Source organism: Poecilia reticulata, chromosome 3 (assembly GCF_904066995.2).
Source record: "Poecilia reticulata chromosome 3, P_reticulata-male-v2, whole genome shotgun sequence".
Lineage (NCBI taxonomy): Eukaryota > Metazoa > Chordata > Actinopteri > Cyprinodontiformes > Poeciliidae > Poecilia > Poecilia reticulata.
Genome location: NC_088832.1, coordinates 3,659,515 through 3,731,375, shown reverse-complemented (window position 1 = coordinate 3,731,375; position 71,861 = coordinate 3,659,515). Strand labels below are relative to the sequence as shown.

The window sequence follows — 71,861 nt, the reverse complement described above, 5'->3', positions numbered from 1 at the left end:
TTGAAAAGATTAGCGGCAACAGCATGCACCACTTTGAGAACTTCATCAATAGCATGGCCTTCATGCTTCCATTCCAGCTGTTAGGCTCTGTGCCTGCACCTTTCTTAGGCTCACCACCAGGGGCAATGCAACATCACCACCAGCAGCAACAGCAGCAGCCATGTGGTGCTTCAGTTGAGCAGCAGCTTCAGAGAAAAGATGAAGTGAGAGACAGTATTGGCAGGGACAACCCCTTCCATCTCTCACATCCTTCAGAGAGCAGCCTGCTAGGTTCAAGCTCCATCTCATATGCTTCTGATTTGGACCAAACTGGTGAAAGAACAATGGACACACACTCCACAACAGCAAAGATTGAAGCAGAAGACTTCTCCACCAGTGACAACTACTCAGATGGCTCATCCACGCCATGCACGCCGTCTATGACCTCTGATGTCCCACAGATGTCTCCTGAGGGGAAGCTGCGCTCTCTGGACAGGAATGGAAGCGGCACTGGAGGGGCGTCAGGGGGTGGAGGCTCTCTGAAAAAAGGGCGTGTGTTTTGCAACGCTTGTGAAAAAACATTTTATGACAAAGGCACACTGAAAATTCATTACAATGCAGTTCATCTGAAGATTAAACACAAGTGTACCATTGAGGGCTGCAACATGGTCTTCAGCTCGCTGCGCAGTCGCAATCGGCACAGCGCTAACCCAAACCCCCGGCTACACATGCCCATGAACCGGAACAACAGAGACAAAGATTTACGAGGAAGCTTGTCTGCTGATGAAAGTTCACAAGGAGAAAAGAGAGCTGAATATAGCAATACAATTTCCATCTCTTCCTCAGAAAGCCATAAGTCTGCTCCCAGCTACATGGTGAGCCATGTGGACACTGCTCCTAAGCTCCACAGTAGTTCTTTCTCCAGCATGGGCCAAACTGGCATCCTTTTCCCTAACTTGAAAACAGTGCAGCCAGTCTTGCCTTTCTACCGAAGCCTGGTAACCCCAGCAGAACTTGCTAACACCCCAGGGACACTACCTTCTCTTCCAATTTTATCGTCTTCTGTAACTGTCAAACCCATCACAGCACCGGAACCTTGTTTGACAGATAGTATACCAAAGAAAAAATCACGGAAGTCAAGTATGCCAATAAAAATAGAGAAGGAGGTAATAGAGCAGGATGAGGAGATGGATAAGGGAAGCCTCTCTGAGGAGGAGGTTCCTCTGAGATGTAGGGAAAAGGATGACTTTGAGGGTAACCATGAAGGAGAGCATATTTGCAATGAAAAATCTGAAGAGGCAAGAGAAGATTACATGGATAAAGAAAAGGAAAGGGATGGTAGCAAGCATCCGATAGACCAAACCTTTGCTGGAAACTCAATTGAAAGGAATGATGAACATGACAGATCCGAGCAAAAAGAAATGAGGGTCATCACTGTTTCACCATCCCCATTGGAAAAGAGGCTCATGACTAGCTACAAAATCTCAGCTGGTAAGGAATCCACTTGCACTGAAGATAGAACTGACATGGAACATTCAGATTCTTTGCATATAGCCGACAAGATCCCAGAGCATAAATGGGATGAATCTGGGCACAGCCTGACTAATGGGGGTGGTCTCTTGTTGGATGAAAAGGAAGGGCTTGATAGATGTGAAGAAGATTATGGGATCTCAGGACTGTCTCACCTTGAACCTGATGCTAACCTTCCACACCACTGTGAGATCTGCAGTAAGACCTTTAAAAACCCTTATAGTGTCAAGATCCACTACCAAAACATCCACTTGAAGGAGATGCACATGTGCACAGTGGATGGCTGCAACGCTGCCTTCCCATCCCGAAGAAGCCGAGACAGGTGAAGTAGCTCTATGTTTTTCTTAGCCTTCTAACAAAAGAATTCAAATGGGTTCAGTTTTGGGGTCCTCATTTAGTTTTTTCCATGTTCTTGTGTACAAAACATAGTATTCCTTGCTGGTAGGCATAGGATTTGTGTATTTTTAATGTATTGCATGACATTATATTGTTTGGCTCTGTAGTCTACAGTTTCCTTAAAATTCCTAACAGTAGGTGAAAAGATTAAGTGCCACAGAAATATTTTCAAAATTACATAATAATGACAAAAGTTCATTTTATACAACATGTATCTTTACTAAAGATTAGCTCATCTGCATATGCTGAACAGTTAAACTTAAAACAGCAAATTCTAGTTTCTGATGCATAAAGCTAATCATCAGCTGTGATGATGATTAACTGATCACTGAAAAATACAATTGTAAATAGAAAGTGATGTCACAGCCTAAGCAACCTGTCCTCAATGCACAAGAACAATAAAGCACAGAGGCACACCAAAGGGGACACACACATATTTCAAAGAAATGACTGACCAAATGTTCCTCAAAACACAATGATTTTCCTCATGTTCACTAAGAACATGAGGAAGAGGCAGCTCCTCTCCTGGACATTAAGACTCTGATATTATGTTTCAAACTGCATTAGAGGGTTAACTGTGGTGGGTTAGCTTCACCTCACCTACTGTTTTGTGTTAACACCTTTACCTGCGCAGGAGCCATAAAGAACGAGTCGATTGTGGAATGAAAGTGCAATCTGAAAGGGCCTAAGAAAACTGTACACTCTGAAAATATTGCCTGCATGACTGGACAGACGTGGATGTCCTGACCCTAACCACAGGTTTGCAGACCTGTTCAGTAAACCAGAAAATAACCCAAAAGTTCATTTATTTCAGTCACTCAATTCATTAAATGAAAAATAGAAAAAATAATAAATATTAATTTCTCACATACGGATGTATATTTGTTTTCTGCTTTCAGCCTAGTAAAACACCACATTAAGATTAAAGTAATACATCAGACCAATAAAAAACATTTTTAAAACTTATGTGGGCTTAAGAAAACGTATGTCTAATATCTGCTAAAAGGTTGTTATTTTAAAAAGTACATTTAATCTGACAGACAGGCCTCATTAGAACACATCCATCCATCCATCCATCCATCCATCCATCCATCCATCCATCCATCCATCCATCCATCCATCCATCCATCCATCCATCCATCCATCCATCCATCCATCCATCCATCCATCCATCCATCCATCCATCCATCCATCCATCCATCCATCCATCCATCCATCCATCCATTTTCTTACATGATTATCCTCAGTGGGGTCGCAAGGGGAGCTGGTGCCTATCTCCAGAGGTCAAAGGACAGGTCACCCGTCCATTGCAGGGGGACGCAGAGACAGACAGGACAAACAATCATGCACACACACGTCTAAAGAGAATTTAGGTAGACCAGTTAATATGACAGCCATGTTTTGGACTGTGGGAGGAAGCTGGAGTACTCAGAGAATCCACACATGAGAACATGCAAACTCCATCCATAAAGACCCCAAGCTGGGAATTGAACCCAGGACCTCCTTCCTGCAAGACAGCAGTGCTACCAACTGCACCATTGTGCAGAACCCATTAGAATACATATTCTAGCATATTGAATATGACTACAGATGTGCAAATAAAAGAAAAACATTATGCCATATTGATATTACATATATTGAATTGTTTTTATTCATCTGGTGGTCAGTTTAACTGTCATATTTATATAATATGTGAAACAGTTATTAATCTACAACAATAAAATGTGATAAGTCCAGGGTGTATCCTGCCTCTCGCCCATCACTGCAGATAGGCAGGAAAAAGAACTAAACTAAAGTAAACTACAGTTCTGTTTCATCTGCACAGGGTTTAGTAAGGAAATATTCTCCAGCTGATACGGAAACACCATAAAGATGTTTATTTCTTCTTCTACAGACACAGTGCGAATCTGAACCTACATCATAAGCTGCTGACCAAAGACTCCCCCAGCACAGCCGCCTCCCCCTGCCCCCCATCACACTGCAGAGACAGAGACTCTGAAGGCCTGGAGCCTGGACAAAACCAGCAGGACAAAGACCGGCTGCACCGAGACTCAACCAGTCACACCTCAGTCATCTTCCGAAGACACAACCACATGGGACTGGTGTTTCCTATGAGCAAGGCACCTGCTGCACTTAGAAGTGCTGAGACATCCCCCCTACAAGAGTTGGAGGGATTAGGAGAAGAAGACAGAGGTGGAAATGGGAATAATGGGACGATCCTTGACCTAAGCACCTCAACCTCTGTCCTACTTTGTGGCAGCAGCGCTCAGTCTTCCTGGGACTCAGATGAAGCTGAGAGCGATGAAGAGGCAGGAGAAGAGGACGAGGGGGTCCTCCCCATAGAGGACAGCGATGAAAGCTGTGATGGGCTGGGTGTGAGGAGGCCAGAGGGTGAGGAGGGGGCGACGGGGAGACACAGGAACACAGGCTGTAACAGGAGTGGGCAAAACAGACATCAAGGGGGGGGGTCTCCCATCACATGCCATGTCTGCCAAAAGGTGTACAGCAATAAAGGAACATTCCGCGCTCATTACAAGACAGTCCATCTGCGACTGCTTCACAAGTGTAAGGTCCCAGGATGCGACACGTCCTTCTCCTCTGTACGGAGCAGAAACAGACACAGTCAGAACCCAAACCTGCACAAGAACCTTTGTGTTACCTCAGGGGCCACCGCCGAACACGAATAAAGATCTGGGTTCAAATGGCAGCAAGCACATGATGGGGGAGGGGGGCAGAGAGAAGACTTACTAAATAGCACTTTTTAAATATGAACACAATCCACCAAAATACTGTATGTTTTGAAAAAAAGGAAAAATCAAGCAAAAAGAATATACAGTTAGAAATTCATGTGTTGTGTAAAATGAAACGACATTCCTGTCAGTGTTTACTCATTAAAGTACAATCAGTGTGTAAAGAATCGTCTACATTAATGTATGTGGTCCTGTTGTAAAGTGGAACTGATCTTGTTCTGTTTTCTTTAACCCTGATGTTCCAGTTCAGACCACAGAAACATTTTCCCTTTTGTTCTCCCTGTGATGGTGGAATCAAGAAGCTGAATATTATGGATTTATTTATGGTGCTAAATTGATCAGAAAATGACTTCAGTAAGCACCATTATTTAAAAGTTCTAGTGTTGTGAGTGTGACCATATTTACTATTCTCTGATTGATCTTTCCAGTTCTGTTTTATGCTGATAATATTGACCAAAGATTCTCTTCCCTTCTTAGATGTGTGCAACATCCCGTTTCTGTTTTCTAAGGGATACGCAGTATTAAAGGGGCTCAGCAGGGTCACAAAGGGCCGGAGGAAATGCAAAAGTTTATTTACTTTATGATGAACAGCAGTAAGGTGTGACTGTGGAACAATAAAATTGAGAAAAAAACAAAATCTAGAAAAATTGCTGAAGACTTAAAAACCTTTTCAGTTTCTGTGGCTTGCTTGTAAAGAAATGTGATCTCGGGGTTGTTAGCAGAGCTGATGCTCTCATAGTGTTTGTGTTTCGGAGGAAGATGACTGAGTGTAAAACCCACAGCCAGGCGCTGGTCTGGAGCCTGGAAGCATGTACTGTGAATGAGTCAAACACTGATAATAAATAACAGTCACTACTGACCACTTACACTATAAATTACAGAACTGTTGAACAAAATTATTATTGAACTGTATATTCTCTGAATAGAGTAAACTCTCAAGGAAGTCAAACATTTACTGTATTAAATAGGAACATTTCATGACTGTTCCTTTTTGAATAAAAAACAAGAATGTGTGTTGTTCTGGTAGTTCAGCAGTTTTACTCTGTATCACAAATGTTTGTATTTTGTATTGAAATTCAACAGGTTAGATTGAAAAACTATTCTTTTCTTTGCATTGATTTGCTTAAAAAATGAGAGCAAAAACTGTTCATTGTTAATAGATATTTCTTTTGATTTATTGTCATAATATTTGTTTGCAGTTAAATAAAGAGCCATATGTTTGGAGGACTCACTTTATTTTTTTATTCATAAGATCCTAAAATCAAACACACCACTACCCATGTGCTGACAGGTATGCATTCACACACGTCAAACACTCAAACACACACATTTAAAACATACTGTTTGACAAAATTAAAAGCGCTCCTCTTTGGGAGCTTATTAATAGTCACTTCTGTTTCTGTTAAACTTTTCCACAATCATTTGGTCAACTAATCATTTGGTTAAACAACTAGAAACTAGAAAAGCAGCAGAATGATGCCTTGGGACACCAAACAACAGCCAGTCAGCAGTCAAGTCACATTTATTTGGCTATTTCATGAAAACTTGACCCTAAAGTTTCAATAGTACTTCAGGTGAAAAGAAACATTTCAACGTCCATGTCCTGCTTCTAGATATTGTACTAACAAAATGCTGGTGAACAAATAAATGTTCCTGTCGATTTGAAATCAACAAATTATAACAATGATAAACATAATAATTTGTGGCATTAGGGGCTATTATTGACAGCAATTAGAAAACAAGCAAAGAGAAAGGGAAAAACTACAATTGATTGAAATCCTGGATAAACAGACACCGCCCTGCTGTTACACCATTCAGGGCCCCATAGGTTTTATTTTTAACATCACTTTGAAATTTTCACTGTTATTCATAGAATGTTTTTTAACCCTTGAAAAAATCAAAAATATATTTTTTTGTTTCTATAATTGAAGATTAAATTATAAACCAGGGAACAGGGCAGGTCAGGACATTTTTACAGATTTCCTGACTGACAGGAACAAGAGGAGGTTGTGATGTTCAGTTTGACCTTCTGAGCTTCACCAGCAGCCCAGGTAAGGCAGAGGTAAAAGTCATTTTATTGCTCACACTCAACTAACTTATGCAGCAACAAAACATGACTTTGGTGTTTATTTTATGTTCCAGAACTAGAATATCATTTGGGTAAGGGTTGGATTCTTTTTATTAGGCCAAAAACATGCAAAGGCTAAAACAGAATTCCCAGTTTCAAATTTGAACTGCTGAAAAATGACATGCTTAATATAATCAAAAAGTCTGAAAAAAAATTGACAAAAACTCTCATTACCTCTCTTTACTGAAGAGGTGAATTAATCACTGCAATACTGCAAGGGAAGGTTAAAGTGCATGGATGCAAATGGACCAGTGACAGTGAAAGTATCTATGGGTCCACATTGAAAGGCGGGGGGAACAAATCTGTTACACAACATTCCTGAGTATTGTACCATTACAGAGAGCTGAAAGCCTTGCATAACAACAATTCAACCTACCTAGCACATTTACTGTACATTAGTATAACTGCAAAGCTGTTCTTTATCACTTTAGAACAAAAAAAAACCCGGTTCTGACAAGTGGCAGAAATCTAGTACCACTCAGAGACAGCACCAGGTATTATTTCAGTCCCTCTGGTTCGCAGTATGTAGGCGACATTATTCAACAGAGAAGCAACATGATCTCTAAAGGTGGAGCACTCACTTCCTCCTCTCAGCTGCTGTATCTGGATTAAAAGGAACCTCTTTACTCACTTGTAGAAACTGTGAGTAAAGAGGTATATTGCAGAAATAAACTTGCTAAGCACAGGATGAAATATGAAAATATTTTGTTGGATGCATTAATTCTTTTCTGTCCATAAAAACTCTTAGTTTTTCAAATATTTGAAATGTTCATTTTATTTACAGGTCTTTCCCTATAATAGCATAATAGTTTTTATTTCTATTCTTACAGTGACACACAGTCCCAAGAAAAAGATCAGTAGTACAGTTATTAATTTCAAAATCCACAGGCCGATTAAACTAGGAATTAACTTATTAATACTGTCTGCATGCCTGCAGGTCCTATAGGGTCCAGGATGTGTGGGGTCTGCAAAGATAATAGCAGCACATTTCCTGATCCTTGACCTGAACAAGTCCTGGGTGGAGGGAAGCTCAGCCCTGGTGACCTGTCCTGTTCTGTGGATGAGTCAAACCACACAGTGATGGACAAACACCGGACCGACTGAAAGATGGCTGCGCAGAAGATGAGCAGCAGCTCCTGTGGCAGGTTCTAAGGACTAGTACAGAATCCTCACAGTAATTTTGAGGACGGTAAAGGGCCATTCTTCACTATCCTCTGGGGTTTTCTCCAGAAGGACACCATTATCTCCCCAGTCTTGAGTGGGACAAGCTCCAGGCAGTTCAGATGTCACAGTTGGACTTATGGTGGCAAACATGTGGGCTATTTTGGCATATTTTGCTGCATCCACTTAGAGGCCAGTTAGTCTATTTTCTTGCAGTTTTTCTGCTCCCCCGCTGCACTTCTGCGGTTTTCCACTCACTTCTCTTCAACTCCAGTCAGCTGAAATAATATGTATATATAAGTGAAGGTAAAATTGATCCTGTACATGATGATACAGCTGCATTCACCTTGAGAAACAGTTCAAAAACTGTTTTCTGTTTCCCTCGTACAACTGAACCACGATTAGATGGAGCTGGAGACAGTGACAAATAGTATAACTACTCCCTCTAGTGCTGACAAAGTGCAATAACACCAGACACATAAAATGACTTGACTCACATGAGTTTAAGTGACATCCCATTCTAATCCATATGGTTCAATATGACGTTGGTCCACCCGTTCCATCTAGAACAGCTTCAACTCTTCTGGGAAGGTTGTGAATAAGGTTTAGGAGTCTATGGGGATTTTTGACCTTCCAGAAGTACATTTGTGAGGTCACATACTGATGTTGGCGAGAAGGCCTGGCTCTTAGTCTCCACTGTAATTCATCCCAAATGTGCTCTATCGGGTTGAGGTCAGGACTCTGTGCAGGCCAGTCAAGTTCATTCACACCAGACTCTCCATCCATGACCTTGCTTTGTGCTGTGGTGCTTAGTCATGTTGGAAGAGGAAGGGGCCAGCTCCAAACTGTTCCCACAAAGTTGGGAGCATGGAATTGTCCAAAATGTTTTGGTTTGCTGAAGCATTCAGAGTTCCTTTCACTGGAACTAAGGGACCAAGCCAAGCTCCTGAAAAACAACCACACACTATAATGCTCCCTCCACTAAACTTTACACTTGGCACAATGCAGTCAGACAAGTTCAATTCTCTTGGCAATCACCAAACCCAGACTTGTAAGCCACCAAGGACCAGTCCTTTCTGTTCATGTCCTTTGCATTTGAAATGAGCTCAAAGGTATTTCTAATTAACTTTTTTATAATTATATAAAACTCCACTTGTGAAGGTAAATCTATTGGGCATTTCAATAACACTCAGATTTCAATAACAGCAATTCTGACTTCTACAATATCAGACACGACACATTCAAAATGATAGAGGTTTGAAGAGCAGGGATGTTCTAAGTCCCATTTAATGATAATGTCTTTGAATGTAACAGAGATCAGCAGGACAAAAGTTTAAAGCAATACAAACTTCTTGAAACAAAATAAACAGCTCAAATACAAAGCAAATATTAGATGTAGGTCTACGAATCCAATATAAACAGACATAAGGAGCAGATATGACAGTTCTTCTCCTAGCCGCTTAATGTAGGCAGCATCTGTTGGTAAAGCTCAGCCAGGTTCAGCTCCTCAAAGACAGCAGTCAGCTCTGATAGTGACTTGTAGTCCTTTACTACAAATCCCTGGAGGCTGAGAGAAAGGAAGGCCATGAGAGAAGTGTAAATACTACTGAGACATCCAACACCGAGTCCCAAAATGTCTCAATTTCTCTGTTGCAGGTTTATGATGCATACCTGTGTTGACAGAGGGAGGAACATGGGGTCTCTGCAAGAACCTTCATCATCCTCTCTTTGCATTTCTTACCTGAAGAGTCCACATCTACCTTAACAGTCCTTAAACGGTGACAAAACTCCTGAAGAAAAGTTTTTACAGTCAGACTGGATATTGATATTGGATATTGGGGAAAAGATGTACCTTTCAGACAAGTACAATTTTTTTTTTTCTGCCTCATCTGAAGATTAGTTTTTAAGATCATTTAATATATTATAAACTTCCAGTTCTCAGATTCTGTAGTTCAGCACTTCACTGCCTTCCTTGACGGGTCACATGATCTTCTTCAACACGGTGCTGTCATAGACATCTCTACTTTTGTCTCTATTCTTTGAAGGACATTGTTTGAGGCACCTTTTCTTTGTTCAGATGAAACTTTACAAATATTTCTTTGGGACTTCTCCCAAATTTTATTTCTCTCAGCTATTCTAAAGAAGCCATAGTTGTTTTTTCCCCCACAACTGTACCAACATGAACCACATTATTTAACCAGCTAACTCAGCTCAGTACCTGGCTAATAACTTGTTTATGTTTAGATTTTTTCCACCCAGGTTTCCCTAAATTGTTTACTACCTATTCTAACAACAGTTGTTAGAAAACAGTTGTTACTGTGTGAGCAGTAAGGTGGTCCAGCTCAACTGCACTGGTGGGAGAGGCGGGACGCTGAATGTGAGCGCAGTGTTCCATCTGCACCCCAGCTACCCTTCCTGTCCACCTCATATTTCTATCTCCACCACCAGCCTGTCTAAGATTCAGTAAGTTGTCCTTACTGCTCACACAGCTCCAGATCTGCAATGTCTCAACACTTTGGCTGTTTTAGAAAGGATCTCACACTTCAAAATGTTGAATATCACCAAGTGGCTACTCAAATGATCTAGAATTCCTTCAGAAATTCAAAGCATAAGTTTCATTTTCTCCCCCAGTTTATCTTTAACTTGTTGAATAAATAATATAATATGACATGGTGTCAGTCTACATTTAAAGTCGATTCAGGAAAAAAACGCATGTACCTTGATGTTGGGTCTTTCCCCCAGCAGAATAATCAATGGATTGGGTCCTAGTAAAAGTCTACAGGTGAGCTGCAGCTGCTGGCTCCAGCGCTCCAGGAGTCTGATATATCGGTTTCGAGATCTGATGTGGTCAAGCAGCAGAACCGCTGTCCACTCCTGCTGGTTGTCTTTCCCTGTCCCGTCCTGTTCTCCTGTTTGGTCCTCTGTCTGTTCCACACATTCCTGCTATGACCACAATACATCTGGACACTATTGCTAAAAACATTCAGATATTATTTATTTTCATGAGCCTTTACCTGCAAGTATTCCACCAGCTGGAGCAGCATAGGTTCTAGGGGAAGTTCTGCAGCTCGAGTCATCAGCTTCTGCCTGATGTTGTGACACTGAATCTTAGACAGGCTGGTGGTGGAGATAGAAATATGAGGAGGACAGGAAGGGTAGCTGGGGTGCAGATGGAACACTGCGCTCACATTCAGCGTCCCGCCTCTCCCACCAGTGCAGTTGAGCTGGACCACCAGCCCATCCTGTGCTACAAAAAGACAAGGCTGTCAGATTTATTTTCTATTTTTTTTATTATTTAACCTTTATTTTACTGAAATAAAACTCATTGAGATTAAAAACCTCTTTTTAACCGAGTAAAAGAGGAAACAACAAATACAACACAAAAAATACACAGAACATCAGCTTTGCTTTTCAATATAACGGCTGTGGAGAGAAAATGAAAAGAACAATTGAAAACAGCTCAAAAATTAATGCTATTTGCAACAATTTATTGCAATTATTGTAGACAAACGGGAGCAGCAGATACTTTTAGATTATAATAAATGCTATTAGTATGCAATCTTTGAGTCACATATAACAAAAATTATATTTCATGATACCTTCCGTAACTTTAAATCATTTTTAAGGTTACGGAAGGTATCATGGAATATAATTTTTGTTGATATTTTTATATTTTTAAAAGAATATAATGTTGGAGCAGAAGTCACCCAGAGGAGGTAACTGGAAGTTGGCGGTTTGGCTTTTTGTCAACCGCCAAACTGTTCAGTTACTTTGATTTTTTTTTTTTTTAAGGTTTTGTTGGCACTATGGCCTTTATTTGAAAGTAGTCTGAATGAGAGAAGAGGGAAGACAGGCAGCAAATGTCACCAGGCTGGGAATCAAACCTGCGACCACCACCACAAGGAATGAGGCCTCAATACGTGGGTCGTGCGTTGCCCCTGCGCCACCACAGCACCCCCAAGTTACTTTGAATTAAAAAAAAAAAAAAAAAGCATTTTTGATAAAAATACGACCTATCTTTTTTTTCTCTTTTTTTCATTACCATTTAATCTACCACACCAGATGTCGTAGACGCTGGTGTGACTCCTACATCAATGTAATAAACATGGAATTAACTATTATTTACACTTCTGTTAGTAGGGCACATAGTGTTTCAAAATAAATATTTCTAAGTATGCCCCTTTCATTTCTTGTATTTCAACAAATATTATTTAAAAATTATATCGTCAGCTTCTTTTGCAAATAGCCGTTTGCCAACCCACATTTTTCCCACTTCTGCAATCTTCTCAAGTTATTAGCACTTTCAACTCGTGGCTCGTGCTGATTCTGCCTTTCATGTGTGACGTCAAAGGCAGACCCGAGTTTGCAGTAGCAACGTCAACCCGAACGAAGCAACCGCCTACAGTATGGCAGGCCGTTTTAACATAACTTCGGTTTTACCCTTACGTTTCACATATCTGAAATTGGTTTATGACAAGAGTTAAATTAAGAAATCTCCAACTATATTTGTCTCTAACTAGACAAAATACATATTTCTATATCTCTAATAATTACATTCTAACTAGTCGAAATGACGTCATATTTTCCATTGTTGCATGGAGACTTCAATTCAAGGTATATAATGAATTGCTGATTATCTGAAACATACATTTCAGATATCTACAATTAAATTATGACATAGTGCATAAAGTCCAAGTAAATACAAGATCTCTCGATTGTAGTTTTGACTAGTCATAATTCTAATTAAAGATATCTTGAATTACACTATATAGATATCTTAAATGTATTTTTAGATAGGATATATGGCAGGCCGTCCCTCCTACTTGGCTAAACCAAAATAGTCTTAAAGTCCATGAAGTTTTCCATCTCCTCATTTCCAACATTGCCCTTTCTACATTGTGCAATTTTGCGCAGAAAACATCAAATTCTGCAGGCAACTGTTTGGGCAGCTCAGTGGCGGCACAAAGAAGTTTATACAGAATTCTTAATTCAGATATCTAAAATTGTATATTTAACTAGTCATAATTACGTTCGAGATGTCTTAAATTGTTGTGTCCCGTCAGATATGTTGAGTTATTATTCTTGCAATTCGGAGTTTTAATGCAGATATCTTAAATTCCTGTTCCGGGTAGTCAAAATGTAGTTTTGTGTAGTCAAAATACCTCTTTAGATATCTGGAATGTACTTAGAGATAATCAGACAAAACCGAATTTATGTTAAAACAGCCTGCCATACAGACAGAGCAAGAACAACCAACAACGTACCAGACTGTTGAACAATTTGAAACTCTCCATCTCTGCAGTAAATGGACGATAAAACTGAAACTTCCTCAATAGCTGCGTCCGACATGATCAACGTTCACTCGCTCTGTCGCCCTCAGCAGCTTCATAAATACCCCATATTTTAAAGCACTACATTGATTAGTGATTTTTTTTTTTTTTTTGCTCACGTTCGCTTCTCATTACTGTCCGGTTTTATGAATTGAGTTGTTTTAGTGTTTATTGCTAACCAGCTTCCTTTAACGTTGGTGGTTGATGCTGGTTGTGCTTATTCATTGATGTCTATGTGCTTATTCCTGACGTTGCAGAACCAAAGGACCCCGATTAGCTGTCCTCGGTGACGCCTTACTCTAAACGTTACAATACAGAAAATATGGCAAGCCGTTTTAACATAAATTCGGTTTTACCGCCCTTGCATTCCAGATTTCTCAAATTGTTTTGTGACTAGAGATTTTAGTGATTTAAAATATCTCTAATTATATTTCGACTTGGCAAAATAACTATTTGAGATATCTCTAATTACATTCTGACTAGTCGAAATGACGTCAGATTTACCATTGAGTTGAGACTTCAATTCAAGATATCAAAAATGAATTACTGACTATCTGAAATACACATTTCAGATATCTACAATTAAATTATGACTAGGTAAAGTAAATTCAAGATATCTCGATTTTGGTTTTGACTAGTCATAATTGTAATTAAAGATATCTCTAATTACTCCATAATTCAATGTATCTTAAATGTATTTTTAGATAGGAAATATGTAGTTAGGCTGCACAGTGGTGCAGTTGGTAGAGCTGTTGCCTTGCAGCAAGAAGGTTCTGGGTTCAATTCCTGACCCCGGTCTTTCAGCATGGAGTTTGCATGTTCTCCCTGTGCATGGTGGGTTTTCTCCAGGTACTCCGGTTTCCTCCCACAGTCCAAAAACATGACTGTCAGGTTAATTGGTCTCTCCAAATTGCCCCTAGGTGTGAATGTGTGTGTGCATGGTTGTGTGTCTCTGTGTTGCCCTGCGACAGACTGGCGACCTGTCCAGGGTGAATCCCGCCTCTCGTCCGGAACGTTAGCTGTAGATAGGCACCAGCAACCCTCCTGACCCCACTGGGGGACAAGGGTGTAAGAAAATGGATGGATGGAGATATGTAGTTTTGACTAGACAAAACTAAATTAAAGATATCTTGAATTGTAATTTTGACTAGTCAAAATTCCTTTTTAAGATACAGTATCTCTAAATGAATTCGAGATATCGTGAATTACACAGCTTTTCTATTTAAGATATCTTAAATTGACATTCTGACTAGTCAGAATGGCATTACTGATATCTTGAATTAGTATTCTGTCTAGTCAAAACGTCCCTGACTTACGTAGCAATTTGAAAGTTTAATAAAACAATGAAAAATAGAGAAAACGAATAAAGATGTTTGAAAATGGTTTGACAATAGCAATTTTAGCTTTTCAAAGCTGTTTTTAAGTGCATTCGGTTCGTCGGAAATGAATAAACAGGAAATGCTTTGCAGATATCAGAAGCAGTCTTATAGTTTGTGAAGTTTTGCTATCTCCGCATTTCCAACATTGTCGAACTCCTTCTAATTTGTAGCATTTACTGACAATTTTGTGCAGGAAACATAAAATTCTGCAGGCAACTGTTTGGACACCACAAAGGGGCTTCCACGTCATTCTTAATGGGGTATATCATCATAGACATGAATAGTAGACGCCTCATGGAGCGCTGAGTCCTACGTAACAGCGTCCGCCATCTTCTATGTGTGTTTCAACCGTTTTACGAAACAAACTGGATTCATTAGGATTACCTTCCCCAGGTAAGGATGACAGATCAGAATTACTTGACTTTGCAGCCAGAAATTTGCTTCTAAACAATCGGAAAATATTTCCTATGTAGCTAAACTGGCCCGAAATAACCACTGATTGTTAGCGTAGCAGCTAATATAACCGCTGATTGTTAGCGTAGCAGCTAATATAACCGCTGATTGTTAGCGTAGCAGCTAATATAACCACTGATTGTTAGCGTAGCAGCTAATATAACCGCTGATTGTTAAGCGTAGCAGCTAATATAACCGCTGATTGTTAGCGTAGCAGCTAACGTTTTCATACTGTTTTCTAATGAGAGAGTTGATGAAAAACCGCTGTTTAGAGGAGAAGTTAGTTAAAAACCAGAGGATTTAGTGAGTAAAGGTCAGTCAGGATCAGAGATGGAGCTGCTGGTCTTCAGTCTGTTTCCAGCTCAGCTTCTCCATGTCGGTATTTAGCTATAAAGATGCTACGAGTCAGAGCCCAACATGCTGAAAATGTCTTTTTATGAATGTGAAGGAAACATATACGAAACATATATCGTATGTATTTTCTATTACACTTTAGGATAATTTCTCTTTTCTTCTTGGCTTTAGCCTGTGAACCAGGTCATCTCAGAAGTCATTGAGTTCTCCCAGTGTGACCAGTGTTCCAGTATAATAAATACATGTTTTATTCTTTCATTTTTGTGTATTTTTAAATATCTCAATCTGAAGTATTAGTGTATTAATACAGCTTATGTAATGAAATAAAAATAATTTACTCTGCTAGAATTATTTTCACTCTTTGCTGTCAATAGCAGAGTTGACATACTGTAATAAATATTTATTCTCTGGAAAAAAGTAAGAAAAATATGTATTTTAATGTTTGACAATGACTGATTTATAAATCAAAAGTCATTTCTCAATAACGTATAAAAATAAATACAGGAAAATTATTTGTTTTGAAATGTTAAATGTACATTAAATTATGGAATTATGTAAATATATTCTTTAATAAAACACTGTAAAAATGTCTGTGCATCAATTTCAATATAAAAATTATCAGAATCATTTCTATCAAATTAAACATTGTGCTCTTTATTCAGAAATGCCCCAAAACAATTAAATAATCACATCAAAAGTTAGAACCTCTCTTTAGTCATTTCTTTGATTCCCAAATATATTAATGTGTGAGAGAAAATGTGTCAATGGTAGGAATTAACTTAAAATACTTTGTAGAACGGCACTTTATAAAGTTCGGTCCATTCACTTGTATTAGCTACTGGCACATATTCCACATTCAATATGGCGGACGCTGTTACGTATCGCAGCAACGGGCCGACCCGCTGCATGAGGCGTCTACGTATTCATGTTTATGTACATCATAGACCAGCGGTTCTCAACGTGGGCGGTACCGCCCCCCAGGGGGCGCTGGCGGACATTTTTACAAAAGGGGGGCGCTGGGATGCCTTTGGGGGGCGTTTGGTCGAAGGTAAAGTTTACACCTTAAATCCACAACAATACCAGTTTAGACTTTGAGCAACTTGGTAAAACTGTATTGTGTAACATTAAACCATGCTTGACTGCAACTCGATGGCAGCTCTTCTTCTATTCAGTGTTTGTAGCTTCATGGCTCCGCATCAGTTCAGTGTTACAACCGCTGATGACGCTGCTGTGATTCACTTTGTCTGTTATTGGATACATGTTTTGGCAGTTCTGTAATCATGTCAAAGCAGCAATTTATATTAAAAAGTGTTTTATTTCCTGAAAGCTGCCCGCTTCCATGGAAGGACAACATAAAATCGCTCTTATAAACATGTAATTACTAAAATCACCATATATCCCTCTGAAAAATGAACCCATTTAAATAAAGAAATCCCTCCATGGGTGATACCACGATAGAGAGCGTTCATTTTATAGCGTTAACACGGTGCTGTAAGTGGTCTGGTATGAAACGGGGTGATAGAACAACACGGCACTTTTAATTTCAATAACCAGAATACTGAAATTGTTTCCGATGTTTTAAAAGGTTCATGTCAGTCTGCCTTTTCCCCATTGATACGCTTCCCGACCGCCCTGCACCTTAGGGAGTTTAAAAAAAAAAAAAAAAAAGACGCGCACATTGCGCAAAACTCTGAAACAGGAGAAGCTGGACATAAAACGGAGCAACGAATTAGATGTGAATTATGGCATAAAAACAGAGAATCCGCCGCTGAACAGTGAAAAATCAACACATGATGTGAAACATGACGATTAGGCGGTGCAGCAGGTGATGAGTGAAGATTACTGATGGTCAATAAATGATCAAATAAATGTAACAACAGGAAAGAAACTAAAGTGGACATAGCAATAAACCAAGAGAGGATAAAACTAATCAAATGAAACTAAATGGAAATGAATGAAGAACAAAATGCAAGAATAAATTAAGAAACTAAAGTAAATACCGAGGAATAAACTGGTATGGCAAGACCTTTCGAGCAATAATTAATACAGAGGACTGTATGGCAAGAATAAACAGACATTATTTCCAGATAAAAGGTAAAATAATATTGTTGAAGTGCCATGGGCAGGGGCGCAAGGTGGATGCAAAAAAAAAAATTCCTGTCTGTCCCCGCATTGGCTGCTCAGGCGCAGGACATACGGCGGCCATCTTGGAGCAGTAGTTCCTCCTACTTTGCTCAATCAAAACAGCAGGAGATGCCTCAGCACTGAGGATATTGTTGTTCAGATCGATGGATTATTGATGTGAGGGCTCCACAGACAACATTTCACAAGTAAGATGGACATATTATTGTGTATATATTGTGATTGGAATATTACTTTACTGTATTTATGTCGGGCTGCACAGTGGCGCAGTGTGCAGCCACTGTGCCTTACAGCAAGAAGGTTCTGGGTTCGATTCCTGGCCCCGGTTTTTCTGCATGGAGTTTGCATGTTCTCCCTGTACATGGTGGGTTCTCTCCGGGTACTCCGGTTTCCTCCCACAGTCCAAAAACATGACTGTCAGGTTAATTGGCCTCTCCAAATTGCCCCTAGGTGTGAATGTGTGTGTGCATGGTTGTGTGTCTCTGTGTTGCGCTGCGACAGACTGGCGACCTGTCCAGGGTGACCCCGCCTCTCGGCCGGCACGCCAGCTGGAGATGGGCACCAGCAACCCTCCTGACCCCACTGAGGGACAAGGGTGAAGGAAAATGGATGGATGGATGTATTTATGTCCACAGGCACCAAGTACTGTAGCTAATATTAGCTACAGTACTTGGTGTAATACGGGGTTCAGCCCCACTATGAAGGCTAACTGAGATTCTGTAAATCTAAAAAAAATTAATTATTCTCTAACACTGACTTAGATTATTTGACACAAGAGCCTATATTAGAAATAAAACAATGTACCACATATTATAAAACTTATATTATGTGATAGAACAACACAGCACTTTTAAATTTCAATAATCAGAATACCGAAATTGTTTCCGTTGTTTTTAAAGGTTTATGTCAGTCTGCCTTTTCCCCATCGATGCGTTTCCCGACCGCCCTGCACCTTAGGGAGTAAAAAAAAAAAAAAAAAAACGACGCGCACATTGCGCAAAACTCTGAAACAGGAGAAGCTGGACATAAAACGGAGCGACGAATTAGATGTGAATTATGGCATAAAAACAGAGAATCCGACGCTGAACAGTGAAAAATCAACACATGATGTGAAACATGACGATGAGGCGGCGCAGCAGGTGATGAGTGAAGATTACTGATGGTTAATAAATGATAAAATAAATGTAGCAACAGGATAGAAACTAAAGTGGACATAGCAATAAACCAAGAGAGGATAAAACTAATCAAAAGAAACTAAATGGAAATGAATGAAGAACAAAATGCAAGAATAAACTAAGAAACTAAAGTAAATACCGAGGAATAAACTGGTATGGCAAGACCTTTCGAGCAATAATTAATACAGAGACTGTATGGCAAGAATAAACAGACACTATTTCCAGATAAAAGGTAAAATAATATTGTTGAAGTGTCATGGGTTTGTTGAGACCACATCTAGTACTGAGAATAAATATATCTTACAGACCATAATAGTAAAGAACTGATCACTTATTTATGTTTTTAATTAGATATGATATATTTATTTCTTCAATATTATTTTTCATGTCAGTGTTAATGTCATGAGGCTGATGACTCCATGACACTTTCAATTTGACTCATTAGGATTTGATTAAGAACCAGATTAGTTCTTTGTCATTTCTGTACCGTAAAACTATTAATCTATAATCAATAGACAAGTCTATAAAAAGATATAATCCATGTTTCTGTCTCATATTTGTATGGCATTAAAAGGACCTGGAACTTTTGTTTTTCCACTGAAAGCTCTGGTTTGCACAATAAATGCCATGTGGGTGACGTTTTATGGATGATACTCTGATGTCCCATTCTCCTGAAGGCAGCACAGAGCTGCACCACCAGAAACTGACAAACACTGAAGAGAAGAAGAGCTATGATTAATGTAGTTACAGTTCTATCCATGTTTTAATGTTGCAGCTCAGTCGTTTTGCAAATAGTTCAAAGTTTAAACTGACATGTTGAACATCTTTTATCTGGTCATTTTGTGGAATATTTAACAACTAGAAAATGGCACAAAATAAGAATATTTGTTCCACTCTGATTGGCTGCTGTTAGACCTACCAATTTTAACTTGAATGTTCATTGCATTTTTTGTAGACGCCTGTGAAAATAATTTCTATTCCCATGACTTTTTTGTTCTCTGGGAAATTATTTTTGATGATAAATACAGAAACAAGTATAAAAATCAAAACATTTACAATAGTGATATTGTAGATGGGGGCGGGGGACCAAAAAAGGTTGAGAAATACTGTGTTAAACGAAATAACTGATCGGTTAAGTATAAAAAATTTTTATGTCAAGGCCAGTCACTCCTACCAGGAAGTTAATTAAACCAAAGCTAATAACATCTCATCTTATGTTATCTTCCATATTATCTTCAGTTTGTAGATATTATCAAAATTCAAATTTATATATATATATATATATATATATATATATATATATATATATATATATATATATATATATATATATATATATAAACTTTTAGCTAGAATGCTCACTTCTAGTAGACTGTCTTAGAGAGGAGTGTTTTCTAGAAAGTTCCTGGTGGTTGGTGCTGTTATTATCAGAAACAGTCAAACCGTCGTTCATGTAGATGAGAAAGGAAACAGCAGTAAACGTGCTGCGTTGCGCTGCGTTGCGCTGCGTTGCGTTGCGCTGCGTTGCGTTGCGCTGCGCTGCGTTGCGCTGCGTTGCGTTGCGCTGCGTTGCGTTGCGCTGCGCTGCGCTGCGATGGGACGGGGTTCCCTGGCAACCAGATACAAGCTGCTGGCCATGTTGCCCCTCCTCACACATTCACGAGCGTAAAAACGGGACTTGAACCGGAAACCAAACTTCTTTCTTGAAACTTTTTTCTCCGAGGCAAAAGAGGAAAACGAAGCGACCCTTGGTGTCAGAGACTGCACAGTTCCTTCTTTTCAGCATTTACGACCTACTGCTGGAAATGTGTCAGCTGCTCAGCAGCAGGCAACCGTTTCACAGCGTTTCTGAGCAGGACACTGAGGGCGACGTCGTGTGATTTCTGGGCCACATAACGGACCCTGCTGCTCTATCATGGAAGATGTGAGTACTCGCCTCCTCTGCCATGTATGTTCTCGCTGTTTTTGCGTGTAATCATCCGGTCTGAGACTTTGACGCACTTTGGAGAGATTTGAAAGAATTCGTGTTGGGATGATAAACACCTCAAAAGTTAGATACACGCGGACACATCAGGGCGCGACCAACTTATAGCTGTAAAGTTGGGGCCCAGAGAAGTGAATTCTAATCGGAACCATGTATCCAGTGTTGTTTGCAGTTGACTGCTTCCTTTATTTAAACCGACTCACTTTGAGCTGCCCACCTGTCAACCTCCTGCATCAGGCAGCAGGATCGGAGGAATGTCCGTTTAAAAAGCGAGCATTTTGACAGTGTGGCCGTGTGAGAATGGACCTGGATCAGAAACTAGAATCTTTTTAAACTCAGAGTCGACGAGCAAACTGCCGTTTTCAAAACCCAACGATTCATTTCATCAGGTGAACTTAGGGGAAGTTCTGTTCCTGCACAAGATGGGTTAAAGTTGGTGCCAAATACTTCCTAGATTACACTTTATCAAAGACCGTGATGATAAGCACTTATCCGGAAGAGTTGGACAAGTTTTAAAATAAAGTTTGGTGTTTTATTAAAGAACAGCCAAACTGAGATTTGACGTGTTTTTAGACGATATCTGCAGAAGAGCAGAGAACTTATGGGTTTGTTCTGTTGAATAGAAACTGATGAGCTGCAGGCCACACAGCAACCTGACATTTTGAGGAAGCAACTTATTAAAAACGGGAAGTCATGCAGAGAGACGTACTAGGTTCATTTAGCACATGCAGGGGCTGCTTTCATCCACTTCATGTGCAGAACCACACCCTGAGATGAAAAGTACAGACAGAAAGCAACTGCAGCAGCATGGAGCTCCCACATTCAAACCAGGCAGATTTCTTGTGCCTGGTTTGAATTCAGCAACTATCTTGTTATTCACACTGCTGTGCTGGCAATGGTGACAGTAACATGTTATCTGGTAGCTTAAAACCCATTCGACAGAAATGAAAATATCAGGAAGAAAACTGGGGAAAACTAGCCCCACCCTAATGTGACATGAGCATTTTGTTCTGATGAGCTGATCAAATGATCAGTAATAGGCATAAACACCTCTTTAAAAGGAGATGTTCTATTTAGAGCAGGTGTGTCCAAGGTGTGGCTAAGGGGCCGTTTATGGTCCTCAGAATGATTGTTTTGCGGCCTGTGGAGAACAATTCAAGAATAGCTCAGATTTGGTGCAAGTTGGCAGACATACCATTATTTTTAATTGGGGTGAAATTTTAAATAAGGCCAGGTGTTTCAAAATACTTGTACAAAGTAATTAAGACGCTCCTAAAATGAAGACAAAAGCTATGCATCTATTATTCACCCTAGCTTTTGCTTTCAGTTTAATGTGATATTAAATAAAACCACAAACATTTGGTTACTTGGGCTCAAGCATCTAATGAACTTGGCAAAATAAAGCAAGTTTATTGGCATGTTCCTGAGAAAGAACAGGTAAATATTGACAAATCTTTCTGATTCTGTAAATCATAAGACTTGACATATTTCCTTAAATATTGCTTATTTAGTTTATTGTCGAGTAGGTAAAAAATAAAATATTACAGTCAAATTGTTTTTGTTCTTTAATACATAAAAAAAAAATTGCTTCACAATTTTAGCCTCTGGTAAAAAGTTTGAACAGTTTTGATCCTGAGCACAGAGGCGTAGACACGACATTTTGAAAGGCTGCTCTTCATTTTGAGAAAGACTATAACGTCATTTCCAAACATTTCTGAGTTTTATATTCTAATATCAGGAAGATTAGTAACAAGTTGGAAACATTCAAGATAGCTACAAATCTTCCCAGGAGTGGCTGTTCTAGAAAAGTTAAAGAAAAAATGTTTCAAAACCTTGAGGTTCCCTCTGAGAGGGAACCTGAGAGTTAATCACATGTAATTAACATTAATACATTAATGTAATTAACATTACATGTATCTTGAACTTAAAGAAGTTCAAAATAGTATCAGAAAAGGCCTGTACCCATATTTCTGCTCTGGTCTCTTTAAAAAGAACATGACAGCAGCACTGAGACACATGACATATTGAACAGGGAGGTTTGGACAGACGGTACCAGAGTAGAGAGAACTAAACTCACTGCACAGGCAGGCAATGCACATCAGCAAAACACCTTGTGAAGCATAGAGGTGGAGGGCTGATGATATGGGCCTGTTTGTGCAGAAACAGAATCTAACAGCTGAAACTCGGCCCAAACAGCTGGATAATAATCTAAACACAGCAACACATTCCAGACAGAATGAATAAAAATGAAAATAGCAATCCAAAGTCCAAACCTTTGCTTGATTTGACATTTGACTACTCACAATGAGCCTGAATTGAAACTGTGTGAAGAGGAACTAGTGACAGAGGTATGTTGGTTCTGAAGAAGAGGAACATTGATTTGGAAGTGTGTTTTTACCCAGAAGTTCTCATACATTTATTAATATCTTGGCTTCTCACTTTGAGGTTGTTACAATTTGAATGTTGGACTATTCAACATTCAGTGCATGTCTCCATAACACTTGATTGATCTTTGGAATGTGGACAGTTCTAACTGATCACTGTGGTGGTTCCCTTTCCCCCCAACTTTGCTTTATCTTTTCCCACCAAACGCGATGCGACCCTTCCAGGGTTCTCTTTGTCTCGTCTCCGCAGCGCGCTGACCTGCAGTGCATGGTGTGACGTGTCTGCCTCACTCGTTAGAAAAGAGCCAACAGACTGCCACTCTATGTGTTGGCTAGAAAACAATTAACCCTCTCTTGGGATCAGCCTCTACCGCACAATGGAAGTGTGTGTACAAACGGTCTGGCTGAGTCTCTGCTTCCAGTTTCTGGGGAAAACAAGAGGATGAGCAACATGAAAGATCTGTGTCAGTCTCTGATTCTAGCCCTGGGTTGAATGGTGCATGAAAGGATGCTTTAGTTCCTGACATGTTTAGTTGATGGAGAGTTAAACGCTGAAGTATGAATACACCAGTTTATTAGTGATACAAATATCCCTTCACAATTTCTGAACAGTGATCAGCAGCTCAAATGCTGAAAACACAGATCTCCTGGTAAAGATTTGTTAGAAAATACAAAATACTAAAAGAAATAGGTTTTGGATTGCTGTAGAATAATCAGACACTGAAAAACAAAAAATAAACACTTGCATTTTGACTGAATAATATTGACCACCTCTCCTCTTTGGGCTGCCACCTTATCGTGGTGGAGGGGTTTGAGTGTCCCAATGATCCTAGGAGCTCTGCTGTCTGGGGCTTTATGCCCCTGGTTGGGTCACCAAGGCAGACAATCCGTTACAGTATTATGTTTTTAGACTCGATGTTTATTTTGTGATTATTAATAAGTGATCGCTGCTATTAGCTAATTAACACAACACAACTGATGATCTGCCAGAGTTGGTATGTGGGTTGACGTTTTTATTTTTTAACTGCACCAAAACACCAAATTCCACATCACATCTCCATGTTACAGTTGTCAAAGTCAAATGACTGACCCACTGTCTCCCTCGCTATTTATTCTTAAAAGAAAAAGTTTTTTTTCTTACCTAATTGTCTACAATAATTAACACTGCGTCTCATTTTCTTTTATATATTATGCATATTGACAACTTAACAGCTAAAACACCATTGTCAGCTATCAACTTTTGCCCTCCAGCAGTGTGATGTTGGCGGGATCTTGCATGTGTGACGTCATGCTGAACGGGGTTTATAAAACATTTTCTACATTTTGAATGGCATTGCTCCTATGGGCAGCAGGTTGGAGCGTCTTTTATACGTTCGCTCTGATTCGTTCTTTTTCAAGACTTTGGTTTTGGCTGAGGCGTTGTTTGGACAGTTATTCCTTCTGTACAGTTGGAAGAATTTTTGCTTTTTTTTATTCTTGGGGAATTTTATGATGCGTAACCATGCAACAAAGGCATGTCTTTTTTCAAATGGAGAAGCTTATTAGCATTTCAAAAGCTTAAATCTTTCCTGAACGGTAATCCCAAATCTCAGAGGAACTGAAAAGGAGGCTTCATGGAAGCAGAGCAGGACCAGAGCGAGAAAAGGAGGAGGTTCAGATCAACTCCTCCATCCAGAGCTGTCAACGACTGATGATGTTACTGTGGAAAATCGTCTCTGTTGCCAGGATACCTAGCTGCTTGCATTACATGAAGGTCACGAGAAGTCATACTGCAACAGTCTTCAATTAGAGGCCTCTTCATATTCGTTGGAGGGCTGATTGTTACTGGAGATCCAAGTATTTTGGTCAAATTTTTAGTGTAAATATTTGAAATAAGACTGAAATAACTTATAAGTAACATTCCAGCAAGAACGGTACTTCTAACAATTCCTTGTTCTTGTCTTAAAACAACAACTCTTATTGTTGTTTTAAGTCAACAACAATGTCAGCAACTCTTGTTGACATTGTTAAAAACAATTCTTGTTTTTAAGTCAAAACAGCAATTGACTTAAAAATTGTTGATTGTCAACAATTCCTTAAAATTTATAAAACAAATTGTTCTAGTTCTACTGGCAGATTATTACAGTTATAACATGGGAAAATCTTTTAAGTGAAAATGTGGAATCTACCAGCGGAACTACTATTTTTTTTTCTTTCTTCTTTTTGCTGAAAAGTTACTTGTCAGTTAGTTTTTCTTATTTCACATGCACTGTGATATTTGCACCAGAGACTAGACCAAAAGTATTTGGTGAGTTTTTGTGTTTTTTCAGTGCAGTCTCAGCTGAAAACCCACAGCTGAGGACAGAACCAACCCAGAACCTTCTGTCTCTGAAGAACCTCAGGGATTATTAACACAATGTTTTGGAATATGATTGGATTTGAGCCAGTCAGCTTCCGGTGGTTCTCTCTCTGCTCCAGTGACTGAAGCCAGTGGTTATGATGTCATCCACTGGTTTTCATGTTCCTGATGAACTCAGCATTGTGCTGACCTTTGACACCACTGTTCTCTTTCCGGTTTGTCATGAAGTTTGGGTCTGAAAAGAAGTTGAGTGGAGGGTTTCTGTGAGCTTGCTGTTGCTTTGTTGGATTCCTGCATTGATAACCTCAAGGTTGTTTGACAGTCACTCCACCAACCCCCCACACCCTTCACCACCGCTAAACCACCTTGGATGAGTTACAAAATATCTGATGAGCTCACTAAGACTCAGCTGTACATGCTGCCTCCCGCTGCCTGGTGCTTACATGTACGGTACCTTCAAAATGCTTATGGCATCAGAAAAACATCTAAATATGGTTAAAAAGTTACCTATGTTGTCAGATGTACCCTGACTGGCATAGGAGAGTAGAGGACCCAAAGATTATACTCAAGTAAGAGTAGCACTACTTCAGCATATTTTTACTTAAGTAATTACTGATGTAAGAGTAAAAACAAATATTTGGCAAATAGTCAACTCAAGTACTGAGTAAATTATCAAAACATCAGTTATTTAATGTTTAAAAATTACATCATCAGGACAGAAATAAAAATAATTCATATAAATAACACAATTACAAAATAACAAAATTAGGCAAAAGAAACATTTTTACAAATTCATTTCTTTAGAAAAAAGAAAAGGAAACTAACAAAACTTGCAGGTATGTATCTGTGTCAGGTGAATCTTTGGTTAGAACAAGCTTGTTTTTTATTCAGTGAAGTTACTCAGTCGGATTATTTTACTCAAGTAAAAGTAGCAATACTTCATAATAATTTAACTCAAGTAAAAGTGATAAGTACAGCGTAGAAAAAATACTCCTAAAAGTAAATTTTTCCCCAAAAACTTACTCACATAAACATAACTGAGTAAATGTAACTAGTTACTTTGCAACTCTGCTGACTGGACATGCTTCTGTTTGTCATCTGGACAGTGCTGGTTCCTATCAGCTGACTGAAAGCGTCTATTTGTCACCAACACAACCAGGTCATCATCCAGCCTCATTCATCCCATCACTAGATTCAGTTGAGATGGGAACTAAAGAACTGCAGCTTTTACCAGGATGTTTGGGAGGGACGATCAGTGCCCACAGTGTACCGTTGCTCTTTGTAAATGTTTCTTCACTAATGTTGCACTGTTCCAAAAATACATTTCCTTCCTGACTAGTTGATCTGTGACAAACCACAACACCAAGCACCTGATGAGGTTAGTGCTTTTCCTTTGAATATTTAACCACGTCACAAAATTTTACTGGTCAGGAAGAGGCTGAGATCATATTTCACACACACACACACACACACACACACACACACACACACACACACACACACACACACACACACACACACACACACACACACACACACACACACACACACACACACACAGTTGCCAATGAAAGGGAAATTTTCGATGATGTATTCTATTTCTTTATATTGTGTGTGGGTTGAGCATCATTTCTGGTGACCTCAGTGTCTTTTCTTTAAGAGAGAGATACAACATGGTTACATGTTGTATCTCAACTAGAGGAGTGCCGATCGATCGGTCACCGATCATAATCGACCGATTTTCGTAAAAAAGTGCATGATCGGTGATCGGCGATCATTGGCTCTTGTTGCCGATACCGATCACCTGCTTCTCATTTCTCAGCCTGCCTGTGCAGCTGGTCTCCTCTTTCCTTCACACTGCGCTAACGCGCAGCAACAAATCCTAAGCGATGTGGAACTATAACGCACTGAGTGAATGGGGACGTTTGCGTGTTGCGGCGGAAAATTGAAGCAGGTCAAAATGCATCAACACAACGAAGCTAATACGACATAAAAACAATGACATACCTGAGGGAGTTTGGCTACATCGAGGCTCACTGCAGTAAAAAAGACATATGGAGGATCAGATAGCAGGTAAAGCAGCACAGCTACAAACACTCACCTGGATTATTAGCATGACGGTCAGAAAGCTAAACAAATAACCCGTAAAATTATTTAAGTCTACAAGCTGCGATGTAAGACGCTGGTTCTGCTCTCGCTGTTGAACCGCTGCTACGCTACAGGTAGTAATATTTGACAGACGGAGCGCCGCTTCTGCTCCACCTGGTAGTGACTCTCACACTGAACCTCTGCTTAAAGCTGCAGCATCTAACCTAAAACAATACATTTTACATACGTATTAAAACTTTCGCTGTCCTAACATGAAACAGATAATCTCTAAAGAAATAATCGATCTCCTCCCTGTTCTGCATAATTATTCCGCTCAGTCAGAAACAGCCACTCAGAACTAGCAGTGATCAGCTAGCCGCCATGCTATCAGGACGTTTTCATTCAGTAACTCTGGATTGTTTATTGTAATGGATCCTGTATTTGCCTTTGAATGTTAAGTTTTATACTTGAATTTCTTTGGCAATGTTGAGAGGTTTTATTTTGACTCTTTGCATTATTTAGCCTCCATATGTTTTCAGTCTGTTAAAGATAGTATTACCGATAGCAGTACAATTTGCACAATGCCTGTTTTGTTTAGTTTTCTTCTTGGAAAAAGTTATTAAAAACAAGTTTTTGTCTAAATTAAGGTGAATTCATGGTTCCTTTTTCCACATAATGTAACCGGTAGTGTTTATGATAAAAAAATAAAAATAATAATTATATGATCGGTATCGGTATCGGTGATTGGTATTGGTGATCCGCCCTCATGGGTGATCGGTATCGGCAGGACACAACCTGATTGGCACATCTCTAATCTCAACCAAATTGTTTAGTATTTATTGCTGAACATTTGGCTACATTAATACACAATACATATCACTAACATACATATCACACAAAGCAGGAAGTTGATCTGAAAGATGGACTGTAACATCTCTACAAAACAGGAAGTCAGTATAAAAATTTAAGTTCAGCATCTTTCCACATTATGAATTTTCTATTGTGTATCTATTAAAAGATACAGTCGCTGGAACAGTTGTCAGTGTTGTAACATATAGGTCTAGTATTTAAATCCTGCCTGACTGCCTCAGGTTTTGCATGTTTTTTTCTGTACATGCATGGGTTCTGTTACTGTCATTTTGGGTTAATTGGTCAGATTTCTGCCAGGTGTCTGCCAGCAGGGTTGCTATTGTTGACCTGTGATAGGCTGGTGACTTGTCCAGGCGGTACCCTCCTTCTGTTCCTGCTGGAGGTCCACTCTGTGTCATGATGGACACCCAGTGGCAAGTGTAATACAGCCACCAGCTTTGTATTATTCTGCAGATCCTCATCTACAAACAGAAGAAGAAGTGATTGGTAAATGGTTTAAGACATTCTGTGTTCACTTGTTGAAATAAGACAACACCAGATGTGTGAACTTGGTGGTAACAGAAAATGGGTAGAAAAACAAAACATTTTTAAGCATAGGGTTAGTTTATAGAAAATTATGAATGGATAGGCACTCTATTTCTGGTTATTAGCCTTTAACTACAATCTCATTTTGCCATATTTTTAGTGTAACTAAAAGAGTAGATTGTTGTAAAATCTGGTTCTTGATGTAACCTACATATCCATAAATTTAAAATGCATTGTTGACGTTACTCGTTTTCAGTTTTTACTGCATCTGAAGCTTGTCAAAACTCCTGGATGACCAGCAGCTTGTGTTCCTCATGATGTTATTAACATTTTACCAGCATTATTGGTGAGGCTTCTCAACACTTCAAGCCATTCTGAAGGGGAGTCTGCTGCAGTGAGCTGGGCAGGTCAGCAGGAGGATCAATGAGCTCCAGATGTTTGCTGACCTAAACCTTCATTAGAAACACATGTCTGGTGCTGAAATCTGCTCTCTGTTCACTCCTCCTTTAGAAAGGCTTACACCAGTTAGATTTGCTTCACGGTTTCATTGCACAACTGCTTGGGCGCTCATTTTAGTGCTCACCACACCACAGACAAGACAGAAAAACATCTGTGGCCAGCTGTATATCTATCTAGAGGTTGGTTAATGCTTGAGAGCAGTGTGGACTTCCTGTGTTTGACCAGAAATGTGTGCGTGCGTGCGTGCGTGCGTGCGTGCGTGCGTGCGTGCGTGCGTGTGTGTGATATCACTCTCAAGAGTTTTGGTAATCAGCTAGAGTTTGACTAATGGTTGCTGCTCTTGCACCACTGTATTTGCTATGTTGACTCAGTAGGATGCATGGTCAGCATGACCAGGACTGAAGCAGGGTCCTTCCTTACTGACCGGAGGCTCTTCTGGATCCTTCTTCTCTAGCTTTGGGATTCCTCTCCTCCCACTTGGTGTCCCTCTCTGCAGCGGCTGCACTGCTGTTCACCACACTGAGGAACACTCACACTTACAGTAAAAGTGGAAAATTGTAAAACAACCTTTCACCTAATTCCAAAAAGATATACACCATGTGGAGTTTCCTAAAGTAGGTGGTGTATTACATAAATAAAATAACTGCACTGAATTAAATTGAATTAGAAATGCAGAAAATATTTATCTACCTGCTATATGACCCAATGACCTGGTCAGAGAGCTCTTTGCTTCCTCATACTTCCAGCATTGAGGGTTGATGTTGGTCGGCCAGCTCAGAGGCTCAGTCCACCAGTCTACATTCTGTCTGTTCAGTTTCTCCTTTGTGCTTCAGCATGAAAGTCCCAGGATCAGAGGGAGTCTTAAACTGTTTAAATATGGTTCCCAGAACCTTTCAAATGTTCAGGCCCATCTCATAAGTCACTGTAATATCTAATCTTCACCATAGCTCATATGTCCTGAAGACTTAGATAGTGGTGTACAGGAAACACTACATTTAATTTCCTGAGAAGGTTTGTCAGCATGTGGCTAAACCACAGCGTTGCATAGTTACTAACAGATATTTGCTGCTCACAAGTACTTATAATAGCATTGCTTAATAAGCATAGATGGAGATACAAAGCTAATAGAGGCCCAGGCATTGGACCACATCAAGCCACTAACACAACTGCAAATGTGTTCAGTTTGTCCCATCATTACTTCTGTTATTTACCAGCTTGGAATGCAGCCATTAGCTAGTGTTAATACTCTTGTCATCCAGAGTATTCTGACTGGAACTGTAGCGCTTTATATTCTTTATTCATCCCTCTTGGATATGAAGGATCAGCGAGATTTTTGGGAAAATGTATTAAACTAAACTCTATTTAAAGATACCCTGAATAATACTATATACTGAAATCATAATTGACATAAACAGTCTTAAGCAGTCTTGCCAATACAGTTTTGGCATTAATCTGAGTTTAACCGTAACTCGATGTTGCAGGTGTATCAACAAAGGTTTTAAATAATAGTTTCCATTTTCTAACATGCAGATCCTCCAGGTTGGGTCTAGGAAATCCAAGAGGTTCATGCTTGAAACCTGGAGCAAACCAAAAGTGCAGTTGTAAGAGATTGATTTAATTGTGAGATATTCAGCTCTTTAGTCACACAACAGGAATAGAGCTTGTTCTGCCTCTATGTTTAGCTGCATTTGCACTCTTCTGATGTGTATGTGTGACTTCCTCTGTATCATTGCAGGGTACAAAGGAGGATCCTGCTCAGCAAAATAAGCCAAAGTTTCTGAGTAAGGCTGGCTGGGTGAAGAAGGCCCATGGCCGCCTGCTGACGAGCTACAAAGACCGCTACCTCCATGTGGAGAAGACCGAGGTTGTGGTGTATGAAAATGAGGTACAATACAGCAGAGGCCTGCTTCAGTGCTGTCACATGACCCCAAAGATGTCATTATGCTTTGGGTGACCCTGCTCCAGATTGGTCCATACAGAACTTTGCTTTGTTTTCCAGGATCTGCAGAACTGCCTGGAGCGGCTGGACTTGGAAAACTTTGAAACATGCCATGAACTGAAGAGTCCCTTCAAGAAGAAGCACAGACTGGTTTTGATACGGTCTCCAAAGTCTGGAAACAAGGTGAGTTAAGACATGCTTTAACAGGATGTTCAATGGAAGAAAGACCGGTTCATTTATTTCAGTGCACCAGTTACCATAGTAATCAGTTTTTGTGTTGTGTAGGTCATTTTCCCTGGTGTGGCATATTTAAAGCATCCAGTTTGAATTCTGTTCCAAAAACTTAGGTGAGGAGATCTTGGTGGTGCCTCCATATTTACTTTTTAAGAAACTGATTCTATCTGCAACTTAGTCCAGGCATATTAAGAAAACATGGAATTGCTGTCAAATTCCTGCAACTGCTTCAGTGCTGTGTAGGCCTCTTCACCAATAGCTGATGACGATCTGTATTGGTTCATGGTATTTAGTGTATGGTGATGAACTGAAGCATCATCAGTCAGCTGATAGTTGACTGTTAGAAGAATAACAGTCAACTATTAGACAGAAACAACAATGATGTATTGAGATTTAAAATGGATGTGACAATTGTAATAACTGCAACAGTTTGTAAATTATGACATCGTTCAACATTTAATTTAATTAAATTAAAGATATAAAGTCTTTATATTCTTAAGTTATAAAGAATTTCCTCCAAGTCTAAGTCAATTCTCAGTTCTTTTGCCCCAAGTTAGAGTTTAGTCTTTAAAGAAAATACATTTATTCTCATCTAATCAACAACATCCAGGTCACCTCTAACTCTGTGTTGCTGTGTTTAAAACTTATTTAATATTATTTTGAAAATTCACCAAATTAAATTTTTACCCTATTGGAAATAGCCAAAAGAAAGATGTTAAAACCTATGAATGTTTTAATGAGCACAGTGAGATCAGTAGAAACAACAATGACAACAAAGCCACGTGAAACAACTCTTCACATGGCTTTTTCTTCAGGTAGTGGAAGGAAAAGTCTTTTGGGATTAGAGACAACCTATCTTTTCTCAGAGAATATTTTTTGCCAAGATTCATCTGGTTTCCCACAGCTAGTGTTTTTCTTTGAAAATGCAGTGTTTTTACTCAGGCAGTAAGATCAAGATATTCTGGGTGTGTCCTCCCAGTGCAGCCGGTGGAGAGCTGCAGGCAAAGAGAAAGACATCACATATGACATCATCATTCATGTGATTCCTCCTTCATGAAAAGGGGTCAATATGCTAACCATTCTAGGATCCAGAGTTTGTTTTTTTATCAGTCTTGTTTGTTCTCTGTGTAGTTCAGTCCGTGTTTCATCCCATGGCTGGACCCAACAATCCAAACTTAGTCAAATATCTGATTGACACAATCAGAGTGTGTGTTGCTGCAAGCCTGACCCATTGGGCAGCTCCATATTCTCTGTTATCTCAAATAAATGTAAATTGTGTCAACCTGAATTAGCTTATGATCAATAAAAAACAGTTGTTGTGGATAGAGGCTGCTGAAAATGCATTTTCCACAAATTAATGATGCCAGTATGTAGTTTCTACTGACTGCTGGGTTATCGGCAGATGAAGATGCAAAAATGGAAAATATCAAACTTAATACAGCTGGTTGTCTCATTTGTGTTCTTGCTAGAATACTGAAAGTGAGTGAATGCAACCAAGACTGCTGTTGTTTCATCTGAATGATCAGGATGTGAAGAGCTATTTGGCTGCCTGTACCTTTCTCCAGGGTAACACTTCTGAGTTGTGAGTCTGAATGGTGGCAGTAGAAACCCTCCTGGAAGTGTCCCAGCTGCAGCAGTGTGTTCCTCACACCATGCTGCTGTGCAGTTCCAATTCCTTTTCTAAGACACAGTGGAATAGCTTTGGAATTACATGTAAAGAGGTTTATGCTTTATGCCACTGGCAGATCCATGATGTGAAGTTCCAGACTCAGACTGTAGAGGAGAAGGAGGCCTGGATCAAAGCGCTCAGTGATTGCATCAACCGAGCTAAAAACAAAGTCTTTGACGAGGTAAACAGAAATTTCTGTTGAGGGATTCTTAATTACCTCCATCTTTATCTTTTAGCTTCGCCTCTTAATAATCTGTCCCCATCTCCACTTATCTGCAACATTCTCCTCTATCGCGGCTGATGGATGCATATCCTTCTCAACTACTCCATGAACACTATCTTCTTCATCTGTTGCCCATTCATCTCCAACTTGCCTCTTAAGCTGCTCCAACTGAGCTGTTTCTCACATCATTTGTAATACTGTTCATTTTGTCACCAAAGCATCTCCACTTCTGCCTTCTTTCTGTTGGTTAGAAACAGAAAGAAGGATACACTCTCCTAATAATAACTATGTAGTAAAATGTTCTTTTTTTATTGTGATATATAACAAATACAAGTGTTGGAAATGGGTGTACAACAATAATAGAGAAAAGAAAAAAGAGAAATAGGAGAAGAATCCAGTGTGGTACTTAGGTACTTGGAGTGTTATTGATATGATAAAGGAAAATGGAATATAATGTTAAAATTACTGATCAAAAAATATACCATTACTACTACTACAGAAAAGCTAACATTATTACTTTACTATTAGTTGTTTTTTGTTTTGTTTTGTTTTAGTAAAATGTTCTTGCACCAGTTCTTATGTCACAAATCTGTGTCTCCATCCACTCCACCCTAACTACCCGTTCTTCTTCCGCTCTGTTGACCCCCGCTGCTCAAACTCATCCACCATGAATCTTGTTGCTTCACTATTCCACTTCTCTGTTGCTCTTATTCACATATATTTTTATCTACATTCTATTTGTCCTCAAAAATTTTGAATTTGGCATGTATATTATAGGTGAAAGTTGATGAAAGCAGTAATTTAGAGCATATTACCCGAACAAGACCTCAAGGAAACCGCAACCGGCGCCCACCAACCAGGATCCACATGAAAGAGGTATGAATCTTGGACTCGCACTGTAGAGATTGACTCTTTTATAATGTGCAAATAAAATTCTTGTTATCCAGTGTTTTCTAGAATCATAAGACATAAATAAAAAAAGGTTTAGACCACATAGATGTATTATTCTGTCTCTGCCAAAAGGTTTGGTGCTGATCATGCACATAGCTATTTAACATACTGAGAATATACCAAAGACATGAATGCCATCCATCCATTCATTTTCTTACACTCTTATCTCAGTGGGGTCGGGAGGGGTGATGGTGCCTATCTTCAGCTGTCAACGGGCGAGAGGCAGGGCACACCCAGTCCATTGCAGGGCAACACAGAGACAGACGGGACAAAAAACCATGCACGCCCACACTCACACCTAAGGAGAATTTAGACAGTTATGTTTCTGGACTGTGGGAGGAAGCCGGAGTACCCAGAGAGAACCCATGCATGCACAGGGAGAACATGCAAACTCCATGCTGAAAGACCCTAGGCCGGGAATCAAACCACAGACCTTCTTGCTGTATGGTGACAGTACCACCAACTGCGCCACTGTGCAGCCCAATATATGTTTTGAATTCACAAGGATACTAAATCCATGAAAAAATCATGTCTCTGCTCCTGAAACCATTGAGGTATTCATTTGCTGGTTAATGTGATATTTCTTCCTGATATTTCACTCTTTGGAAATATTTATAGCACATAGTTTAGAATCTGCAGTGTTCTTAAAGCTTGTATTGTGTTCTGCTCTAGGTGGCAGAGGTGTCCTCTGATGGTCTCCTGCGGTTGGATCTTAATCTTGAGGATGCTGTGATCCCTAATGGGACAAATACTGCTAAAACAGACAGTACTGAAAGTCCTGAAACAGCAGAGAAACAATCAGTGTTGAGGACAGATGAGGAGAAGAAAGCCATCAAACCTCCCATGCCTCCCACCAAGGAGGCTAAATCCAGTGTTGTACCTGAGAATGAGCCTAATAAACAAGATGAAGAAGAAAAGGTTTGTTCATCTTTTCCATGCAGAAATACTATGTACTCTAAATCTATACCATATAATACTACTACATACAATTGTCTCAAAGTAAATTTACATGAATAAAATGGTCTATAAAACCGATTTCATGTTTTTCAAGGTCATGAAACCGCCAATGCCTCCATCAAAAGAATCTAAACCCAGTGTTACACCTGGGGAGGTGATTTTACAAGATGAAAATACTGATGGCAAGAAAAACACAAGCCCACCACCAACACCTCCCAATAAGCCCAGCTCAGCTGGGTCATTGAGCAACCCTGTAGAAGTGTTACCAGCCTCACCAAACCACCACCCCCCAACTCCTCCATCCAAGGACAAGAAGCCTTCGCAAATGGTTGTGGAGCCCAACCAACAGACACAAGATACAGCTACTGAACAAAGTGAAGACGAAACAGCAATGATCAATGATGAGGTAGACCAGTCTGAGGAAACTGTCCAAAATGGTGAACCCAAAACAACCTCTAACAAACCCAAAGTTCTGCCAGAAGACCTATCAACTGTCACTCAGCCTAAAGGATCACACTCCACTGCTTCTGATACCTCAGCACGTTCTCTTAAAGTAGAGGAGGCTTCACTGCAGAGCGTCCCCTCAGTAGTTGTCTGCACAGACGACCCACTCACTGAGACCCTCAACCTGAGTCCGCTTCTCCACCACCTGCCAGGAGAGAAGAAAAAGAAGGCCGAGGAGAAATCTGTAGACAGTGGTCAGCACTCTGACGATGAGAGTGAAGGCTCGGTGAATGAAGACACGCTGGCAGCTTCCACGGCTGCTCTCCATGGAAGCCATGCTGGCCTGGATGTGTTGGATGGCACTGAAGATGAAAGGGAAATCTCTGTCAACTTAAGGCCATCAGCCAGTCTTCAGGTTAAACCAGATGTCACTACCTGTCGGCGCTCAGAGCCTTTCCAGAAACCTCTCAAATCGTCAATCAAGGCCAGGTCTACATCAATCGGAGATCTACTGTCTGACTCCCTCGGCTCCGGTCAGCTGAAAACCACCTGCAAAGCTGAAAATGAAGGGAGCATATCACCCTTTCAAAATTCTGTAACAAAGCTTGAGTCTGAAGTGGCTCTGGAGATGAAAAATACGAGTGAGCTCCTCAGTCAGGCTCAGGAGAGAAGTTACGCTGAGGTAATGCCTGAGGATCTGCTTGCTAAAGCTCTGGAGAAGCTCCAGAAGGCTGACTGCGTCCTCAGAGAGGTCAAGAAATTGAAAATTACAAAGAAGAGGATGAGCTGGTAAATAAGTAACAGCCAGTCATCTAGAAATTAACTGATTGGACAGTTATTCTCTGTTCTACCAGAGAATAACTGTCACCCAAAACATTTAAAAAGGGTTAAGTTGGTTTGGGAGCATAAAACTCTGGTCAATCTATGGAACTGAGGTTGACTTGTATTTTTTGCTGTCAAATATTGGTTGACAGTCTTCTGAAGTTGGGTTAAACTCAGTCTACTTCGATATGAAATAAATAAAGCCTTATGGAAAAAACAAGTTAAAGATGTTTTTTACTGGATGTGTTAGTATTTTACTGAACACAGTTTGGTAAACTAGCTTAGGTCAGGTGGGAGGAAGTCGTCCTTTAGTGGGCAAATGTATCTCACTTTTAACAGATAGAGCATCCCATGCAGCTTCTTATAATCAACACAGCACATTCTTTGCACATTTACTGCTTCAGTTTGTTTTGTTAAATCATAACCTGAAAGAAAAGAAGATTTATTTTAACAGCAAATTAAGAAACATTTTATCATTTCCTCTGGGAACCTTAGCTTTTCTTTCAGATACATACACTGTTTATTTGAGGGAGTTTATGATGTATATACTTGATCATTTTTCTGCAGCATATATTTTATTGTTGACAGTGGAATTAAAATGCACCTATATAGCTCAGGAGTTTTCAGACTACATGATTAATGTAAATAAAGATGTTTCTGTTTCACATAAAGGGATCAGTTTTTAACAGTAATGTATATTTTTGTACTGGTATTGTACTTTGCACAGAGCAAAGCTCACTTTAACCCATTTTACAGTTTAGTCCTTCATAAAAAAATCAATTTGTGAACAATTTCTTACGTTATAATCTAAACAGATACATTTCTATTCAGTACTTTCTTACCAGAAAACTGTTTTAAATATGTCTCAGCATATGTATGTAAGAATATTTTCTAATAATGGTTTTGTACACTGATTAAAAAAAAATGCTGAAATAAACCAGGAGAAGCATTTTTCCTTATGTCTTGTTCTTTAATACTGTAGCACTGTAGTTTACAGTGTGAAATTCAGTCAGTTGAATTTCAGTCTTTAGTTACTGTATCCGATGCACGAAAAGAAAATAGATTTCTGCTTAAAATGAGTGAAGATGCTCAGGTTGTAGCATCACGAACCATTGACTTGACTCCTGAATATTTGCTCTTGTGGCCAGACGTACCGGTGCTCTGCTTTAAGAACTACATGCTTTCTATCCTCTGTTCCAAATGTGACAACTTGCTGTTTGTGTTTTTCCATTTGGAATTAAGATGTAGAGACAGTGAACCAGCATGGTCAACAGAGCCTTGTCCTCTAAAAGCGTAGCCTGATGCTGAATGTTGTCTCTTGATTTAATTAGACCCAGACTGAGATTCAGTTTATGAGTCTAACCTTCTTAACCTGCTCTCAGGTTAGAGCTAGTTGGTTGATGGGAAGTTCTTCTGATTGTTCAAGAAGAAAAGCTTTCTTCAAGTTCACTTTACTACTGAGACATGAGAAAACCAGTTGAAGTGATGTTCCATAGGAATTATACAACTAAAATAAACTGTGTTTTCTGTTTAATGTGTGTAACTAGATGTTCCAAGGTGTTAATTGTTGCTGTTGGGGTTGAATTAGACAATCAGCCCTGAGTCAGCTCTAAAAGTCACAGACATGGAGTAGGAGGATGTGTAACAATTTTTAAAAGACAAATTCAGTTTAGGCTTTTAGCAAAGTTGTTGAAGTTTGGAATAGGAAGGAAATCATCCAAATTATTAATTACTACAATCCATGCAAAATGCTTTTATATGAGTCAAAAGATAGACTTGGAATCGACTTAATTGGAAAATATTTTGGTGTGTAATTGTAAAAAACACAACTGATTTGGGATGCTAATATTAATCAGGATGGAACAGTAATAGATTAATGGACAATAAAAATCTTACCTGTGTAAATGATGGGAGGAGCAAAGAGTTGATATGGAAACAGGTATGGTATAAACAGCTGATCAGTTGTCCTTGAACAATTGATCTCAGTCAGTTGTTCACAGGTAGAAATACAAAACTATCAATTTAAGGGAATTTAAATGACAAATGTGTGATAATTTTTACATTTGGTAAAACAGAAATAAAATATCCATTAAAACAGAGAGAGAAAAAGATAATTTCACATCTGGGATCTGGACACACTGAACTAAACAGCACTCTGTTCATTTTAGGGAAAGATACACACATTTGTAAAGATACAATAGAGAACAACTAGAAAATTTCTGCAGAAATTTTACGGGGCCTGCCAAAGTGTGCCCATTGGATTTTTAATATAGCGTTCTGATGCTACAAATTAGCAATAATGCTAAAGAAAGCTGCAATGTAGTCAATAACCTGTGGGGAGTCAGAAGCATGTTCACTAAGCTCTTCTTGTACCATTCAGTATGTTGCATAAGCTAAAATTAGCCAAAATGCTATTAATAGCATGAATGCTATCAGTAGCATGTTTGGCATCACTAGCATGTCTGTCATTACTTACTTATTAGCAATGTTTTGTATGCTGAATGGAGTAAGAAAAGCACTCTGATGCTTAATATTAGCATCAATGCTAAGTTGAGCTAAATTGTAGTCAAAAACCTGTGGAGAGTCAGAAACATGTTGATGAAGCTGAACTTGCACCATTAATTTTGTTCAAATTAATGCATAAGGTGAAATTAGCCAAATGTTAATCTTGGCATGATTGCTATCAGTAGCATGTTTGGCATCACTAGCATGTTGTCTGTCACTGACTTAGTCCATTGAATATACAAAGCTTGGCTAATAAGTACAAAAATTAGCTCAAAGCTCATTTTAAGGTGAAATGCTAATGCTCTGGCTTGCGCAAGTCAGTTCTATAAACTGAGATAAAATGCTACTCAAAATGAATACTATTACACTGCCTATGGTGGTGCAAGAACTCGCACAGTTGGACTTGCCCTTTGCAAGTCAGCACTATACACACTACTGGGTTTGACAAGGTTGAGCACCAAAGTCCAGTGACTGAAGCTCTTGACAGATCCATCAACATAGTTTTAAGGCTGATTCACTTCACTGCAACACTATAATGGTTTATGCAGAGGTCAATAAAATTCAGTCCGAGACTGACGACTATAATCTTCGCACATGGTGTTCTCACTCACGGTCCGAAATAAAAAATAAAAATAAAGACAGTCGGTAATAGTTTATTTCTCGAAAATTTTCAAGCTTCATACTAAGGATTTTAATTCACACTCAAAAATTTAGAAAAATAATAATTTTATATAAGCAAAATATAAATAGTCACAGGAAATATGTATTCTTCCCACAATGCATTGTGAGACCTGCCTCGGCGCCTGTTTGTGAGACTACTCCCTGCCTCTTTCTGGGACCCGTTGCTATGGTAATTAGTTATCTGGACCTGGGCTGGCTTTCTCTGTCAGACAGTTTGCTGGAGACAGAGTTTCTATACTTGAGACTCTCAGCGTCGGTCTCAAGGACGCTAACAAAAAAAAAAAAGCCTTAGCAAAATGTCGCAAACATTTTAATATTATATCTTCTATTATCTTCTAATCTAATATTATAACTATCTCGAGGAAAAAAGATCATAAAAGCTAATATTATCACTTACCTGAGAGTATTATTGAGGCTTTTATTTTGAAATTTTGTAGTAAGTGTCATTTGAAATGTCAACACTAATGCCATGTGCTACAGTGGTTTTGTTAAACCAGTTATTAGCCAGTTAGCCGAAAGAGCAATGGGGTATACGCCACGAGAGGGGTGACGTATTTCCGTTTGAATTTATGCCGCATAGATTGGTTCCGGGTCCTGCTTGCTCCTATTGTTTTTAGCCAAAGCTGCAAGATCTGTACCATGAAAAAGACGCAAAACTTAAAATATCTGTGAGCTACTGGAACAACAATCAAGATTTTTGGTGTGCCGTTGTGTCCAGTAATTAGCCAGTACCATCCAGTGCTTAGTTTTTTCATTTTCCTGCTGATATCAAGGCGACAGCGGACTGTAGCCAAAACTTAGCCACTACAGCTAACACCCGGTTTGTAGCTGCCTGCTATTTCAAAGCTTGAGGATATTAAAGACCCAGCTTCAGAAAGTCAATCACTGCTCTCCTTATGTATTGCTATGACATGCCCCTAATAATATAGAGACATTCTTTTAGGTGTAGAACAATAGGTGCCTGCCATGCAATGCATGGAAGGCAGTGACTGACTGGCCTTCAATCACTGCTCTCCCTATGCATTGCTATGACATGCCCCTAATAAATAAATAAATAGACATTCTATTAGGTGTAGAACAATTGGGGCCTGCCCATAGCAATGCATAGAGAGAGCAGTGGGAGAGTCAGTCACTGCTCTCCCTATGCATTGCTATGGGCAGGCCCCAATTAGACTGATAAGAAGTATGAGGAAAAAATAAAACAATGAATTCAAAACCTAAGCAAAAAACGAGCTTTAATTGATTTAGTCATAAATCATTTAACCCTCCTGTTATGTTCGTTTCTGAGGTTCAGCAATAATGTTCGTGGGTGAATTTGACCCGGAGAGTGTTTAGTCATGCTATAGTGTCAGAAACCAAAAGAATTCCTCCAAAACTTTTTTGTATCTGATTATTAACTCCAATACTAACCATTTCAATCAATATTTGTGCAATAATGTTTTTTTATTTCTCACAAATAAAGGATCGATGACGACAATTTACTCATTTGGACGTAAAAAAAATGTGATTTACATTTTTTTATGCCCACTGAAAAAACCTAAACACAAAATTACACTACTTATCCTTGAAAGTGATTTTTTGTAAAAAAAATTTTATATTACATTTAGATTTTTTTTTTGAAGGGGTGATGTTTATAATTGAACTTGAGACACTATTCTGCTCTGGGTCAAATTGACCCGCTGATTAAAATCAAGACAAATGAGTCCTAAAGATGATCCTGCTGCTGGATTTCCAGTTTAAACCTGCATGTTCAAAACATAACTGGGTTTTTCATCACATGCTGCCCAGATTTTTATGCCATATTTAGCTGGTGTGGGAGGCATACATTGCCTAAATGAGCAGAGACCTCTGAATGCCAGGGGTGAACTTTATGAATGCCACAAGCCTTTCATCCACTGTGACATTAGGGCCTTGATTATAGAACAGGGGAAGTTACAACCCACATGTCCCACACTGTTCTATTGGCTGCTAGTTTGTCTTGTCCATCGATTGTCAAATCAGATTACTCTGGAGAGAAGTCTCCAGAAACATTATGGCCTGAAATATTACCCTGCCTGTCTCTGCATCCCTTAGACTGGCTGTTGATTCATTCTTTGACTTGAAAACTCTGGTCAGAATGAGGACCTTCAAATATGCATGTAAATGCATCTGGTCCAGCTCCTTCCAGTTCTCTCCAAAAACTCGCCTTCCTTTTAGACTTGTCATTTCAACAATGATTTTCTGTATTGCACTAGGCCTGAGTAACTCAAAGACTGACTTGATGTCTGTGATGTGAGTTAATGTCATCCTAGTCGGCCCTGGCATGATCAACAAGAAGTTCCAGCACTTCCAGGGTTTTCATCTTTTTATTTCCCTGCGGCTCTTTTCCTGATCTCTGACAGTGACAATATCACATGTACCTTCAGTGTGTAATGCGTTTAGGACTCCCTTGCAGAGAGTATTTATGTTTTCCCCCCACTTATACTGAGTGTCACTCAGTGTGGGAGGAGTTTGCCCAGGGGAACCGAAAAGGTTCCTGTCAAAAGTTGTATGAACACTTTCTGCTCTCTGGCAGCTTCCTAGTGAAGTAAAGAGAATAGTGAAAGTGTGTGTGTGTGTGTGTGTGTGTGTGTGTGTGTGTGTGTGTGTGTGTGTGTGTGTGTGTGTGTGTGTGTGTGTGTGTGTGTGTGTGTGTGTGTGTGGAATTGGACATTTTTTAACCTTTTTACCCTTCAACTTGACTGCCGTATCTATGTAACAAATAGACACAGGGGGGGCTGCAAATGTGTAAAATGAACCATTTTCATTTTATACATAGAGTGCACCTATATGTATACAGAAAACATGGCTAAAACCAAATCTAGATTTTGTTATAAAAGTATAAGAAGGGACAGAGAAGAGGGACGTGGAGGAGGGTGTGGGATTTTTGTAAAGCAGAGAATACAATATGAGATTTTAGGGAAAGTAGAACTGGAATATATTGTAGTTGAACTATGGGGAGTTTTTACTCTAAATCTAAGATAATACATTTTTATAATCCATGTAAATTAATGACATTTGAAAGGTTTAGGAATTGATGGGATATTTGAAAAGGAAAGCTACATGGTGTGGGGATTTTAATGCAAGTAGTTCACTATGGGGTAAGTGATAAAGATGGACGAGTTATAGAATAATTAATGGAAATGAAAAATCTTGTACTGTGTGTATTAATGAGGAGAGTGGAACAAGAATTGATATAAGAACAGGAATGGAGTTAGTGATTGATTTAACAATTGTTTAAAATTTTATAGCAGGTGTTTGTCAGTGGTTGATTAATGAAAATTCAATAATAGTGATCATTATCCCATTACAACAAGAGTAGGATTAACTTTAAATAATAAGTTTATAAAGAAAAAGAAACATTTTAATTTTAATAGGGTAGACTGGATTAAATATATCGTAGGTATTTGAGTCAAATAAACTTAGGAGAAGTAGGAGAAGTAGATATGTCAATGGATATAAAGGATGTAAATTTGGGGCGCGCAGGATGCCGGGAGTCCAGGACCCACTGCGGGCTCCACTGATGCAGAATGAATTCAATCCTTGTGAACTGCTGCTCCATAGCAGTAGGTGGCGGTAATGGTACTGCATGTTTTTTGCCAACTGCCAATAAAAATAAAGAAAGAAGAAGAAGAAGAAAAGGCCGCAGCAGAAGAAGCCGTTTAACCATTTGCTGGGAAAAACAGGGTTTATAGAACTTAATATTTTAAGTTCTGGGACTGAAAACTCGGAGTTTATCCCAGATCTTCTTGTGGCTTTCAGCGCATCGTGTTTTTCTCGTTTTTCCTTCCAACCTGTTTCGTTGTCTCTGGATGATGTCTCCAGGCGAAACTGTAATGCAGTCCAGTAAGAATGAAGACGGAGGTTTGTTTCTTCACGGATCTGGTTCTGCTGCGGTTCGGTCGTTAGCAACGCAGCAAACTGACGAGCACAGAAACGAGGAGAAATAAGTATCTGATACACCGAAGATTGATCAGGTTTCCCCAATTTTTCACCGGTTTCACCTCAACTGTAAGAGACGGTATCTAAAAAATTGCATTGTATGATTTTTAGATAACTTTTTAACATAAGTATTTGATCATCAAACAATCTGTTTTAGATTGAACATTTCTACCCTCCACTCATTACCTGGATTAATTAAACCTGTTGGAACTCCTTACCTGTATAAAAGACACGTTACTAAGGTAACCATACACTACTTCATCATGGGTTAAAATCCTAGAGCGTATTAAAGGTCCCCAGCTCCATCTGAATTAAGATGACCATCTGGACCGTCCAGAAGAGGCCTGGAAAGGTCATGAGGTCAGATGAGACCAAAACAGAACTTTCTGGAATGAAGTCCACTCACTGTGTTTGGAGGAGGAAGAAGCATCCCAACTGTGAAGCACAGGGGTGGAAGCATCATGATAGGGGCTGACTGTCTGTGAAGCAGGCAGGATGGCTGCAGTGTGCTGAGGAGAGGCTGGGCGGGTCATCTGTTCAGAAACGGACCATTTGGAGGGAACTGGCAACGGGCCATGGAACCTGAGCAATCTGAAGATCAGTATGGAGGAGTGGACCAGAACCACAAGAGACATCTGACCTCTGACCTGGAAACAAAGGGTTCTGGAGCAAATACTAAGGTCCATATTTCTATTGTAGTAAATGCATATTTATATTATTTAACATATTATTCTTGTGATAAAATGCTAATTATTTAAAAATAATCCAGAGATTTTTTGTAGTTTTTGTGGATCCCGTCTCTCATTGCTGAGGTGAAAATCAGACCCGTCGTCTGTGGAAGTGGCTGTTCAGATACTTATTTTCCGACTGTATTGAGTGGAACTGTGCTCAACAGTCAGCTCACTTCACTGCCTGTTTGCATTCTATTTGTCAGTGTTGGGAACCAGAAGACTTCCGTGTCCGATTCACGGCTGTAAGCGTGTGTACACGGAGCCGGGCGCTCTGGAGAGCCACGTCCTGGACCACGAGAGCCCGGCTCAGTCCCTGCCTGGTGAGCCCACAGTCGGACTCCCTCAGTTTCTTCTTCTTTTTATTCCAACAACTTAATTTGTTGTTAAACAATGCAACTGCAAGTTTAAACAAAGAGAAAATGAAATGAGTGAAAGGTTAAGGAAGAACAAATTTTAAAAAAAGAGTTCATTCAGTATTCATAAGCGTAGTACTAGAGGTTTTCCATGAGCTTCAGGTCTTTTACCGTCTTGAAGATTTTCACAAAACTTTTTTCTCATATGTTTCGGTGACAAAAAGAAAATGCTCTTTGTGGAAGGCAATAAAGTTTGATGTAGATTGAAGAAATCTATTCTTGTGTATAATAATCATCCCTAGAAAGCCAAAGTTGTTAATTATCAGGTCATGTAGTTTTTTTTTTGTTTTTTTTTTATAGTCATATACATTTTCTATTTCCAAATCTGGAACTGTATGTATTTGGATAACATACAGTTATCTGCCTTAGCAAACATACAATGATGAGTGATTTCTGACAGGATGCACATTATTTCCTTACAGCTCTTCTCATGATGTTTTTCTGGTAGATCATGTATTTTGAGGTTCCAGCATCTCTCCAACTCTGTTACCTTTTCATTTTGTTCTTTATTTTCTTTGGTAATTTGAGGTACTATTTTTCTCTTACAGTAGTTTTGCACTTTGTGATATTAGCTGCATCATTTTCCACTAGCTTAGCAATGCTAAGTACCATTGTGGAGGTTTTTGTCAACTGCTCCCCAAAATTGTCAATTCTTGCAGTCAGTTGCTTCAACCAGCGTCTCATTTGACTCGTCCTGGATTGTTTTAATCTTAATGGTTTGGTTGGAGTAACAGGAGTATTTCTCCTCTTATCAGAGGGACTGGAAGTCTCCATTGATGCATAATCATGGTCACCCAAACTAGCTTGATTTGAGGTTAGCTTAGCACCAGCTTTTCTGCTCACAATGTCTCGTTTCTCCTAGTCTGAGTAATTCTGGAGTAACCATTAATTTTGTTTTGTTTTTTTGCACAAAGTGGAGGAACTCTCATGAAGACACTCATCCTCCGTTAGTATAATGTATTATTGTGCAAAATCTGGGGCAGTAGGGTGCAAACTCATAAGAGGGCGTCTACTTGCTCAGCCATTTTGTGGTTCCTCTCTCCTGTGGCTCTGAGTTGACCCAGGAAGTGTTCTCTGAGTTGACCCAGGAAGTGTTCTCTGAGTTGACCCAGGAAGTGTTCTCTGAGTTGACCCAGGAAGTGTTCTCTGAGTTGACCCAGGAAGTGTTCTCTGAGTGGCTGAAGACTGTTTCCTCCCTCCAGGTAAGAAGCTGCTGTGCTCCACCAGCGGCTGCAGCGCCTCCTTCCCCAGCATGCAGAAACTGATGGAACACACTAGGCATCACTACAAGCCTAACATCTACTTCCAGTGAGTTGAGTCTAACAGCTGGTGTGTGTGTGTGTGTGTGCGTGCGTGTTGAAAATGACAGAGTGTTTTCTGTGTGCGAAGGTGTGAGAGCTGCCGCACCAAGCTGCGCTCCTACCGGGGCCTCCTGGCCCACCTGCACACCTGCTCCAAGGTGCCGAGGGCCAAACCAAAGGCTGTAGAGCCGGCGGCCCCCGTGCTGGCTGCTGTGGCTGCCTCCAACTTGGCCCCCAGGACCTCTGAGCTGGCCCCTCCACAGCTAGAGTCGGTGTCACCACAGCAGGCTCCTATCCAGACCACATCAGTCCCCTCTGCTGTCCCTGTGCCGGACTTTGCTGACCCTGGGCTTGGGCCCCCCATGTTGAGTCTCCAGGAAGCCCCCCCACAGAGCCCTCTCAGGGATGCAGCCACTAAGCTGGCGGCCAGCTTCAGGCCCATAGCTCCCAAAGCGGCTGCAGACCTGGCTGCTCCAGGATCAGCTGCTTACCCTGCCTCCTCCGCTGTCTGGAGGAAGAATCAAGGTGAGCCTGTCTCCATGGTAATAAACTCAAAGCTTATGTGCTCTAAACGTATTTTCTGTTTTGAGTGTCTAAAATAACTTTTTCTTAATTTTCTGTCTTAGTGGTGCTGAAAGTTATTAATAGTTCTCCAGTCATATGTCCAACAGTTATCTCCAATATTATTCATACCCTGGCAGATTAATGAGACCAGCAGGTTTCTTTTGACTGGAAGTAATGTGAATGTTAGAGGCGCCAAAAGCTCATCTCCAAACATCATTTATCTAAACGCCAGAAACTGGCAGAAATCTGCTCAGCTATTAGAACAAAGTGTGATGGCAGCAATGCCAAGAATGATTTTTTTAAACTGACCAAGTAACTTTAAAAAATTATTCTTGGCCTTGCTGCCATCACACTTTGTTATACAAGTGGCAGATCACTAAAACAGCTCATTCTGAAAGCTCAAAATAGGCAATGATCATGTCTTATAGCGTATAGATCTATCCTAATTTGTTCAAGGAAGAATTATACGTCACCTTTAACCGTTTGTCCTTTTGCCTCAGCTGTGTCGAGCCACAGACGTGTCCTTTGGGAGCACACCAGGGGGCGCTATACCTGTGTCCAGTGTGGTCACACCCTAACCAACCGCAAGGAAATGACTCAACATATCAACAGTCAGCACCATGGCAACAAATCTGGAGAAGAAGCAGGAAGTACTGTCCCCAAGTCTTAGCTCAAGGTTTTCTTCAGTTCTACAGCTGGGTGAGGAGAGGCGGAGCTAATCCAGACAAAAACCTACACATCTCCCTGGTCACCGTTCACATGGCTACGCTGACATTCAGTGAATATTGACTAAATGTAATTCTTACTGCTTGAACTCCAAAACTTAATATTTAAGCAAACTGATATCTAGCATTTTTAAATATCCATATCTAGTTTTAATTCAATGTTAGTAGTTGATTAATACATAATGTAACAACATATTGTGATTATTATTCTCCTGGTAATAAATAACATGTCTTGGTTTGGCTTCTAACCTCTACTTTTGGCAGTGAACTATCTGGTGAAAGGAAGGTGTAATATATCTTTAAGAACATCTGCATGAGACAGATGTTCCTATGCGAAAACATGTTTAAATACTGGCAGTAAAAACAGACTTAAAGATCTGTTCCATGTTTGTCATTCTTTGTCACTTTTCTTTCAAGTCATAATCAACATTGTTGTGTGTGAACCATGGCGGTGTGTCCTGGTGTTGACTCACGTCATTATGATGCTTTAACTATACAGACCCGCATGTTGGAGCAGCTGTTATTTCCTCTGGTTCTGGATGCAGTTCAGCTTCAGGGATTTTTTTTTACCTTGTATGTGTAAAAACAAGTTTTTTGTTGTTTTTTTTACAATGATTAGAAGCTTTTTAGCACCTGAAAAGCTTAAAACCTGAGCTCTAACCTAGAGATGCACTGATCTGATATTAATATCTGTCTGATATCTGTCCAAATTGAGAGATTTTCTCAACATGGGCGGTGGAAATATTTACAAAAGGGGGGCGCTAGGATTCCTTTGGGGGGCGTTTGGTCAAAGGTAAACTTTACACCTTAAATCCACAACAATGCCAGTTTAGACTTTGAGCAACTTGGTAAAACTGTATTTCGTAACATTAAATCATGTCTGGCTGCTACTGTATTGATGGCAGCTCTTCTTCTTTTCAGTGTTTGTAGCTTTTGGCGCAGCTCCGTTCTCCTGCTCCTGGTAGCTTCACCGTATCAGTTCAGCGTTACACCAGCTGATGACGTTGCTGTGATTCAATTTGTCTGGTGTCTGATTTTCAAATATTTGATGTTTTATTGAGGATTTTTGTACATATGTATTGTCAGTGTTGTGATCATGTCAAAGCAGCAACTTATATTAAAGTGTTTTAATGTTCGTCTGCCCGCTTCCATGGAAGAACAACAGAAAATCGCTCTGACAAACATCCCTCAGAAAAATGAACCCATTTAAATAAAGAAATCCTTCCATGTGTGATACCACGTTAGACAGCGTTCATTTTATAGAGTTAACATCAGTCCTGCAAGTGATCTGGTATGAAACAGCAGAACCACAGCACTTTTGAATTTTAATCATCAGAAAACCGGAGCTAAAAGTTTTACGTCAGTCTGCTTTACGTGTTTCCCGACCGCTCTGCGCCTGTTGGGGTAAAAAAAAAAGACGATGCGCACGTTGAACAAAACTCTGAAACAGGAGAACCGTGACATAGAACGGAGCAACGAACTATTAATCTATAAATCAATAGACAGGTCTATATAAAGATATAATCCATGTTTCTGTCTCATATTTGTATGGCATTAAAAGGACCTGGAACTTTTGTTTTTCCACTGAAAGCTCTGGTTTGCACAATAAATGCCATGTGGGTGAAGTTTTATGGATGATGCTCTGATGTCCCATTCTCCTGAAGGCAGCACAGAGCTGCACCACCAGAAACTGACAAACACTGAAGAGGAGAAGAGCTATGATTAATGTAGTTACAGTTCTATCCATGTTTTAAGGTTGCAGAGCTCAGTTGTTTTGCAAATAGTTCAAACTTTAAACTGGCATGTTGAACATCTTTTATCTGGTCATTTTGTGGAAGATTTAACAACTAGAAAATGGCAAAGAACAAGAATAGTTTTTCTACTCTGATTGGCTGATGTTTGGCCTACCAATTGTATTTTTCTTAGATGTCTGTAAAAAAATAATTTCTATTCCCATGGCTTTTTTGTTTCCTGGGAAATAATTTTTGGCAATATAGAAACAACCATAAAAATCAAAACAACTGTGATAGTAATAATAAAATAATATTCAGTGCAACGTAGCCTACAAATTCTTTGATGAAGGCAGTGAGGGACCTGGATAATGGATAGGGGGGCGCTGGGCTGAAAAAGGTTGAAACGCTGGTCTAGATGGATCCTTGTGAACAGCTCAAAGCCGTGAATGGTAGAACTCCAGCTTCAGTTAGTGACTATTTTTTAAAACTTAACTTGCTTATGATGCTCTGTACCAGAGGTGGTGCTAGATTTTGTTCCCATAAAGAATCCATCATATTCTATTTTTACTCGCCAAATTCTAACTGATGTTGACATAGGCTATTTAGCCACAATCTTTATGAAGATTAGTTAATATTCCACCAGCTGAACCGTGAATGCAAATCCCATCACACATAAAGCAGATGAACACATCTTTTTCTCCTCAGTGACAAAATACACTGACTGTGGTAAAATTAACTTATAAATGAAATTAAATGAATCCATTTAAATTATGAGCACTTCACCTGCTGTGGTCTGAATGCACAGCCTCACAGCTTCCTCCTGGTTTGCATCTGGAGGAGAAATCTGTGCTAGTTTCCACCTGTTGAGGATGTGTTTGCCATCTCCAAACAGAAAAAAATTATTTCAGGATTTGACAAGTTTTCGTTCAGAAAAAGTTGCTAAAAAGGCCTGGAAAATCGCTAAATATAGCAAAAAAGTTCAAGTGCTTCTTTTGTTGTGACCACAGCCCTGACCACTCAGCAGGCCTTTCAGTGTCTCTCGACTCCGCCCACTTTGCTAGCATTTTCCAACATTACATTAACCCTTACTCTGAGCTTCACACAGGAGTAGCAACACTTTAAAGCAGCAGTATTTACTTTTAAAAAGAAAAATACTTATTTAAACTGTCACTTTGCTGTGACAGTATGGTGAAAAAAAACAATCTGGAAAAAAAATATCTAGTTCCTCTGCCTTCTCCCAATGCCATTTAGAACCAACCAATCAGAGCCAGGATAAGGGTCTTATTGCTGTTAATCACATTCGTACAGAGCTCATCCCTCCTTCGTCTCCTCTGCCCTCACACTTTTGCTGCCTGCTATTCTGCAGCTTCTCCATGACAGCAGAGCCTGCCAAGAAGGCTCAGGCTCGTTACCATGGCCACAGATGATGGCAGAGTAACATTCTTCCTGTTATGGTAAGTTGTTTCTTGCCAGTAGCCCATTTAGTGGTGAGTATCTGTGATTGACAGCATTAAGACACTCCTCCTGGCTCTGATTGGTTGTTTTTGGTCAGGACGCCATGGGAACGGTGCATTTCTTAGCTCAAGCAGGAGGTGAAGGAGCTTGATCTTTCCACAGATTGTCTCATACCAAACTGTCACGACAATGGTGACAGTTTTAAACAAGCAAACATTTTTTATAAAAGTCACATACTGCAGCTTTGAAGGAACATTCAGGGTCTGTTGTGTTCAGAGGCTCCTCCAGCACTCATTAGCTAACATGTAATTATTTACTGTACAGAACAGCTGAAGTCAAAAAAAAGGTTTTATTTGGGTCAATCAGAAGAAATTTATACAAGCACCTGACTACAGAGTTAAGCTCTCCTCTCCATCCGTCCACAATCAGCCTTTAGAAACATCACTTAAATAAAGGTTGGTCAAAATGAACGACTTTACTTCAGATGGCGAGAGGCAAGTAAAGCAAAGACCCACAGTAAACCAGTGCATACAAAGCAAGATTAAGTGCCAACAGTTAGGCGTCCTGATTAGACAATGTTTTTTATTTTTACAGTTTGTTTCATTTTATTATTACAACTATGTGAAACGGGGTTTTCAAAAAAATCTCTTCTCATCAACAACGTACTTCTTTCCAGCGGGAAGCTTCCGGAAAAACAGGCTGTTGCCTCTGCCCAGGTTCCCCTGAAACAGAGAGCAGAGAGATGATTCTGCTCATCGGGTCAGAACCAAACAGGAGGAAAGCTTCTTTCCAGCAGAATTTGGAGGCTGAATGTTTTAATGACGGCTAGCAAGTTTTGCTGGACAATAAATTATACCAGAAGTGATGGTGATAAATGATGATATTGTGGTTTTGAGACTATTTTCAATTAATATAATGGTAATGACATAATAAAGCAAGAACACATTCTCAGCGATCAATAAACTAGTGAACATTTAACACTGGAAGACATTTTAAATATCCAAAACAAATAAAACAGAATCACATTCATAATTCAAATAAATTGAATTATGAAGTTTCTGTAACTGTCCTTAAAAAAAAGGCTAATTGAGAATAAAACACCAAACTGGAGAGAAGGATGACTAAAGAGAAAAATGAGAAATCATGCAAATGAAAATTGTTGAGCTCTAATTTATCATGCGATTCATTTTTATACTGCTTGTTGCGACAGGGTACATGGAGCGGCTGATCATGTCTTGCCATGGTTATTTGGATGTGGTGGGAGCATTCTGGGTATTTATACTACTTTACATGTGTGTTCATGAGCGGGAACAGTGCAGGCCATGCAGCGCCTTCAGCTGTGCTCTCCTTCATGTAAATCGGAATCAATGCAGACAATTTTATATATTCTATACATTTTTTGTGAGCTGCACTTTTCAAAAGTTGTTGTGAATGCAGCGCCCTCTGTGATGTAAGGGGAACCAGCTGCTGCTGCATGCTTTGCTACTGCTCTTACCTCCCTGCTCAGGTGCTTCCAGCAGTCCACCCAGGTGGGGTATACAGACGCGTAGGGGGGCATGCCTCCAGCCAGCCTGACAGGACAACACATCAGCTCAGCTCATCTCATCTGATCTGAGATATTTTGGCAGCCAAGTTGCCAACTTACCCGCAGTTATTGACAGCCATCAGGTGGGACACCAGAACAAAGGGGTAGGTGAGCATACTTGCAAAGAACTGGAAGGCAGAAGAACACACACACGCACATTACTCTCTGCATTTGCTGCAGGCATGTTCTGCAATGTGCATTACACTCACCCCGGTCACCGCCTGGGAGCAGTTCCTGATCTCCCCTGTGTGACTCATCTGGAAAACACAACAACTGGGTGATGACAAAGAACCACCTGAGCTGGTAGCAGCCATGGCAGCTCTATGAGGAGCTGACACTGCTGCTCTCAGTGCAACGCTGCGCTGCGCTCCATTGGACGTGCGTCAACAAGCTGTTTTCTTGCTCCTGTCTGTTCAGACCGTTAAGTGACCAACAAGTCTGTTAACCACCTGAAGCAGGTTTTATGAAGCTCTCCAAATCCAAGATTACAGCTCAGATGTTTGGATTATAGAGACAGACATGCCTGTAGAACTACAGCTCTGTTCAAACTAAACCAACAGTCAGCCTTCATGTTCCACCAGACTTCTAATGTCCATCATATTATCCAGGACGAGGAACAAGTTGACAGAAAGTGATGACATCGTCACTTTTTGTTTTTATCTGTCTGGAATAGGACAGCTTTCAGATTAGGAAGATCAAATGTGTTTATGACTTTATATTAATGTGCAGCACTAAAGAAAAGCATTTCATTTCCACTGACTTTAACTAGGCTTGTAATGATACATTTTGCTGGGTGATAAATTGTCTCAGAAGTTGCAATACATGATAACGGTTTCGCCCAGAAAACCTGCTAAGCCCGGTGGTCAGGATGCCGAGGTGGTCCACCGTGTTTTTGTATTAAAAGATGTTAAGGTGATTGGAAATTTAAAAATATCACTCGGTAATTATACGTTACGGGAAAACATCGCCAGTGAAACACTACTTAAACCCACAACTAGTCTTAAAAACAACAAATCAAAATATTCAATTGAAATGAATATCAATTATTTGCACTTTTGTTTAATCCAAATTAAGTCAGCAGCTCCATCAGGCCCCCCAGGGCTTCAGGGGCCCCATAAATGCTAATATTTTAACAGAGACCACAGATATATGAATGTAACACTTGTTTATTGAGATGATCAATGCTACTAAATTTGATTCAAATTACACAAATTAAAAAATTTTAAATTGTTAACATTTGAATGTAAGATTTTAAGGAGCTGGCAAGTTTAAAGAACAATATTAATAGTTAGATTGTTTTATTACCCTAGCTGCAATCTGATGCTGTGAGTTTAATCTTTAAGTTTGAGCTTTGTTTGTTCACAAATACAATTTAGTAAATTGTAATCATAACTGAATGCTTTTTAGGTTGACCAACTAAACTATTCCCAACACATCTGTTAGAGGTGCTGATGTTTTTAGCAACAAAAGGGGCCCCCAAGTCAAATTCTCCTCCAGGCCTCATCCAGCCTTGGACCGGCCCTGCATGATGAGGTAATCTGCTGCACTATTCAGAGATGCACAACAAACGGGAGATTTAATTCAATGCTGCTAATGTGGCTTTAGTAGCTCTTTCATTTTGTGTCTGTTGAATTTTTAATAAGCGTCACTGAAACTATTCTGGTCGGTCAAGTTTATGAGACGAGTTTCTCAGATCTCTGCGCACATTAACTCTGTCTGACTAAGTTGACAAAGCATTTGATACAGTTTGATGCATTGTGTAACTGGAAAAATAATATGAAAAATAATACTATAATAATATAAAATCAGCGTAATGCGTTACAGACAGGAGAGCGCGAAAGCTCCTCACCAGGCTGAACTTGCATGATCAGGTTAGCGCTAGTTCGTTAACTAATACACTGGCCAACCGGGAACACATAGATAAACTTTATCAGCGCAGACAGAGCCGGACGCTGGGCAGCGTGTTGAGATGGAAAAGCCGCACAAAATTCTTTGTTCACAAATATACATCATTCTCAACGCTCCTCAATGCACCTCTGAAAGCTCCACTACAAGTTATTCCTGCAGTTCAAGTAGAGCTGCACAACCAGAGTGGTGTTTAAAGTCCTACCTTTATCAAAAACTCTGGAAAGAATCATAATTCCTCACAGGGGGCCGATATAAATATCCATACAGGTCAGGTTTTACACTCTCACACCTAGGGACAATTTAGAGAGGCCAATTAACCTGACAGTCATGTTTTTGGACTGTGGGAGGAAACCAGAGTACCCGGAGAAAACCCACCATGCACAGGGAGAACATGGAAACTCCATGCAGAAAGACCCCAGGCCGGGAATTGAACCCAGAGCCTTCTTGCTGCAAGGCAACAGCTCTACCAACTGCGCCACTGTTCAGCCCGAGTTGTAAAGTCTCTAAACAAAATTGTATTCCAAATACCAGACTGGAGGTTTTAGCCATCCAGTTTTTGGTAGAAACAAAAAAAGATAAATCATGCAAATGGAAATTATTGAGTTTGTTTAAATTTATCATGTGATATATTTATTAAACAGGCCTCAATTTAACTAAAGTTTAAGCTTTTTCTAGAAAGAGAGCCAGAAAAATAGCTTTGACCACTTACCACAGGTTAAAGTTAAAGGTCCTTATAATGAAATATTGGTGTATTTGTGAGTAGGATCTTTAGCTTGTAATCAGGCCCTTTGGTGGCCTGATTAATAGCAGTAAATGCAGCATGCGATTCTATAGATAATGTGCCAATGCGATGCAGATCAGCCTACCGAGTTATCAATGGCGTAAGTGTTGATGGCATGAGCCAGGAGGTTGCAGATCCATAAGGACAGGACGTCAGCCAGCAGGCGAGGGACCAGACCACTGAGAACACATTCAATGTACATTACATTCACACCATCTCAAAGCATATATTAACAAAATGAATAAATGGAGCTATTCAACGTAAACGCTCATCAAACTTGCTGAAGTATACGTATGAGCTGAGCTAGTTCTGTAACGGTCCACTAAAGTACTGGTTCGGTCCACTTCAATCAGGTGAAACAGACAGAAGTGGATACTATAAAACCGACTGGAAATTAGGTTTGAGCTTTTGTTTTTCGAAAGAGCTAAGCAAGTTTACTGATGGATTCTACAACAATAAAACCACTTAAAATAACTTGTGTTTAAGGATTGTTGACTCAGACTTTGAAAATAAAAAAGTTGACAGATTTTGGTTGTCAACCAACTAACGTAAACATATTCTAACCGCTCAAAGAAAACTAAATTGGTAGAAATTACAATTCACAAAATTTAACATAAGTGGCCAAACATCCCGGCACCTAATTCATGTACAAGAATTACATCTAATATCTACATAAGTGGCCATTACCAAAAGCAATATTAATATTAACATGAGCAGACTTAGCTCTTCAATATATTTCTATTATCAAAATATTAATTTAAACATCAACTTATGCGGTAGTCCATGTTATACATAGATTTTTTTTGTAGTCCATATGTATATGTAAATAAAAAAGCAAAAACACTCAATGTTCCATGACTTCAAGTTCTTCTCTTGTCCATGTGCATGGTCTGTGTGTGTTTAAAACAGTGTATGTAGCAGAATGAGATGTTCAGCATGTCAGTAAATGAACATCAGTGTAAATGTAGAGCTAGAGGTTCTAGAACTTGGCGCAGTTGGAGCCAAACATTTGCTGTTATCTCTATACAGCCTCCAGGAGACATATTTTGTTTATCAGCTTTTGTCGTTGTCTTTGACACACCATATAGTCTCTGATTATCTTTCTAGCTGCTAAATTAGCATGAGGGATCCAAAATGGTGGAACTGGTTACTGTTAAGGCATTTATGCTGGTTAAAAAATCCAACTACAACAAAACAAATTATTTTAAATGTGAAGGTATTTTTGCTTTCCTAAGTTATTGTTGGATATATTTGCTGGAGATATGCATTTTGTTATGACTAGCTGAATACAGAAAATTCTACATAATCACACATGTTCAGTAGGATGAAACCAAAATTATTTCAATACTTTACTTTAGAAAACTGATTTTAGTCTATTTTTTTGCGACAGAGTTTGCTCTGTGAAAAAATGCACATTAAAATGTACTGATATTCAATTTAACAGTCTGCCATTCGACTAACTAAAGACATGATTTGTTACTCATAAAACCATCTCTTTTATGCAGGTAAAGTTAGTTTGGTATAAAGTGGAGCTAATAACAAATATCAAGTTAAGGACAAGCATACGGCATAAACACATTATATATATATATATATATAAACAAAAGCCTGATTCTACATTTGAAAAATAAAAAGACTAATGGAACTAAAATGTCCTTTTCAAAATAAACTATGAATGTTGCGACTTTATGAATCAAAAATTTTACAAGAAATTCATCAGGAACTCTGACATCACGTTTCTTCTCCTCTGAGAAGAAAACATTTAAAAATAAAATCATGATAGTATCTCTGAAGAAAATAAGAACTAAAATCCTTTCTATTCCACTCCCACAAAAAAACATGTTAATTTCATAATTATGTATAGTTTTCCCTATAATGACTTTCTGCAAAAGAAATGAAAAATGACTATCAATTCCTGTGACTGAGATTTTGAGACCATACACCTTTTTTAAATTGCAACTTCATTAATGTTTTTAAAAATGTTTTCAAAAGTGGATATTGTACAAGAAATCTATTCCAGCTTTAAGTTTTAATGTAATAAAATGTGGTTTTCTGGCAGGGGATGAAGAGTTGAATTATGATATTAACAATGTAATCCACTGGTTAAATTTTCATTCACAAATACTGCTTTCTAAAAATCACCTCTATTTTTAAAGTGAAATTACACTTTAAAAAGTGATTAATTTTATTTAAGAGAGTGCTTAAATTTTGCAACATCACAAAAGCTCAATCTTTATACCAATATGTTAATGTCTTAATTTAAGATTTAACATTTGTCTTGCATTTGTAACATTTTGTTTGACTTTTCTCAGTTAGTTTATGACTATTCTTTTTATTTCTTCTTTTTTTCTGCTAGTTGATCATATAAAAAAAAAAATTATTACTGTGTGCCCTGTCATGCCATTAGAATTTTCTATAAAGACTGGAAAAAACAAAACATTGCCATAAGTCTCATAACTCAAAACGTCACATCCAGCAATGAATTGTGGGTAGTACACTTTGCCGAAGTCCGTAAAAATGCGGACTTGGCATAAGGGCGGAAATAGGACCCAAATGGGTGGGGCGAAGGGCGGATGTGGACAATGGTACACACTATGACCTCTAACCCTTCAACATGAACGTGCATTTAAAGGACACAAGGATGAATGAGGGTGGGAGTATTTGGACAGGACCACTGTACAAGGCTGTACTGTTTTACCTTTGACCTGGTCAAAGGTCAACTACAGGTCAGATTATTTATTGATCACAGCAGTGTTAGTGCAGCACTGCAAAAATGATCAATTTATATCAGTTCTGATGCAAAACTCAGTATCTTGAATAATCTTGTTTTAGTATAGATCAGTGTTTCTCCACCCTGGCCCTCAGCCCCCCTGCTCTGCATGTTCTAGATGAGCCTGTATTCAGAACAGCTGATTCAAATGATTGCATGACCATCAAGTACTGCAGAAACCTGTTAACCACCCAGAGATACAATTCAGGTGTGGCAGAAGGGAAACACCTAAAACATGCAGGACAGGGAGGCGGAGATGACCAGGGTGGAGAAACACTAGTATAGATAATCTAAACATTAATTATTCTGACAACCCTACCATAAAGTGATCATATCATGAGAAGCTGATTGTACATTCTAACAGAAACTCAATGTAAAGCAAATAAAAACAGATTTCATGTCCCACATCAGAGGGAAACAACCATAACTTCATATTTTTATCACTTTTTCAATCCAAACTGTTCACAATGTTGGATTGTAAACAGTTTGGATTGCTCACAACCCAAACTAGATTGTGTTATGATATTCATCTCAACATTTGCCTGTTGAGATGAATATGTAGAAAACATGTTGACAGTGTGGTTGGTTGAGAGGAGAGTGGGGGGCTCTGAGACCACCAGGTCATTTTTCTTCCATTCCTTGCTATCCACTTTTTACTCTAGTGTTGGTATGAATACAATGTGTTCTGAATACACCAGGTAAAATGAAATAATAAATAAAATAAATCAGACAATAGACCTCTGTGATAAGGATGGGTCAAATATTAGAGGGTTTACTAAACGACATAAAACTTACGCAAAGAAGCCCCAAATGCCTTCTTCTCTGTAGATCGTTACAATGGAGTCAAGCATGCCGCTGAAACCAGAAGGAACACGTGATCATGAAGAAACATCTGATTATGACCGTTTCCATCTGAAAATATAACATTACCTGTATTTTGTCTCTCTCCCAATGAACTGAACCATACACCTCAGAGTGATCACTGGAAGAAACAGCCAGTCAACTCAGCTCAACATGCAGACTAGTCCTCCATCTTATGGGGGTTAAGCTGGTTCCAGCAGAGAAACGGGACCTACCGTGAAATGGGTGTGTGACGATGGTGGCACACGATCGAGCAATCATCTCTTTGGTACTCTGTGGACAATCCAGGGCAAAAACACAAGGCTAATCACTGGAGAACTTCACTACAGCAAACATTGCTACTCTAAATTATTTCACAAAGAATACTTTAAAAGAATTTTCAATCTACAACTAGAGCATCACTTTGCAAGAGCTAAAGTAGAGTCTAAACTCCCAGACATCAGTCAACAAAATGTTCAGAGGAGTGGTTCAACCAAACACACTGCCTCAGCTGGTAACACACTGCGATAATCAGGCCAAGATAATCCAACATGTTGAATATGATTATTTTAGATCAAAGTGGTCCTGATGTTCTACAGACTGGACCAGATCAGTCTTAACAGACCACACACGGCAGGATTATTGGTTACCATTACCTTAAACCATAATCTTAGAATGCCAAATGTTTTAAGATCGACGGAATGGGGAAATTGGGACAAAAAAACAATTCTGCCATGTCAAGTAGGCTTTAGTGACTCTGCTTAACTAAAACCCAACAGGTACAATCATCAGCTCCACCCAGAGAGAATGAAGCATGAAAAGTGGTATGGACAGTGACAGTTAGAGGGGTGTCCTTTAACTGCTTGATGGTAAATGAGTGAATCGCTGCTGCTGGTCAGCGGTCAGCCTGACCATATAGACTGACATGGAGTGAGGTGGAGACAGGTGTTGTCATGGAGATGATTGCCTCTCAGTGAGTGGCTCCTTCATATTTTGACCATCAATGTGGGAAACTATGAGCTGGACTATAATTAAAACTAAACTGAGCCAGTTAAATGAAGAACTTGGACAGAACAATCCGAGTCTTACCTCTTCAGCAACACTTTTCAGAGCGTTCTCATCTGCTTTCGGCTTGCTACCTGGAAGCTGCATGTCAAACACACACACATACACACAAACACACAAACACACACACACACACCAAGCATTATTATTACCCAGGGAAGAATACATAATAACTTATGATCAGCAATAACATCCAGGTAAAGCACATGTTCTACTGGGATTCATGCATATTAGAAGCACTTTGAAACTGGTTCACTTCCAGGTTTATCACCACTGCCATGCCATGCTAACAGCTCAATATCCAGGCAACAGAGTTGATGTTTAACAGTAGCATGTCCGGAATGACGCCATTAGTTGCCTCCTTTTCACCTCCTCTGGGGGTGGGGTCAGAGTTCAGTATAATTTGAACTTTTGAGCTGTTAATCAGCTGCTCCCAGTTGTAGAAACCATACCTTATCGTCATGGTTACACATCATAACAGCCTGAAACCAGGAGTCAGAACAGAAATCCTTCCAGCTGAAAAGCATGAGTAACCAGAGGGAATAACTGTCCAAACATTCACTGACTCCACCAGACACACAAGGTCGAAGGTCATAGAACTGCTCCAACATGTTGCCACCATCAGAGGCATACATTCTAGAATGAATATTATTATTATTGCTTCATAATAATCAACACTGCAGGTCAACTTATAAGTCTTTGGTTAATTTAAAGCTAGTTAGTGAAAGCAGAACAGTCTTACCTGAGGTAAGCTCTTTTCCTGGCATATCTAGAAGAACATTAAATATTATTAAAACCACTAAACATAAAAAATTACAGCTTTTTCCAACCTAGTTAAGTGTGACATTAGTAATTTCAGCAAGGAATGAAAGATGCGTGACAGAAAAGGCTGAATTGCTGTTAGGTCTGTCTCAGTAAGCAATAAATCAAGTAATCGCATAATAAAATAAAACTAGCTCAATAATTTCCATTTGCATAATTTATCTTTTCTCTTTTCTTTCTTAATTTCTACCAAAAACTTGATAACAAGTCTTTAGTCTGGTCTTGTGGTCTCAACTAGCCCTTTTCTTGAAAAACAATTTTGTTTCCAAAGACCTTATAACTTATTTTATTTTTCAGTTGTTTTGTTTATTAATTTTGGATATTTAACATGTATTCCAGTGCCAAGTGTTCATTTGAATTTAAAGTTTATTGATCTTTGAAAATGTGTTCTTGCACTATTTTGCCCTTACAATTATATAATTTAAAAATGCTCTCAAAATAACAATATTATTTATCGCATTATCTTCTGGGACAATTTATCATCCAGCAAAATTTGTTATGGTGACAGGCTGCAGTTTAAGGTTTAGATGACCAGAATGAGTTTTACTGTGCAGCTCAAGTCTTCAGGCCTACCTGCCGAACTGTGCTGTGAACAACGGTGCCTATGGCTCCAGCACACAGCCTGGGACCAAGTCCATTGTAGAGTCCAGCCTTCCCATCTATCTTAATAATGTGCTTAGCTGCAACATAGAGAAAATGACATTATAATAGATTAGAAAACACATCAGACAGGTGCAGAAACCATAATGTGAAAACATGAACACGACTGAGCTTTAAAAATTATGAAATGTAAACTTTAATAAATAAATAGAACATTTAATTACTGATCATTTTATTAAGCTATAGTCCTGCTGGGCTTAGAACAGGACTAAGTCTATTACTCGATATGTTTAGGGAAGTAATTATGTATATATGTCCATTGGACATATGTCCATTAATTGGAATATGGCCTCTGATCAGGCTCATTTATCAAAATAAAAACTTGAATGTAATTTATGTGAATTTTATATAATGCAGCAACATAAAGCAGATAATTGCTGTGAAATGGAGAGAAAATGGCTGGTTTGCAAATCTAAATCGAATTTCTCTCCAGCTCATGGAGTTGTTATGTTACAGAACCAGCTCCAGCAGCTGACCAGGTGTTAATTTGATTCCAGTTTCCCCATCAGATACTGATGGGTGAATTTTAGCCATCAGGATGCGTTCCCCCAGTTTAACACAGGGAGAATTGTATAGGTGTGTGAATGTGACATTTATGATAGAGATATGCATGTACAGACATATATACACACACTCACAATATACATTATATATTCCCTCAAAATAACTACATACAGCTGTTGATGTCTAAACCATTGGCAACAAAAGTGAGTACCGTATTTTCCGCACTATAAGGCGCATAGAATAGACCCTTCAGTTTGGGTTACCAATTTGTTCCGTACTCTATTATTACACATCCACATTTGTAAAGAAATGGTCCCCAAGTACTTTATATAGTAGTCTGCCCCAGTCATCGTTTCACTCATGGTGTCGGTGTTGCGATATTGTGCCCAACTGCTTTCTGGGTAACACAGACCAACCGACACGCTGCCGCCGCAGTCTCTGTCTCTCTTCCCCCGATCCCCTGGCTTTTATCAAACTTTATTAACAAACCAGCATTCTGACAACTATCCCAGCATGCACCACGCACTTCTTCTACGGGCGAAAATTAAGTCGGCGGCTGCTTACCGTAGTTGCTAGACCTGTTGTGGTTCAATATTGGTCCATATATAAGGCGCACTGTCGGCTTTTGAGAAAATTGAAGGTTTTTAGGTGTGCCTCATAGTGCGGAAAATACGGTACACCTCTTGGTGAAAGTTCCTTAACTGTCAATATTTTATGTGGCCACCATTATTTCCCAAAACTGCCTTAACTCTCATGGGCATGGAGTTCACCAGAGCTTCACAGATTGCCACTGCAATGCTTTTCCATTCTTCCATGATGACATCACAAAGCTGGCAGATATTCGAGACTTTACGCTCCTCCACCTTCCGCTTGAGGATGCCCCAAAGATGTCCTATTGGGCTTAGGTCAGGAGGCATGCTTGGTCAGTCCATCACCTTTACCCTCAGCCTCTTCAATAAAGCAGTGATCATCTTAGAGGTGTGTTTGGAGTGATTATCATGCTGGAACACTGATCTGTGATCCAGTTTCCAGAGGGAGGGGATCAGGCTCTGTTTCAGTATTTCACGGTACAGATTGGAGTTCATGAAATATAACTATCCAACACTCATGCAGCCCCAGACCATGACATTCCCACCACCATGCTTGACTGTAGACGTCACACACTTATTTTTGTACTCCTCACCTCATTGCTGCCACACATGCTTGAGACCATCTGAAGCAAACAAATTAATCGTTGTCTCATCAGAAAACAGGTCATGGTTCCAGAAATCCCTGTCCTTTGTTGACATGTCTTCAGCAAACTGTTTGCGGGCTTTCTTGTGTGCAGACTTCAGAAGAGGCTTCCTCTTCCTAATGCAGACAAACTTGATGTAGTGTGTGGCGTATGGTCTGAGCACTGACAGGCTGACCTCCTGCCTCTTCAATCTCTGCAGCAATACTGACAGCACTCCTGTGCCTGTCTTTCAAAGACAGCATTTGGATGTGACGCTGAGCACGTGCACTGAGCTTCTCTGGATGACCAACACAAGACTGAGTGGACCCAGTAAAAAATGCTGGATGATCTTGGCCATTGTGCTGCAGCTCAGTTTCAGGGTGTTGACAACCCTCTTGTAGCCTTGGCCATCTTCATGTAGCACAATTTATCTTTTAAGATCCTCAGAGAGACTTTCAGTGACCAATATGAGACGGTGTGAGAACTGTACTACAAAACTGAACACCTCTGCTCCCTGTACACACCTTCGACCTAGTAACACTAACTAGTCACATGACATTTTGGAGGGAAAATGACAAGCAGTGCTTAGTTTGGACATTTAGGGGTGTACTCAATTTTGTTGCCGGTGGTTTAGACTTTAATGGCTGTATACAGAGTTATTGTGAGGGAAAAATAAATGTACTGTTATATAAGCTGCACACAGACTTTGATACTTTTCATTGTATCAAAGTGTCATTTTGTCAGTGTTGTCCCTTGAAAATATATACTTAAATATCTGCAGGAATATCAGGGGTGTACACTACTGTATATATATATATATATATATATATATATATATATATATATATACATATTATATATATATAAGAGCGCGTGCTTCTTATGAGCGCTGAACACGCACGCGGGTATTTTTTGCCTCCTGGGCGGTGAGGAGCAGCGAGGAGACTCTGGGGAAACAGTATCTAACCCTCCAGACATACAGAGCGTCACCGGACTCGCATTCAGGCTTATTAAATGGAGAACGTCTGAGCAGAAATGTTCAGGAATTCACCTGGAGAAACACCTCAGCACTCACCAGCTTTGTAATATGCGCAAAGACACATGATTATATAATTATACTGATAAGTCTTCAGAGTCGGTGTAATAAAGGTGAAAGGGAGTGGACATGCTTACCATAAGCAAACAAACCCGGAAGCTGTTGGACCTGTCGGCCGAACAGGTTCCTGCCCAGAGTGGGAGGCAGCGGCTCATGTCCGACCTGCGGACAGGACGTAGAGTGTGATTAGCTGGAATACACTTCCTTTTTTTAGACTCCCAACCTGTTGGCATGTTGCTTCAATATTATACGTTCACTCCACAAAAACACTAGAACCTTGTGAGGTTGGTTCGGTTCTTCCTCACCGAGTCCAGCTCTTGTTGACAAGACATGTCCCTGCTGGGGGACAGCAGGACAACACGACGGCCAGGTTAGCTGTCAAAGCTAGTTCTTCAGTGTTCGCAGGTTTGTTCTAAAACAAACGGCCCTACCGACCGTTCACTCGTTTGTCTGTCCCTCCCTTCCCTTAGAACCAAAACGAAGCAGAGGAACTCCGAACCCGACCCACGGTTTCCGGGATTCCGCAGAGAACACTGAGTTTGACAACAGAAGGTCACGCGGACACCACAGGAGCAGAGCTGGACCTTCTCCTGACACCTTCATTCTTGTTAGCTTCAGGCATAATCAACAGTTTTTTATTAAATCCTCACAGATCAGCTTTTACACGACGAAGCTCATTTCCAACTGCAGAAGACATAGTTAGCTGCGTTATTAGATCGAGGAGAGGTTTCGCTCTTCGGATCGCCAGGCTCTGATGTGGAGCTTCTACTGAAAGACCATGTTGGACCGACAACTGGACATGTCCCACTTACCTGGATGAGGACTTTAATGTACATCACAGGGTGAGACAGGACGGTGAGCCCTGATCCCAGCAGGACCTGTCCGCATGTATCCGCCATTTTTGAATAGACGGGATACTCTCTTCTTACTTTTGGAACACTGGCAGCAATTATTTTATCGAAGGATTGTGCTACCGCCATCTAGTGTTTTAGAAGTGGCAGGACGCCCTGCAGTGGGAGGAGAAGACCTTCTCACTGGGCTTCGAGACAGAAATTGCTTCACAAATATTAATCTAAAAGTTAAAGTGATGGGATGTGTATTGCTTTACATGTGTCAGATTTTTTTTTTATAAAAGTAAATAAAATAGTAAATAATGAAATAAAGTTGAAATGCTTATTTTGTTGCATTATATAGCACTCCAACAGAAAGTAAGAGCACTCAGATATTCAGAGTAAAGTTTGTCATTAACCATATTACAAATCCACTTTTTCAGATAGTAGATTACACATTCTGATAGAAATTAATGATTGTTCAAATTCAAATGATTTGTGTTTCTGTTATGTTTTTATGGTTCCCTGCACACATTAAAAGGACATGAAACTGCATGCAGATGATGCATGGGTTTCCCCACAACAACAATAAAACAACAAAAAAGTAAACAAATGAAAAATATGGTTGCAAAAGGTTTCTGTGAATAAAACATCATTTGACCAAACACTGTATTTTTGCTCTAAAACTCAAAAGTAAACTTCCCTAATTAAACAAATAATCTAAAGCAAACATTGTAAAAATATTATTTCCTAATATTTTACAACACTTTCATTTGATGACACATCTTGCTTGTGAAAAGAAAACATTTGTTTAATCTTTAAGGAATATGTTGAGAGTATTCATATTTAGTTAGGTTCTCTTCCATCATGGTGTGCTTATAATGCACAAGTTCTTTTAGTTTTAGTTCTAATACAGTTGGATTTCCACTTGACATAAATGCATTTTAGAAACACACTACACTACTTTTTCACAGTCGGTGTTGTTCACAAGCAGAGCCTGAACTTGAATGCAACACGTCTGCCAACATTTCTGCTTACTGAATAAAAGAGAGCATGCAGCAGGAATCTACTAAAGAGCCTAATTTAAGGATTTTATACTCATAAAATAGATTTTCTAAGTTAAGTAATTTTTTTACAGAAATAGGAACAGAATGACTTCTATTGAACAGAACATGTAGTTCAACTGAGAAGGTATTTGTGGGAAGCGTTTTTCTCTGCTGTCACATGTGGATAAGCTTCCTCTGTAACAGTGGATCATGTCAGAGGGAAGCAGCACAAAGAAAACTTGACATGTAGCTTCCAGAAACTTTAGAGCCTGTGAAGTTTTACATTACTGCTTCTTCATTTTCAACATAAAAAGATGGTGGCATTTGGTAAGACAGCATGATGGACTGCTTGTTCAGACATGCAACAAGAAAGATTGATTTTGATCAGAATACATGGCCCTGACAGCCCAGATCCAGCTCTGGCCACTTGGTGGCTCAGGTAAACAAAAAGATGTGTCTGTGATGAATCACAGACACATTTGAAGCAAAAAAGTGTTGTTTTTCTTTCCTAACATGGGCTGTATTTTTTGGTAGAGTCTACCAAATGATATGTTTATTCAACCACATGTACCCCGGTCTATGTTCAGGTGTTTCAGAAACAAACCCATATTTCTCCATGACCGGAACAAGTGTGTTGCAGTAGCTCTGTGTGTGTCTGACCACAAAAGAAATAATAAATAACTAAATAAATAAATACTGAAAATTAGCTAATGAATATCAGACATTGTGATTGAAATGTGTTTGAACAGAATCTTTAAAAATGAACTAATGAAAGTCCTGGAGAAAAATTATGAAACCTCAGAAAAGACTGAATGTGACTACATGGACATGTTAAACTGAGGAGTGTCCGATAGTTAGCACCACAGATGTCATACAGCTTCTGTGAGAATGTTTTCTGGTAAGACGTGAGAAAACTGGAGCTTTTTGACATGTCTGCTCTTTGTTCATAGGAGTTATCAAGAAAAGAACTCGCTCCTATTCTGTGAAGCTTAGCATAAACCAGGGGCGGAACCAGAGGGGGAGGCGCAGTGCCCCCCTGACATCTGACTGCATAATATTGCCTTAAAAGTAGAGAGGGCCTTGACAATAGTTACTAATTTTGGTAAATTTAAGCTGGTGACGTCCTAGTCCGAGTTAGACGACAACACAACGGGACAACAACCAATGGAAATGAAATGTGTGTCACAAAAGGAGCCCAGAGGGACGAAGGCTGCTAAGTGTTGTTAGCTGGTGGCAAGTTTGCTTATTAATTATCTTTGTTTAATTATAAACAGTGCAGTAAAGATATATAACTTATGTTCGGAAACCTGACAGATCAGTTAATAGCTTGAGCAGAAATGTCAAACAACTAATCTCACCCTGGTTTCAGTAACAAGTATTCTAACATGTTACTATTTACAATCCAATAATCAGATTAAAGTTATGCATTCCAGGATGAACACTCACTTTAGCATTTGCCTCACAACTAGCAAGCTTCATACTCTGGTGGCACAGACAGGCTAACAGATTCTGATATATGTTATTGGTCAAAAGACATTTGATTATTGGTCAAAATGCATTGATATAAATTGACTGGTAATTGAATTAGTTCTACCTCTTTCTAAAACCAATGTAGAAATGTCAGAATGTGAACTAAATATAAAAAAGTATGTTTTTATCACACAGAATGAGAATTTTAACAACTTAATTTTCAGATGTATACGTTATTATACATCTAAACTCTTATTTACTGTGTAGGAAAATTTTTCACTAATTTATTTTTAAACCTCTCCTCAAGCACTTTTCTTATTGTATCCTAACCATTACCCTTATAGTGTAGAAATAATGAACAAAATATTGAAACATTGAAAGACATCAACCTGACATCAGTCTCCACCCATTCTCCTTTATGGTTCTATTATAATTAATGTAATTTAATATCTTCACAATCTGAAACTCCACCTGGGTCTCCTATGTCTTCCCTGACCTGCTCCTCTCATAAAATATTTTAGATTATTTAAAAATTAAAAACAGTTCATACGTATTTCAATAAACTAAATGAAGACCTCACCAGAGCTTCTTCACCTTTTTTCACCTCAAGCGCTCTGCTGAATGAGCTGTTGTGCGCCTTCAAAATAAAAGCATGCGAGTGGAAGATTTTAAAATAGACCCTTTTTACAGTGACGTCAGACAATGGCCGCCATAATTCGAAACGGTGTATCTTTACTTCCGGTGTGATTTTGCCTCGGGAAACCTGACTGAAAAATTCACGAATACTCATTATCTTAAGGATATAATAAAAGGTAAGGTTAATAATAACAGCTTTTAAGTGTTAGATAGCTGTTATTACTCATTGTCAATCCATCATTCTCTGACTGTGTATATAATAAACAGCCTACAATCGGAGAGTAAACCAGCTAGCAGCAGCTTTAGCCACATTTGGGAACATATATAAACCGCTGATTGTCAGTGCTGTAACGTTTAGAGGTTCACTTTCTGTATCAACTTTAATAAAACAGCATTTAAGTGTTAGCCGTTATTAGTCATTGTCAGTTTACCATTCTCCAACTGTATTTAAAGGAACCAGCCTCCGATCGGAGAGTAAACCAGCTAGCAGCAGCTTTAGCCACAGTTAGGAAACATAAACACCGCTGCCTTTCAGTGCTGTTGTTAAAAGTTTCACTAAAATCACTTACATCTTCCAACACTGTTGTTAAAAAAAAGCATTTTAAATATTGATTTAAGCGCTATCTGCCAAATAATTTACATCAGGGGTGTCAAACTCCAGTCCTCGAGGGCCGGTGTCCTGCAACTTTTAGATGTGCCTCTGCTGCACCACACCTGAATAGAATAATTAGGTCATTAGCAAGGCTCTGGAGAACTATCTACACAAAGAGGATGTAATTAAGTCATTTCATTCCAGTGTTTTGTACCTGTGGCACATCTAAACACTGCAGGACAGCGGCCCTTGAGGACTGGAGTTTGACACCCCTGATTTACATATTCTGATGTGATTCATAATTTCTCCATTTGTTTTGTTGTCCATCTTTCTCAACAGTAGCCGACCTAACAACCCACCATATCTGGGATGGTCTTGTTCCTCTGTCCATGGCAGGTTCAGTCAATCAGCTGTGGGACATCTGCTGCCTAGTGAACTGGTGCCAGTCTGCAGTGAACTGGTGCCAGTCTGCAGTGAACTGGTGCCAGTCTGCAGTGAACTGGGGCCAGTCTGCAGTGAACTGGGGCCAGTCTGCAGTGAACTGGGGCCAGTCTACAGTGAACTGGTGCCAGTCTGCAGTGAACTGGGGCCAGTCTGCAGTGAACTGGTGGATGTCAAAGACAATGCTATACTGTAGTGAGCAGTTTGAAGCAGAAGTCCCACCATGTGATCCACTGGGTTTTCCCAGCTGAGCACAAACTTCATGCACTTTGTTTCCACAGCAGAATCAAGTGTAACCTGTTAAAAGGGATATAAAGTTGTTATTCCTATGTTATCAATTTTCTACTGCCAAGTCTACAACCGCAGGAAGACAAAGTATAAGAAACTTAACCTTCTAATCATAACATTTGTGGAGGCCAAGTTGATGTAGAAAGCATCCAGTTACTGTTAAAACTTATTTGTTTAAGTATAAATTTAATAAGTGTATTTGTTGATTTTTGGAAGAATTGTTATATTGCATATAACTAATTTCATAATGTTTTACTGTGAAAAAAGTGTTACTATTAGTATGTTTATAGTTAATTGGCCACCTGGCAATTATGCAAATGAGGGGGACTGTGTGAAAACAAGGTAGATAGCAAAGGGAGAGAAGGAGCTGCGAAAGGAGCGACAGAGCCACACGGTTTTTCAACCGTAGTTTTTGTAGAGGTTAGCATAGAACGTTACTGCTCTTGTAAAGACTCAAAGCTGTGGAATAAACTTTTGTTTGGACTTTACATCGGAGCGCTGCGGACATTTTTATTTTTTCCTCTTCAAACACACGAGTGAATCAGAACTTAACCTTGTGGCAACACATTTCGTTGAAAAACCAGCTCTGTGGATTAACTTTCATCTGTGGACGGATTTCAAGCAGCAACAAAGAAAAACCCAAGCTGGAAGAAACGTGAGTAGTGGAAATATTTTACCGAGGAAAATGCTGAGTCATTGTGGATGCTAAGTGCTCTTCTTGACGACACGCATGCTTTTCGGATGAGCCAAGGAACTTTCTGTTGTTGCTATTTGGAAATTGTATGTCATGAACGTCGAAAAAGAGGATACAGTGGCTACTATGGAAGCTAGAGCAGTAAAAGTCACACCTAAAGCTATGGAACAAAAGTTGCAGCGTGCAATTGGTTTACGAAGAGCCACGTTAGCAAAGTTAACAGGCACAGTGAATAAGGTGCGACGGCTGATAGAAAATGAAGATGATATCAGCTTAACTGAGGCAAGCCAGTTAATGAAAGAATTTAATAGACTGTTTGGAGAGTTTTGTGGTTTGAACACAAATGTAAAGGAGCTGCTCCAACAAATGTCAGAAGAAGATTTAAAATCAGATCAAGAAAATTGGTTTGAACCTAAGGCTGATTCTTTCAAGGCTTTTGCTGAGACAGCTTTGGCTTGGATTGATGACAAGGCTAAGTGCACAGCAGAGGCTGAAAAATGCAATAACGAGATTAATCCATGCGACAGCGTATCTAACGCATCTTTGTCAAAACGAAGTCATAAAAGCTCTTCTGAACATGGCTCTTGTACATCATCATCTGCATCCTCCACACGAATGAAAGCAGAGTTGGAACGAGCTAAGCTGTTGGTTCAGGCATCAGCTTTGAAACAGAGACGCCTATTGGAGGAAAGAGAGGCAAAACTTAAAGTTGAAAAAGAGGAGCTAGAAATACGAACAGCACTAGCAGCAAATGAGGCAAAGATCAAGATTCTCTCAGAATATGAAGGTTGTGCATCTAAGGCATCCAGTCGTGCATCCAAGACATCCAGTTGTGCAACCAAACAGAATGGAATGAACTCCTATGTGACGTCGCACAGAGCTGAAGATTTGTTTGCTCAAAGGCAGTCAAATAGTCCTTTCCAAACACAAGAGTGTCAAATATGGAACGATAACGTTATTCAAAATGTACATCGAACACACGCTGTTACCTCTCAGTCATTACAGGCTCCAAGTGCTTTGCAGGATGTAGTCGAAGTGCTAACAAAGCAGCAGAAGTTGGCAGCATTGCCCCCTCAGAACATTTCAGTTTTTAAAGGGGATCCATTAGAGTATCGATTATTCATTCGGGCATTTGAACACGGTGTGGAGGATAAAACAGAAAGTGACAAAGATCGTCTGTACTACATGGAACAGTACACTAGTGGACAGCCACGAGAACTGATAAGAAGTTGTCTTCATATGGAACCTACACGTGGTTATAATGAAGCTAGGAGACTTTTGGAAGAACACTTTGGAAACGCCTACAAGATATCAGTGGCATACATTAACAAGGCTCTTGGTTGGCCAACTATCAAGTCTGACGATGGAGAGGCTCTTCATGCATTCGGGCTCTATCTTGCTGGATGTCGTAATGCAATGGCAGATGTAGAGTACATGGAGGAGTTGGATAGTACTGCCAACATGCGTGCCATCATTGCCAAGCTTCCTTACAAAATGAGAGAAAGGTGGCGAACGCATGCTTGTGGAATCTTGGAAAAGGAAAAACGCAGAGTCAAGTTTGCCGATCTGGTGGATTTTGTCAATAAACAGGCCAAAGAAATTTTACATCCACTGTTTGGTGACATAAAGGACAGTACCTTAAAGCTCCAAGTTAAAGAACAAGTGGATGACAAGTTGCAAAGAAGAGGTGGCATCAAAAAAGGATTCACCACAGCCGCAACTATTACCGCTACACAGGACACATCTACCAAGGTTAAGACAAAGGTCAGCGGAAATCAGATGTGTGCATTTTCCAAACCTTGTCTCTTCTGTCATGGTGAGGAGCATACTATGGAACAATGCAAAAGGATGAGGAAGTCACTTCACAAGGAAAAGATTGATTTCTTGC

The 71,861-nt window shown here is 39.5% G+C and overlaps 5 protein-coding genes across 9 annotated transcripts in view; 3 read left to right on the top strand and 2 right to left on the bottom strand.

Moving 5' to 3' along the window:
- bnc1 (basonuclin zinc finger protein 1) overlaps positions 1-5,882 on the top strand; it is a 17,658-nt gene extending 11,776 nt beyond the window's left edge. For both annotated transcript variants that reach the window (XM_008405035.3, XM_008405036.3), the window contains exons 4-5: positions 1-1,831; positions 3,800-5,882. The exon at positions 1-1,831 is cut by the window's left edge and continues 235 nt beyond it. In XM_008405035.3, the coding sequence (XP_008403257.1) occupies positions 1-1,831; positions 3,800-4,592 (2,624 nt within the window). In that variant the 3' untranslated portion in view covers positions 4,593-5,882. The remainder of the gene's footprint in view (positions 1,832-3,799) is intronic.
- The window catches only part of rwdd3 (RWD domain containing 3), a 35,273-nt gene extending 21,623 nt beyond the window's left edge, over positions 1-13,650 (bottom strand). Inside the window, exons 1-5 of one of the 4 annotated variants that reach the window (XM_008405039.3) lie at positions 13,209-13,647; positions 10,959-11,186; positions 10,663-10,887; positions 9,616-9,734; positions 9,197-9,511 (exon numbers count right to left, since the gene is read on the bottom strand). In XM_008405039.3, coding sequence (XP_008403261.1) covers positions 9,397-9,511; positions 9,616-9,734; positions 10,663-10,887; positions 10,959-11,186; positions 13,209-13,238 — 717 coding nt within the window. In that variant the 5' untranslated portion in view covers positions 13,239-13,647 and the 3' untranslated portion in view covers positions 9,197-9,396. Of the gene's footprint in view, positions 1-9,196; positions 9,512-9,615; positions 9,735-10,662; positions 10,888-10,958; positions 11,192-13,208 lie in introns of those variants that run through there. The other 3 variants (XM_008405037.3, XM_008405038.3, XM_081604946.1) reach the window with 3 other exon arrangements.
- Positions 13,651-20,199: 6,549 nt separating this feature from the next.
- plekho2 (pleckstrin homology domain containing, family O member 2) lies at positions 20,200-36,884 on the top strand. The gene is made up of 7 exons (XM_008405040.3): positions 20,200-20,701; positions 31,161-31,310; positions 31,425-31,547; positions 33,344-33,448; positions 34,268-34,366; positions 35,114-35,359; positions 35,493-36,884. Exons 1-7 carry the CDS (start codon positions 20,693-20,695, stop codon positions 36,633-36,635), a joined length of 1,875 nt encoding a protein of 624 aa, XP_008403262.2. The 5' UTR covers positions 20,200-20,692; the 3' UTR covers positions 36,636-36,884.
- A 6,523-nt stretch (positions 36,885-43,407) lies between these two features.
- Positions 43,408-48,679, top strand: znf414 (zinc finger protein 414). The gene is made up of 5 exons (XM_008405041.3): positions 43,408-43,732; positions 44,745-44,861; positions 46,157-46,262; positions 46,344-46,780; positions 47,320-48,679. Exons 1-5 carry the CDS (start codon positions 43,681-43,683, stop codon positions 47,487-47,489), a joined length of 882 nt encoding a protein of 293 aa, XP_008403263.1. The 5' UTR covers positions 43,408-43,680; the 3' UTR covers positions 47,490-48,679.
- A 2,383-nt stretch (positions 48,680-51,062) lies between these two features.
- On the bottom strand, positions 51,063-64,924 carry mtch2 (mitochondrial carrier homolog 2). Its single transcript, XM_008405042.3, has 13 exons — positions 64,789-64,924; positions 64,054-64,138; positions 61,077-61,183; positions 60,424-60,450; positions 59,706-59,762; positions 58,853-58,910; positions 58,707-58,758; positions 58,572-58,631; positions 55,092-55,185; positions 52,527-52,574; positions 52,378-52,445; positions 52,228-52,303; positions 51,063-51,454 (listed from the first exon to the last, which is right to left on the bottom strand). Exons 1-13 carry the CDS (start codon positions 64,873-64,875, stop codon positions 51,368-51,370), a joined length of 906 nt encoding a protein of 301 aa, XP_008403264.2. The 5' UTR covers positions 64,876-64,924; the 3' UTR covers positions 51,063-51,367.
- Positions 64,925-71,861: the final 6,937 nt, after the last annotated feature.

Bases quoted from the DNA above. Each gene is read 5' to 3' on its own strand.
- znf414 (XM_008405041.3), top strand. From the start codon at position 43,681: ATGATGTCTCCAGGCGAAACTGTAATGCAGTCCAGTAAGAATGAAGAC. The intron at 43,733-44,744 runs GTTTGTTTCTTC...TCTATTTGTCAG, and splicing joins CAGTAAGAATGAAGACGGAG to TGTTGGGAACCAGAAGACTT. The intron at 44,862-46,156 runs GTGAGCCCACAG...TCCTCCCTCCAG, and splicing joins CCCGGCTCAGTCCCTGCCTG to GTAAGAAGCTGCTGTGCTCC.
- plekho2 (XM_008405040.3), top strand. The intron at 31,548-33,343 runs GTGAGTTAAGAC...TGCCACTGGCAG, and splicing joins CTCCAAAGTCTGGAAACAAG to ATCCATGATGTGAAGTTCCA. The intron at 35,360-35,492 runs GTTTGTTCATCT...ATGTTTTTCAAG, and splicing joins AACAAGATGAAGAAGAAAAG to GTCATGAAACCGCCAATGCC.
- mtch2 (XM_008405042.3), bottom strand. From the start codon at position 64,875: ATGGCGGATACATGCGGACAGGTCCTGCTGGGATCAGGGCTCACCGTC. The intron at 58,632-58,706 runs GTAATGTTATAT...TTCTGGTTTCAG, and splicing joins GGGAGAGAGACAAAATACAG to CGGCATGCTTGACTCCATTG. The intron at 55,186-58,571 runs GTAAGTTTTATG...ATGTGTTCTCAG, and splicing joins GGCATTTGGGGCTTCTTTGC to TGGTCTGGTCCCTCGCCTGC.